Source organism: Pinus tabuliformis, chromosome 3_2 (assembly GCF_031772625.1).
Source record: "Pinus tabuliformis cultivar Carrire ecotype Pingquan chromosome 3_2, CPIR1, whole genome shotgun sequence".
NCBI lineage: Eukaryota > Viridiplantae > Streptophyta > Pinopsida > Pinales > Pinaceae > Pinus > Pinus tabuliformis.
The window spans coordinates 444,071,555-444,143,643 of NC_142302.1; positions in this window are offsets into that span (position 1 = coordinate 444,071,555).

Genomic DNA, 72,089 nt, shown 5'->3' on the forward strand with positions numbered 1-72,089 from the left:
AATAGAAGAAGAGAATGTACCAGAGAAAGGGGAATCTTTGGTAGTCAACAAAATTTTGTTAAAACCAGCTAAGGAAATTGTTGAACCAGCACAGAGAAAAACCTTGTTCAGGACTGTGTGTAAGGTTCAAGGGAAGTGTTGTCAGATGATAATAGACAGTGGTAGTACAGATAATTTGGTCTCCACAAAAGTGGTGGAGAAGTTGAAATTGAAAACAAAGAAACATCCAACACCTTACAAGGCGTCATGGCTTCAAAAGGGATATGAGTTGATAGTGAATGAGCAATGTGAAGTGGAGTTGCAGTTGGGAAAGTACAAAGACAGAATTATGTGCGATGTGATGCCTATGGATGTGTGTCATATATTGTTGGGTAGACCTTGGCAGTATGACAAAGGAGCTATGCATGATGGAAAGAAGAACACATACAAATTTAGCAAAGATGGTGTCAATCATACATTGCTTCCAATAAAAGAAGAAGATTCATCAAAGAAACTTGATCCAAAGACCCTTTTGCTAAGTGGAAAGGAATACTTGTAGCAGATGGAAGAAGATGAGGTAAGTTTTGCATTGGTTTGTAAACCTAAGGTAATAATTACTTCCACAAAAGTTTCTGATTTACCAATTTAAATCCGGGAGATGTTGGACAGTTATTGTGATATCATAGTAAATGATTTTCTTGATGAGTTACCAGCCATTAGAAAATCAGTCATCACATAGATTTGATTCCAGGAGAAAATCTACCTAATAAAGCATCTTACAGGATGACTCCCACAGAGAATGAAGAGATCAGGGAACAGGTTCAGGAACTACTAGACAAGGGACTAATAAGAGAGAGTTTAAGTCCTTGTGTAGTTCCAACAGTGTTGAGCCCAAAGAAAGATGGATGCTAGAGAATGTGCACTGATTCAAGAGTAATTAATAAGATAACAATCAGGTACAGATTTCCTTTACCTAGAATCAAAGATTTGATGGATTGTTTGAGTGGAGTTAGATATTTTACAAAGTTAGATTTAAAAAGTGGTTATCATCAAATCAGAATTAGAGAGGGAAATGAGTGGAAAACTGCTTTTAATACCAATGAAGGATTGTATGAATGGATGGTAATTCCTTTTGGATTGTCAAATGCCCCTAGTACATTTATGAGGCTCGTGAATGAAGTTTTGAGGGAATTGATTGGTAAATTTGTAATAGTATATCTGGATGATATATTAGTTTACAACAGATCTAAGGAGGAACATGTGAGACATCTGAATTATGTCTTACAGAGGCTACAACAAGAGAAGTTACTGTTAAATTTAAAGAAATGTTCATTCATGAAGGAGGAGTTGGTGTATTTGGGCTTTGTTATTTCTGCTGAGGGATTAAAGATGGATCCAAAGAAGATAAAAGCAATCATAGAGTGGCCTTCACCAAGAAGTGTCTTTGAGGTAAGAAGTTTTCACGGTCTTGCTAGTTTTTACAGGAAATTCATAAGGAATTTTAGTAAGATTAATGCTTCAATTATTGACACAATAAAGAAGGACAGACAACCATTTAAATGGACTACTAAAGCAGAAAAGAACTTCCAACTGTTAAAGAGAAAGATTACTGAGAAACCTATTTTGATTTTACCTGATTTTAATAAACCTTTTCAAGTGAAGTGTGATGCTAGTGGAGAAGCCATTGGAGCTGTTTTGAGTCAGGAGGATAGGCCTATAGCTTACTTTAGTGAAAAGCTGAATGAGTCAAAGAAGAAATATTCTTCTTATGACAAGGAGTTTTATGCAGTGGTGCAGTCTTTGAAGAAGTGGAGACATTACTTGATGTCCAAGGAGTTCATATTGTATTCAGATAACCATGCATTACAGTACATTATGCAACAGCCAAAGCTTAACCAGAAGCATGCAAAATGGGTAGAATACCTTCAAAGTTTTAATTTTGTGTTAAAACATATAACTGGTCAATCAAACAAAGTAGCAGATGCCTTAAGTAGAAAAATAATTTTTGTTCAAGAAAGTCAAATTCAAGTGTTGGGTTTTGATTTTCTTAAAGAGTTATATGAGGAAGATCTAGAGTTTAAAGAGGCATTTGAAGCTTGTAGAAATCTTGTTTTGTTAGATAGAAGCAAGTGGTTGGATTATTTCCTGTAAGAGGGACTATTGTTTAAAAGAAATCAACTATGCATACCAAGTTGTTCTATGAGGGAGAATTTAATCAAGGAGAAACATAGTGGTGGACTGGGAGGACATTTTGGTGCAGAAAAGACTTATGAGCAGTTGAACTAGTTTTATTTTTGGCCAAAGATGAGAGCTGAAGTGGAAAAGTATGTGAAAAATTGTAAAGTCTGTCAGTATGCAAAGGGAAGAAGCCAAAACACAGGTTTTTATGTTCCATTACCTATTCCAGATAGGCCTTGGGATATGGTAAGTATGGACTTTGTTTTGGGTTTACCAAAAACTCAAAGAAGACATGATTCAATTTATGTAGTAGTTGATAGATTTTCAAAAATGGCACATTTTATTCCATGTTATAAAACCAGTGATGCTACTTACATTGCTAATCTATTTTTTAAGGAGATTGTAAGATTACATGGGTTACCTAAGAGCATTGTTTCAGACTGAGACACCAGATTTGTTGGATTTCTGGAGGACATTGTGGAAGAATCTTGGAACTAAATTGAATTTCAGTTCTGCTTATCATCCTCAAACTGATGGACAGACTGAAGTTGTAAACTGAAGCTTGGGTAATCTTCTGAGAAGTCTGGAAGGAGAACATCCAAAGCAGTGCGATCAAGTATTGGCACATGCAAAATATGCTTATAATGATTCTCTTAATAGGAGTACAAGGCAGAGTCCATTCTGTATAGTTTATGGAATGCACCCAAGGGGAGTGTCTGAATTGCGAGACTTGGGAAAATCTGAAATGAGAAGTGCTAAAGGAGAAGATTTTTCTACAGAAGCTCAAGTAATACATGAATAGGTAAAACAACAATTACAGGACAACAACATAATATACAAGAGCAGAGTAGATTTGAAGAAGAGAGAAGTTAATTTTGAAGTTGGAGATTTGGTTTTAGCACACTTGTGAGAGGAAAGTTTTCCAAAAGGGAGTATAACAAGCTAAAGTTTAAGAAAATTGGACCATGCAGAGTCTTGAGGAAATTTTATGCAAATGCATATGAAATTGAATTACCCCCTAATATTAGAATATCTCCAATTTTCAATGTTGCTGATTTGTATAGATGAAAGTGGAAATGCAGATGACACAACAGAGGATCAAGAAGAACAAGAGATTGATTGGGTAAAACAATTACCTATAGCAAATGAATTAAAGCCAGAGACGATTTTGGACAAGAAATTGTTGAAGAGGACAAGAGTATTTTCAGTATTTGGTCAAATGGAAGGATCAACCAATAGCTGAAGCTACTTGGATGATAGATGCCATGCTATAGAAGTTAGGTAGTTTTGTAGAAGAGCTCATGGACAGGAGCCCATGAAGATTTTTGTCCTCAGGAGTCTGATGCAGGAGCATGAGGCTTGAAGATAAAAGGATTTGAAAAATACAAAAAAAAATTTACAAGCAAAGGAGTGGGATCCTTTAACTGTCAATTTACAAGTTTTCTAGATAGGATTTGAGCTAGGATTAAGGGATTGAGTGATTTTGTAATTAATTCAAGCTGTTTAGATTCAGTTGAGATTCTCAAGGAGAATATCAACCAAATTAGATATTGTCTAAGATTAGGTAGATTCGATCCATGGATTAAGAATTTGATTGTTATAATGAAATGGTATTTATGTAAGTTTTGAATGATTGTAAAGGGATTTTGACTGATTAGGCTTGATTTGGCCGTATAAGATTAAGTTACATAAATTGTATCTCTGTAATTTTGTGTATAATTGGTCAATCCCGGAGGCATTGCATCCCTTCGAAATATCTCTAAGTTATGTTGATTTGCAGTTTGGCTTTTGAATTAGAATGTGTAAAGTCTGTACAATATGATAAATCTTGCGTTTCTGTGTTTCAAGATAGCTTAGTTATGTTCTAAAAACATTGGAGAATAAGGGTGGAGACAGGTCAAATGTAGCGGAAGTGTTAAATTTGACAAAACAGAGAACAGAAAACCCTAACAAATTGTGTTAATGCCAAGGAGTCTCGGACCATCCGATCTACAGATCCAATAGATCTAACAGTCATCGCATGCCAATAAGCTTGTGCAATAGTCAAAGAAGAAAGGCAGTTTTATTAGTGAAGCTGTTTATTGGGTGAAGAAAAAGTGGTAAGCAGTATTTTGAAATTCCAAGTGATTCCATTTATTGACCGACACGTAGCACTCAAGTGGAGAGAGAAAACCACTTTATCAGGTGGGTAAACATTGCGCAAGATTCCCGTCCGATATCGTTGTTAACCGTTGGATCAAATGTTCTTTGATCAACGGTGGAGGATCACTGATTAGTTTTGTTGATCAGGGAACCAACAACCATCGGATTTAAAGGTAAGATCAACGACAGAGAGTTAGTGTGAAATAATTAAGGAAAAGGCAGATGCGATAGGGAATTAACCAAAATTTAAGCTCTCTTCTAATACCATGGAAATTAAAAAGGTTATCATATTGCGTTTAAATTAAGCAGTTTTGTTAATTTAGCAAAATAGCCAAGTTTGGAGGTAGATGATTGATACTCCAAAGGAAAACCAAGAAGAAGTTCCAACTAATCTAGAAGAAATCATTACTAGATTTGAACGATTGTCCATTACACCTGCACCTAGGCCACCACACACCTACAAACCAAAGTTGTTGGGAATATTCTGCTTCAAATTATGCACTACATCTATACTCAAGACCTCCAAAAGAACAAATTTCCCACTTAACGTTTTCACGAAGATCGAGTGAACCTCCTTCCTTTTTTCATTTTGAGATATGTCGAGCTAGGGATGATCAACCTGAGGGCCCTTTAAAAATTGTACAAACTCAGGGTTGATGACGACTCCCGGCCGATAGCAAAAAAGGATGAATCCCTAGCCACCAGATTAGGTTCCTCCTCCCTCACGAATCACTACATCAAATCTCCTTTATCTCTTCTTATCCATCGCCAAGCACTTCTCAGGCTACTACTCCTCCTCGATCCAAAGTCCCATCGTGACTGAGCATGTAGAGGGGATCAAATCTGATAGCATAAACAACCCAAAATTTTGATCACGTCGCATCCTCTCTATTAATAGGTATCCCCAACCATAAAAGCAGATTTTAGATTGATGGCTACATCTATAAGCTTTTAACCCCTTCTCATTGCATCTCCAGACACAAAAATATTCAACAGAGAAAGTACATTGCTTATCCTTGAGGATCTAGTGCACAGATCTATGAAGAGACCATCGTGTAGCATGAAAAAATAAGTATAACCAATGCCCTCCGTGTGTCTGAGAGATCACGGCAAGCCCGTTCCTAAGCCCTAAGCCACAAACCCAAGTGCAATCAACCTCAACACTTTGCAGATATTTGCAAAGAAAAACCCTAGCTCAACCCTAGCTCTCCATGAGATAATCATCGCTCCCTGAGAGGTTTCCTTAGTGCAGTATTAGTAATCATCGATCCACAGTTAAGTTAGATTTAAAATGGGTGTAGTAATTCTTTTATGGGCTAAAAAAGACTTGCTTCTATTCGGTGTTTTAATTGGTAACTTTCGTAGTGTATATATGTTATCCCACATTGGATTTGAACAAGTTAACTCTTTAGTGGAAATAGATGTTCTTAACTATTAAGTCAATATGATGTTGGATTATTTATGTAATATAATTTAATTATTAGATATGTTTGCTTTTGTGGTTGGAATTTAGTAATAAGTTTTTTAATAAAATTATGAATTTTAAAAATACATAAATAGATTCAACATCATTTAAATCATTTAAATTTTAAACAAAATTAATCAAAAATATTAAAAAAAAAAATAGTAATTTGTAAAATTTAACCTCTCCATATTAAATGTTAATATAAAATGAAACCCGTGAGATGTAGACGAGTTGGTTTGTGTGGGGTTTAGTAAAAAATTCTTACCAAATTTTAAACAAAATTAACCAAAAATATTAAATAAAAGAATAGTAATTTGTAAAGTTTAAACTCTCCATATTAAACGTTAATATAAAATGAAACCCATAAGGTGTAAACCAGTTTGTTTGTGTGGGGTCTAGTCCCTGCCAAGTTAATATAAAATGAAACCCATAAGGTGTAAACTATTTGGTTTGTTGTGGGGTCTAGTCCCCGCAAGTTACATGTTCAAACCTCATGGGAAGGGGTTGAGGATGGAAGCCACTTTGGGGGAATTAAAATATAATAAGATTATCAGTCAAATAGACATACAAATGCTTGCTCAACCTAAAACATAATGGTGGGGAATCAATCTTGTAAGTATATTTTTTACATCTTATTCCTATCCATTTTTTATGCAAAGGCTTGCTTAAATTATGGTGGGAAGAAATTGACTGTAGATATGTTATTCACTTGAGTATAAGTTATGTTCAAGTATTTTATTTTTGGATGGTTTTCTTACAAAGTTTAGGAATAAAAAATCACTACACAAATATCTAAAAATTATGCATGAATATTGCAACCATATCCATTAATTATGGCATAAAATATGTAAGGCACTTATCCACATGAGACCTTCAATTTATGGTCCAATCCATTAATTATGGCGTAAAATATGTAAGGCAGTTATCCACATGAAACCTTCAATTTATGGTCCAATCGAATATTTGAAATTTTTTTTTTTAATAATGTTGAAAAAGAAATATTTATTTTTGAAAGTTTAAAATTATAATTTGCATTGGTCAATGCTAAACTAATAGTGATCAATAGACAAATAGACAAATCCATTGCTAGAGTCTTTCCTTAGCAAAGACTAATAATGATTCAATAACCATATTTAAATCTAATTAATAAGCACATAAAAACTTAATACTTACAATATAACAAGTTTTTTAACCATGGATATCCACCCCCACTTTATCATGGATATTATTGACTTGTAAATAGGTTTTGCGACAATACCATGGGGCCAATACCATGAATTATCAATACCACATGCCAAAATGTGAAATATTTTAGACTGTAATAGTCCTCGTCAAAAATTCATGTAAAAAATATAAGACCAAGGTCATGGGACACATATTCCAAGTTGAATGTTGGGAAAAACATCCTAGTGGGTGTTCATTTCGGTATTATGGCTAAAGGAAATTAACAAAGGCAATGGCAAAGGCATTGAAATGGCAAAATGACATTAATTAGTGTTTTATTTATGAAAATAAAAGAAATTAGGATAAAAGGAAGGTGAAAGGTCACAGGTTGCATGTGAGGATAAAATTGAAGGAAAATAATGGAAAATGAAGAAAATAGAGGTCTCATTAATAAAAAGGCTTCTCAGGATCAGTTCACAAGATTTTTACAGTTCTATGGTGGAACTCTCTCTCTATTCTCTCTCTCTCTCTCACTCTTGGACACTTGGAGTTTTCTTGGATCACTTCAGCATTGGATCAAGAAAAATAAAGGAATGAAAAAGAAGACAAAAGGAAGCTAAGATCAAACAAGGAAGAGCAGGATCAAGTAGCTACAGTGGGATTACTTGCAGGTATCGATTTGCATGTGTGATTTCTTTGTTAGAATTGGCATGCATGCATTTATTTGGTTCTCTTGTTGTCATTGGCATGGGTTTTCCATGTGTGACAGTGATTCTCATCCTTTCTTTTCCATTTCTGGATAGCCATGGTGTGATGGGTTCTCTTGTATTTGGTTAAGCTAGATTTCCAGATGGTTTCGAAACTGAGTGAGGTGGTCTCTGAAAGAAAAAACACAAGGCCTAAGAATCCCTGGACCGGAGAAGGTGTGATTGTGGTAAAACCAAATTTTGTGTGCCTCAGTGGGCCTATGAATCCTCTACCATTGAATAGAGGTATATACGATAAATCCTAGGGTTGTGTGCCCTCGATCGGGCCTAGGAATCCTCGGCCAGTGAATGGCAGGATATACGGTAAATATTGGAGGGTGGAGTCTTGATTAGGCCTAGGAATCCTCAACTGTTGTATGGCGGGATCTATGGTAAAGCCTAGAGACTAAGAGACAAGAAAATTCCTCACGATGTAGGTGGAGAAATCCGGTGGAATCCATGCTTGTTTAAGGCTTAATAATCCGGTGGGGATTGTGGTAAAGCTTGAGGTAACCTAGTTTAGTTTGGTTTTGAGTCTCACATTCATGCTTGGAATATGGCATGAGGGAGATTGGCTAAAAGAAAGATTTGGTTCAGTCAATCTATGGTTGGGTGGTTTGTGAATGTCCCATGCCTGGTTGGATTTTGCATTCATTAATAATAGCCTCTTCTCCTTGGTATTTCATATGTAAATGTACTGGCTTATATATGGATTTTATGGTTGTTATATCCTTGTTATTTTTGTTGATTATATCTTGGTTATGAGTATGTTTTATGACATAATTGATGTATGGCTTTCATCATGTTTTGATTAGTAATTGAAAGTACAATGAACACATGACCTAACAGATGATAATGTAGCTATTGTGATATGGAAGCAATGTTTATTTATGAATCTCAGATAAGTATGAGACCCTTATGCTCATATATGTTGTTATGACCTGTAGATTACATATTTGTGAAATGTTTGACGAAATGTTTGTCATGGCTAGTAGGGGTCAGATCAAGTACTCATACCAATTATTGCATTAGTAACCTTATTCCATTGTTATTTACCATTTCTGAATTTTTCATAAAGTCTTGGATAGTGACTTGAGTCTTCACCCAGAAAAAGTGGCACAGAATTCGGGGTCACTAGCTCAAAATTAGCTAAAAAAGTCCACAGTTGTTGGCATGCCTTGTTGTGGGAGTGATCGAAAGGCCTCAGTGACATGCATGGCTTGTGATGGGAGAAACTAAAGGTCTAGATCAATGAAATGTCAAGTTGTCTCAAGGGTTGGTCAACTGGAAGGGTTGGTTGGCTCCTGAATGTTTTGTGGCTTGTGTGGAAGGTGAGAATGGTGTTGTTTTGTGGGTTCCATTTCCTTAACTGTACATGGGGAGTTGAATCACATCATAGTAGTCTCTCGTCACATGTTTACCCCAGCGAACTGGTTAACTTGGGTAAATGTGGGAGGAGGGTGTTACAGAGTAGTATCAGAGCACGGTTCCATTCTCTTTGGATGATGTCTGGTTTCAATTCTCTTTGGGTGATATCTGATACTACAGAGTGGTATCAGAGCATGGTTCAACACTTGGACTAGATGGGAAAAATGTGTTTGTCATGCATGCATGTAGGTTGTATATATGCTTGTTATGTATGCATGTTAGTGGTCATTGTTATAGTTTTGTTTCCATGTAGGAGTTGATTTTGTTGTTGTTGGGATGTTTTAGTCATGAATTCATGTTAGTTGTATATGAATTTGGTATGCATGTCAATGTCTATATGTTGTTATGTGTGCATTGTCATGGTCATGGTTATGCATGTATACTAGGTCAAACATGCATTGTAAGGTCATTGTATGTAGTTTGTGTCATCATGATGTTGTTGGTTGTCATGATACTGATATGTTGGTTGAGATAGAGCAGGAGATCCATATCATCAAGGCGAGATTACAACAACTAGACGTCAGGGTAAGAGAAAATTGTCATACAGGTTTGTATGTTGGGTATGCAAGTATGTTGGTTAATGATTGATATATGAATTAGGGTTATAAACATGTTTATCATTCTATTGTTGTTGTGGTTACATGCATGATAGATGCTAGTGAATTAGTGTGGTCATATGCATGTTTGTCGGATAGTCATGCATGGTAGTAACTTGTTATTTTTTTATGTTACTTAACTTGATGATTATGTTATGTGTTGTTTATGAATATGTTATATGTTAACTTGTTGTTATTTTATGTTAGTTAACTTGATGATTATGTTATATGTTGTTGATGAGTATTTTATATGTTAACTTCTTGTTGTTATATGTTAGTTAACTTGACGATTAGGATTATTGAATTTAAGATCTTAATGTTATATGTATCATCTTGATTTGGATTGGCCTGTACAGATGGCCATGGTTATGGTATTCAAGTATGAGCTGACATATTTGTGATATTGTGATGTACTAATCTAGACTGACTATGCAAGATGTGATTGTTATGCATGAATACCAATTGTTTATGAGTTTATGATGTCAACATGTTAGTTACTTAATGTTATCGATATCATGACCTTATTTATGTTTCAGTTGATGTGTTGTGAATTTATATCGTGCTAATCTAGATTGATTTTGAAGACAAGATAGCTTCCTTTGAGATACATTAAGGTATGAGTTTTCTTATGTCAGTTATTTGGTGTTTGAATGTTTGATTATGTCATATATTTGGTGTTTGAGTGTTGGGTCTCTATTATGTCATCTATCTGTTGTCTGGATGTTTGATTACTTGCATGATATGAATATTTGTATATAAGATCGCATGAAGGAATGATCTTGTTTTAAGATGGTTTTACTAACACATTATGCGCTAAGATAGTTGATAAGTAATTGAGTGCAAGTAGGTGATAGTTGAAGGATTATGTATTATGACCGATGAATGTGAGTTGATTCTTGATTATGACATGGTTGTGAGACTTGGTAAAGGTTTATTTCAAATTAATAGATATGTTGTCTTGATCTTTGGAACATGTGCTAACATGTGTGTTCAGTTACAAGGTAGCGTGTTTGGCACAACAAGGTAAGATAACTAGTGTATTGTTATATTTATTTATATACTGACAGTTATTTGTTATGACAGTATGATATAGGGATTGCATGGCAAAAGAGACTTCCATGAAATCTTGAAGAAGGATCAAAATGAATTTACCTTGGAGGCATTGGGAACCCATGGGGTTGAGTCATGGTGTTTCTTGGGAGTTTTGTGCCTTTGATATTTTGTGATTTGTTTGATCTTGATTTATGTGTTTGGTAAGGACAGTGTGGTCTTAGGATGTGTAGTTGTGTGCATGTAGCATATGTAGTATTGTGTACATATGATGTTGTGTGTTTGTTGTATATATGGTGTTGTGTGTATATTGCATATGCAGTGTCGGGCATAGATAGTGCTATGTACATGTTGGATATGTGATGTTGTGTACATATCGTACTATGCGCATGTTGAATATGCGGTGTTGTGTGCATATGGTGTTGTGCGCATGTTGGATATGCGTGTTGTGTACATATGGTGTTATGTACATGTTGTATATGTAGTCCTATGTACATATGGTGTTGTGTGCATGTTGTACATGTGATGCTATGTACATATGGTGTTGTGTGCATAATTATACATGTGGTGTTGTGGGCATGTGTTGATGTGTACATGTTGTGCATGGGGTGTTGTGTGCATGTTGTGTTGTGTGCAGGTGGTGTTGTGTACATGTCATGCATCTAGTGTTGTGTACATGTGGTGTCGTGTACATGTCGTGAATGTGGTGTTGTGCACATGTTGTATAGGTGGTGTGGTGGCGATGTGTACACCTTGTGCAGGTGGTGCCGTGTATATGTGATGTTGTGTAGGTAGTGTTGTGTACAGGTGGTACTGTGTACATGTTGTACACGTGGTATTGGTGTACATGTGGTATTGTGTGCATGTCGTACATGATGTGTTGTGTACATGCGGTACTATGTATGTGCATTGTGTAGTCGTGGCATCATGACATGTGTATTCGTTGTGTTGTACTATGTGTATGTATGTGTATTGTGTTGTACACCGGATGTAGGAGTATGTATTGTGTTGTGTTGTACACCAAGTGTAGGTGTATGTGTTGTGATGTATATCAGGTGTAGGTGTATGTATTGTGTGGTGTCGTATATTGTGTGTGGATGTATGTGTTGTGATGTACATTGTGTATGTGTATGTGATTGAAGAAAAGAAAAAGGCATTTGGTGTTTGCTGGGTGTGGCAAACGATCTAGTGTGCGTACGAAAAGGATAAAGGTAGAAGCGAAGTGTCGATGAAAGGATAAGTATCAGCATTTTATTTCAGCTTTATTATGCATGTGATCTATGATTCTGATTTATGATGGTTACATGTGATCTATGATTTTGGTTTATGATGATGGCATGTGATTCATGATTTTGATCTATAATGGTTGTGATTTTGATCCGAACTTAAACAAGAACGCAAAAAAATATAGATATAACCATAAATACCAAGTTGCAGTAGAAATAACACTTCATTTCATTAATATCAAAGAACTGAAATATGCTTACATACAGAATGGAAATGAACTAGCTAGGGCAATGGTAGCTTATCTTTGAGAAGAGATGTGGTGGCTACATGTCTCTGAACTGTGTTACAATGAGGCTTGAAGGCCTATTTATTATTGAGAAATAATGGAAAACCATAAACATCCAAAAACCTAACCCTAGGAGATGAAGCACTAAAACTATGGGCCCCTTTGGGGTAAATTGGTAGATCAACTTCTCAGGGTTGTAACTTTGACATACGATCTTCGTTTGATGCACACGATACCTCATTAGAAAGATATATACGAGGAATATAACTTTCGACTGCAAACATGATTCATAGAATCACGTTTACCCATTTTACAAAAAACAAACATCATTTAGGGCCTCAAAACGGCTCTGGAAGTTCTGGACATAAAACACTGCCAAAAATAGTACATTGTGCTACAATTAAGGAAACTAAAAGAAACAATGGTGGGGGTCCAAGTGGAATAGGCAAGGGGCCACCAATATCCATCTGGATCAGTCCCACGGGGGCTTCACTCATTGAACCTCTAACATAGCATTTGCATTTGTGGTATGCTAAATAATACCCTTAATTTGACTACATATTGGAAAATACCTCTAAAAATCACTTTATTTAACCTCCTAACAATACTAACCTAATACACCTTCCCAATTTAAAAAGCCCTTACTTTCAGTAGATATTGTAGGTATTCATTTTTTCATTAACATTTTTTACGCCCATTTATATTTATATCCCTTTATTTTCATTAACAATGGTAAGCAAATTCTGCACCTAGAAAGAATAACCTAAATACAAGGTAGCTAAAAACTTGAAAGTTTCAATAAAAAAGAGGCAGATATAAGTTGGTTTATTTACAAATACATATTGTGGAAAATTTGAATGGAAAATACATAGATTTGAACTCTCAATTACATCTATCTTCTATTGAATACTGAAAAAGATACACTACAATAGTTCAAAATAAAACCTCGATAACCAACACAATGGCACACCTTTCATCTTGCTTATAGAATAGGAAGAGGAGATAAAGTACAATGAATATGGACACATGCAAAATCCTATCTAGTTGGACTTTGTCAAATCATAACCCTAACATGATCACTTAGTGCACCATAGTTGCATGGTAAGAGTGCCAAGTAAGTGTGTCTCCATCAAAAGATGAATTGGAGCATGCAATAATGCATCCCTTCCTTGAGATCTGTGTCCTCTACCTAAGATGGGAATTTATCATGCATAAGTATTCTAATTGACTAAGGATATGTATCCTCTTAGTAAGAATATATCACACATGCTAAAAATAACAAAAGAAAAGCTCTTATAATAGAAAAAATCTATCCAAAACTGAAATTGCTAAATTTGAAATAACATTTAAACTAGAATTAATTGAAGGTGGGACATGCATGCCCTTAGCATGCATGCACTCTCTTCCAAACAATAGTCTATTTTACTATCTCTTATGGCATGCATGTGCCCTCTACCAAGCAATAGTATGTATCACTGTCTCCTTCACTTTCATTCAACCTATTCGTCACTAATGTAAGGAAAGGGTGAAGGTACCATATTGTTGTCTTCTCTACTACCTCATCATTGGGAGGATCACTAGCGTAGAAACAGGTAAAAAATCTTAACACACAAATTAGAAATATATCATAGAGGTATTAGTAATGTGATGCATGCTTATTCTAGAGAAAGGTTGTTTGGGAGCGGGAGCAGAAGCAGGAAGTGAGAGTAGAAGCGGGAAGTGGGAGTGGAAGCATGAGCGAGGAGTGAATTTTATATAATATATATTTTTATATTTTTTGATACATATATGTCTAAAAAAGCTTGTAGAATGATGAATTTATGATAAAAAACATAAAAACATGGATTAAACCATATAACATCATTCATCTAGTAGTTATAATCTTCATCAACCACAGGTCCACAATTACAAGTTCTCATTTATATATCATGTAAGTGTGCACATAACCAAAATAACATCTAGTGCAACCCATCTCTTAACCAAAAATACATCAACAAATAGGCTCTAGATGGCCTATAACATCCAAAGAAATCATGCTACAACAAATACCTACATATCATCAAAATCATTTCCTATCTTGGGATCTTTGTCTTTAATATCACCCTTTAAGCATTAACATAAGATAGAAAAAATGTAGCATGTCAAGTCAATATTTCGTTTGAGTGACAAGTACATTTTTAGTAGGGTCATGATAGAGGAGTTTGACAACCAATGTCACTATAATCAAGGCACATAAAGGGCTTGGTTCTCTTGATTAAATACAAGTTCCATACCCTAGTACATGACAAAATCCAATGGAAACATTGCAATCCCCCCAATCCTGAAATCCTAAAAAATTAATAAGTCTGCTAGATTTTAAGTGAGATCTAAAATTCTACTTTCTCCATATGAAATCTAATGACGTCAAAACCACTCTCAAACATCCTGAGTCATTTCATGGTAATGTTAAAAATTTAAGTAAAAGGATGAAAATGAAAGATAAGGGAGAATGTCACTTTTACTTTAAGAATTTAACATTACCATGAATTTCATGTCAATACTAGGGCCATAGGTTTGAATATTAGGCTACTATGGACCTAATATTACCATATTTGTTTCTTTCTCCCTCCCACTGTTAAAACTCCCACAATACTCATCAACCTCTGTTTCTCCATCCCACTTGTTTTTGGCCTCTGCATGGCCAATGTATTGTATAAACAATACCTTATAATACACATATTGTTATACAACATATAAAAACCCTTTACCCCCCTATTATATGATCAATATATTATTTCAATTTTTCCTCATTTTTTATGCCCCAATATGAACACACGTGATATGGTATTGCTTTGTCAGTGAATCCCCCGTGATCAGTCCTACCCCCTTAGGAAGAAATGATCCCCATTGTGTTGAGTGCCTCCGTGAGATGGGGAAACTTCTACTGAACTTGGTCCTTGGTGAGCCACTTTCCTTGGTGCAGGAGTTGGCCAACTTTGACAACCTGATACAATTGGATATCCTATTGGTGAGTGTTCTTGATCTGTGTGTCAATGATCCGATCAGTTGTGGTATGTTCCATGCAGTCTAGGTTTAACTCTGTTGGTGTGAGTTGTTCTGCAATGTCTAATGTGTCCAGTAATGGTGGAAGTATGGTCAAAGGCAATCCACATTGAACACTAGGTGCAGGCCAAGGAATGGGGGAATGCTAAGATCAAAAGAATTGTCTCCCACATCCTTGGTAATGTTGTAAGGCCCATATCGGAGTGGTCTGAGCTTCCGATGGGCTTTGGTAAGGTGTTCTTTCTACAAATACAACCAAACTTTGTCGCCTACATGAAACTTGTGTGGCACCCAATTTTGATAATGTCACTGCTTGTACTTGGCATTGGAATTCTCCAAGATGTCACGAACCTGTTGGGAGTAGGAAGAGGACTGTATAGTCCTTGCTTCTTGATGGTTGGTTTGGTGGTGGCGAGGAAGTGCAAGATCTAATATATTTCCCAACATCATGTCAAGTTTTGGCCAATAAAAGAACTTTTGTAGTATAGCCATAGTTTTCTCCACACCAAAGTGTCCTACGACTTGACTGTAGTGTGCCTCCCAAATCAGCTTGTCACGCTTGCTTGAAGGAACACAAAGGAGGCCTAGGTAGCACAAATTGCACACTGGAGGTGGAAATCAGGAACTTGATTGACATCTACTAGCATTTGGTATGTGGAGGCAAACTCTGGATCATTTTTTTATAGTTGCAAGATTCCAATACTGATGTTGACCCAATACTGAAGATTTCCCTAGATGTGCACTTTTTGTCGGATGGACTCCCTACCCAATTTGCATCTATGAAGCCTTGAAGCTTCACTCCCTCTGTCCATTTGTACCAAAGACCAAACTAAGTGGTGCCTCTAAGGTCTCTCAACACATGTTTAGTTTCCTTCCAATAAATTTTGGTTGGATTAACCATGGCTTGACTACGCTGGTTGACTACATAACACATGTCCACTCGTGTGTTCACCAAATACATATCAAAGTGAACCCACAGGTTGTCTATAAATAGTAGCCTACGCTACTTCACCTGAAGTAACATCTTCCTTCCTCCAATTACCTGCTAGAGGATTCTTCAAGGATTTGTTGCTCTATATGTGGAACTTCTTCAGTATCTCATTGGAATACTTTCCTTGATAGAAAAATAGTTCCTCATCTCCTTGCCATACTAACATACCAAGAAAGTAATGCATGAGCCCCAGGGCCTTCATCTCGAATTCTCTTACAAGATCCTATTTGCAAGATTTTATCAGCTTCTCATCACCTATTAGAATCAAATCATCGACATATAATACTATAATCAACAATTTACCTTCAACCACAATATCGTAAAGGTTTGCATCTACTTCACTTTTGGTGAAGCCCAACACAATGAAATAACTGTCAATTTTGGTGTACCAAGTACAGGGTGCTTGTTTCAGTCTATACAACACTCACTTGAGTTTGCATACATGTGACTCTATGTTTAAGGTCTCAAATCCTTTTGACTGCTCAATATACACCTCTTCCTCAATCATGTCATTGAGGAATGTTGTCTTCACATCCATCTGATGTATCTTCCATCCCATCTGTGCTGAAAGTACTAGAATAGATATGATTGAAGAGTACATTGCTACTAGAGAAAAGGTCTCATTATAATCAATTCTCTCCACCTGAGAGAACTCTCTGGCCACAAATCTGGCCTTGTGTTTCTCCACACTACCATATGCTACTTGCTTTACCTTGTAAATCCATTTGGAACTCACCAATGACTTGTCTGCTAGTCTTGGGACCACTTCCCAAACACTTTTTCTGATAATGGAGTCATAATCCTCAACCATGGCATCAACCTATACCATTTTCTACACTTCTTCCTCAAATGAGGATGGCTCAACCTCTAAACTCTCGCTCATCATAGCCATGTAGCTAGTGTACCAATCTGGTGACCTCCTCTACCTACGTTGTGATGTGGGTTCTCCCACATTTTCTCTAGCATCATGCATCAATATGTAAGCCTCTCTAGTGTGATTCCTTCCATCTATCGTAGTCTCTGCATGAGTGAGTGCTTCCACTCTCTGCTCCTCTGCATGTGGCTGCTCCACATCATCCTGAGGTTCCTCCTTTGGAGCTAAAATCTCCTCATCTGCATGTAACTAAATCTCCCTTTCAAGGGAACATCTCATGGCCTTTTCTTTATCGAACTTCACATCTCTATGAACCTTTTTCATCCTGTTGGATGGCAAGTAGACTTGATAGTTGTGAGGTGTATCAGTGTACCCCACAAATATGCCCAACTCACCTACTGGCTCTAGCTTTTTCCATGCATCCTTGGTAACATGACAGTAGAATGATTAACCAAAGGTCCTAAAGTGTTCCACATCTGGTTTCTTGACTAAAAAATATCCTTCTGGTGTACTCATCTCGAGAATTTGATGAGGGCTTCTATTCTGCAAATAAACAGTTGTGTTGCATGCTTCAACCCACAAGTGCAGTGGTAGGCCTTAATCATGTAACATCGCCCATGCAGCTCCCACAATACTTTTGTTCTTCCTTTCATCCACCCCATTCTACTATGGGTTATGAGGTGTTATTAACTCCTGTCGAATGCCTTCTGATGCACATAAGTTCTTGAATTCATTTGACACATATTATCCTGCCAGTATCTTTCTCAGCAAGTGATTTAAATTCACAAAATTTAGAGAACGTCTAATATTTCTTCTGAATGAAGAAAATCCAGCACTTACGTGAAAAATCATCAACACATATTACATAATACATGTGCTTGGTCGTGGATGTTGTCGAGAATGGTCCACACACATATGAATGAACTCTATCAAGGATCGGTTGCGCTCGATTGTCTTTATCCTGAAAGGAAGCTTTAGTGTACTTCCCCAATGTACGCCCTTTGCATGGGTCTCTCTACTCTAGTGCACCCTTAGGAAGTCCTGTAGACATTTATTGCATGATCTTCAAAGCTCTGTGGTGCAAGTGACCTAATATTCTATGCCACAACTCATTGATGTCTTAGCTCTGCACCGTCTCTTCTTTTGTGCTCAAAGAAACACAATCTTCTACATCCAACTTGTAGAGGTTCTTCAACTAAACCCTAATCCGCTTCACCTCTCTTGAGGCTATGTGATGAAGGAAATAATTTCCCTTGCTAAATATCACATCGTATCCATGGTCCTCCAACATAGCAACCGAAACCAAATTCTTCCTCAAACCCGGAACATACATGACATCTTTTAATGTGAGAGGAGAACCAGACTCCCTCTGAAAGGTAACAGTACCAATGTCGGTTGCACTATACCTCCCATCATCTCCCATATCGATGTGTATCTGGAGGTCCTTCTCCTCCAAGTCACTGGAGAACTCTTTTCCAGTCATATCGAATGAGGGTCCACTATCCAGGTACCACACACTACCCATCATCGATGTCACCATGCAAGCGATGAGGGAGAAATCCAGTTCAAATTGTGAATCAAGAGCTTCGCCTGCTGCTCCTCCTAAGGGATTTTTACCGACCTTCTTGTGCGGACACTTTGTGGCATAGTGTCCTAGCTCATGACAGTGAAAAAAATGTAATCTTCGAAATGTCCTTCTTCTTGCCTCCCTGACTAGAATCTAATTTGGAATGGGATGACTTCCCCTTCAATTTATTCACCTTTTTAGCTAAGGCACAATTCTCCTCATCATCTTGCTTGGATGAGGATCCATCTCTAACTAAGTCACAGTGGCTGTGCCATCTCTTAGGAAAGCCTAGAAGTGCTAGGCTCACCATATCATCTCCAGCAACTATAACACCGACACTTCCAAGCTCATCCTAACATTGGGTGAACTTGGTCAAGTACTTTGGTATTTTGTTGCCCTTCTCCATCTTGATTTTTCTGAGCTTGTCCTTCAATGCCATCTTCTTTTTGTTACTGTTGTTTTGAAATGGGTCTGTTAAGGCCTTCCACATTGCAAATGGAGTTTTCTTACTATGGACATTCAAGAAAATATGATCTCGAACTCCTTCTAGGATAATCCTTCTTGCCTTTGCCACACATCTTCTCCTCTCGGACAGATCTTGAGCATCATCTGGCTTAGGAATATCTTTGTCTATCAATTCCTTAGGATTTTTTTCTTCCAACACTCCCTCCATCCTGTCCTTCCAAGCAATATAGTTCGAACTTCCCTCAAGGGCATATTTGAGTCTCAATCCGTAGAACGACATCCTACTGGCTCTGAATTATGGTATTGCAAATTCGATTTCTCCTGCAAAAGACAAACTCGTATTCTCCTCTTCTATAGTGATTTTAGCTCTGATAAAATGTATAAATTCCTTGTAGATTCAAACTACATATTGTACTATGATAAAACAATTGACTTGAATCTACTCTACTCATCAGCGGAAACAATATACGATCGATGAAATCACGAACCATAAAAGAGAAATAATTCAATCACACATAACACAATAATTTTATGGGAAAAACCATAGCTAAAAACCCCTGCTGTATTTATATTTCATTAATCAGAAAATATGAGAAGGTTACAATGCTTTTCTCAAGCCTGAGCAACCTCTGCACTATCTCTATCTATCTCACTGCTTCCTGGACAAGCTCAAGCCAATACTTAGCCAATTATGTTGCCTGCCAAGCCCCTATTTCCTTGCACAGTTTCCTTAGGAATTATCCCATATTTATTGGGAAATTCCACAAATATGAATTTTGCAATCCTCATAGGCCTTCCTCTAATTGCATGCACCACTTGTACAATTCGGATGATTATACAACTAATAGTACATTGTCCCTAAACTCCAATCTCAACTCGATCTTTCTCTGATCTGACATGCATGAGTTAATTATAAGTGAATCTTCAGTTTACTAGCTAATCATTATTGGATACACCCCACTACTACATGTTACACCCTACTGTATCTCCCACTAATTCCTCCATTAGTTGGAACTAGTTTAGCTGACTTTAACTCAGTTAGACTAAATTAAATAATTACAAGTCAAAATAAACTCAACCAGGGCTCCTAAAAAGTAGGAGACACTCTACATGACTCTTGTTAGACCCTCAACTTGAATTAATTGGGGAAACTAAGTCAAATTAACCTAGTTAACTATTAGAAGTCATCATGAGATGTGGAATTACAATTTAAATCAAGGACAAAATTAAATTAGGATTTTCTTGTTGCATTTTCGACAAGCTTATCTTTGAGAAGAGATGTGGCAGCTACATGCCTCTGAATTGTGTTACATTGAGGCTCGAAGGCCTAATTATTGTTGAGAAATAATGGAAAATCCTAAACATCCAAAAACCTAACCCTAGGAGATGGAGTGCAAAAGCTATGGACCCCGTTGGGGGTAAATTGGTACATCAACTTCCCGAGGTTGTAACTTTGGCATACAATATCCATTTGACGTTCATGATACCTCGTTAGAAAGATATATACAAGGAATATAAGACCAAAAATGTGATTAAAAGACTCATTGTTTCTTGCTTTCCAAAAAGAAACGCTATTTAGGGCCTCAAAACAACTTGAGAAGTTCAGGACCTGAAAAACTGCCAAAAATAGTAAATTGTGCTACGATTAAGGAAACTGAAAAACAAAAAAAAAATCATGGGGGTCCAATTGTAATAGGTAGGTAGTCACCAATATTCACCTAGATCAGCTTTGAGCTAACCATATGTGATATTTTTATTCATGATGATTGGCCAAGAGTTGGTTTGGCTTGTTGTGATAGAAAGTGAACATAAGTGCAAGTGTACCTTATTGACGGGCCACCAATGAGGTTTGATTTGAATTTATTTGGAATCTAATGGAATTTATCTGCTTGGAATAAGAAAGCATTGAAATTCCCAGTTTGGTGGTTGAAACTGACTACAAGCATTAGCAACAACAACACAAGGAATTGGAACAGGTAGCAGTATGTTGGTAAAGCACTTCAAGAGTAGGGTCGATGTGGGACACTAGTACACATTAATGTCCATTTATTTCTATGAACATGTTATGGCAAGTATGATGGTTTTGAGGTAGGGATATTCCTTGATTTTTAGACCTTCCAATGCGATGAAACCTTTCCAAGGGAAGGATTGTCTGAGACAGGGGATGGTAGGGAACTTGGAAAGTGAGTGACTACATGGAAGGGGTGACTGGATTTCCCGAGGGACTGTGTAGAAGAGAAGCGAAGCACGAGAATTGATTTGTTGTGGTCATTAGCATCTCCAGATGGAATCAAATGCGCGTTGGAGTGTGCCATGGAACAATGAGTAAGTAACTGTTCACTGAGAGGACAAATGGCGCAGGATTGTAGCACTGGACATTGGGTGTAGATTTGATTTTGACAGTGGATTCTGGACTTTATGGGAAGGAGGTGAACGTTGGTATTAGTTTGAGGGTGGAGGTGTGAGCCTTTGGATTCCCTTGTTGTAGACGCAGGCATCATATCTTTTTATTTGTTGGTTAGAGCAAATGTACATATTTGTGTATGTGTATATCATTGTAAATATTGCATCAAGTTGGATTTATAAATCTCCATAGACAGTATGATTATTTGCGGGTTGAAGAAAAGGTGCATAAGTATATGTGGTGGTTATTGTAAATACTGTAATGAGATATGTTATAAAGCTCTAGTAAATGGTATAATTGTCATGTTTTCAGCAGGTTGTTCATTGTAAATACTGCAACAAGTTGGATTATAAAGCTCCACGGGATATATGTTTTGGTTTTCAGCGGTTTTGCTGCTTATAAGTGTCATTGAACACTAAGGACGATGCTCCCCCAAGGGGGAGGGTTTTGTAATAACCCTGGTCAAAAATTCATGTAAAAAATATAAGACCAAGGTCATAGGACATGTATTCCAAGTTGAATGTTGGGAAAAACATCCTAGTGATTGTTCATTTTAGTTATTAAGGCTAAAGGAAATTGGAAAAGGCTTTGAAAAGGAAAAGTGGCATTAACTGACATTTTATTTATGAAAATAAAGGAAATTAGGAGAAAGGGAAGGTGAAAGGTCATAGGTTGCATGTGAGGATGAAATTAAAGGAAAACAATGGAAAATGAAGAAAATAGAGGCCTCATTAATAAAAAGGCTCATGAGGATTAGTTCACAAGCTTTTGACGGTTCTATGGTGGATATCTCTCTCTATTCTCTCTCTCACACCCTCTTGGACACTTAGAGTTTTCTTGGAGCACTTCAACATTGGATCAAGAAAAGCAAAGGAAGGACAAATAAGGAACAGGGAAGTGAAGATCAAGCAAGGAAGAGTAGGATCAAGTAGCTACAACCGGATTAATTGTAGGTATTGATTTTCATGTGTGATTTCCTTGCTAGAATTGGCATGAATGGTACATGTATTAGTGTATTTAGTTCTCTTTCTATCATTGGCATGTGTTTTTCAAGGTGTGATAGTGACCCTCAACCTTGCCTTGCCATTTCTAGGTAACCATGGTGTGATGGGTTCTCTTGTATTTGGTTGAGCTAGATTTCTGGATGGTTTCAAAACTGAGTGAGGTGGTCTCTGAAAGAAAAAACACAAGGCCTAGGAATCCTTGGACTGAAGAAGATGGGATTGTTGTAAAGCCAAATATTGTGTGCCTCGATGGGCATAGGAATCTTTGACTGGTGAATGGCAGGATATACGGTAAATCCTAGAGGTGTGTTCCCTCGATTAGGCTTAGGAATCCTCAACTGGTGAATGGTGGGATATATGATAAATCCTGGAGGGTGGAGTCTTAATTAGCCCTAGGAATCCTCGACCGTTGTATGATGAGATATACGATAAATCCTGGATACTAGGAGACAAGCAAATTCCTCATGGTGTAGGTGGAGAAATTCGGTGGCATCCTTGCTTTTTTAGGGCCTAGTGATCTGGCGGGGATTGTAGTAAAGCTTGAGGAAACCTAGTTTGGTTTGGTTTTGATTCCCATATTCATGCTTGGAATATGGCACGAGGGTGATTGGCTGAAAGAAATATTTGGTTCAGCAAATCTATGGCCGAGTGGTGCGTGGAAGACCCATACCTAGTTGGATTTTTCATTCATTAATAATAGCCTCTTCTCCTTGGTATTTCATGTGTAAATGTATTGCCTTATATATGTATTTTATGGTTATGATATCCTTGTTATTTATGTTTATTATATGTTGGTTATGAGTATGATTTATAATAGACTTGATGTATGGATTTCATCATGTTTTGATTAGTAACTGAAAGTACAATGAACATATGACCTAATAGATGATAATTCAAATATTGTGATATGGAAACAATGTTTCTTTATGAATCTCAGATAAGTATGAGACCCCTATGCTCAAATATGTTGTTATGACCTGTAGATTACATATTTGTGACATGTTTGACGGAATTCCTATCATGGATAGTAGGGGTCAAATCTAGTACTCATACCAATGATTACATTAGTAGCCTTATTCCATTATTATTTATCATTTCTGAAAGTTTCATGAAGTCTTGGGCAGTCTCCACAATCACTGACACGCCTTCTTGTGGGGATGAGTAGAAGGCCTTAGTCGCATGAATGACTTGTCATGGGAGCGAATGAGGGTTCATATCAGTGAAATGTCAAGTTGTCTCAGGGGTTTGTCACCTGGAAGGGTTGGTTGACTCTTGAAGGTTTTGTAGCATGTGTGGAAGGTGAGAATGGCGTTGTTTTCTAGGCTCCACTTCCTTAACTATACATGGGGATTTGAATCACATCATAGTAGCTTATTGTCACATGTTTACCCGAGCAGACCGATTAACTTGGGTAAATGTGGGAGGAGGGTGTTACATAGAAATTATATATAGCCATAAAATATGGCCATCTACAAGTTTGAAAGATAAATCAAGCGATCCTGAGCCACAACATGAACCTAATTCCTAAGCCTACAACCAAAGACAACCATACCTAGATTCAAAGTTGTATCACAAGACAAAGAAGCCCCTAAGCATTCCTTTGGCTAGTGGCCTTCCTTAAACCACCACAAGTTGAAGACCTCCATTTTCCCAGGTTGAAGCTCTCCCTCTTCAAAGCATTAAGGATCACTTCCTCTAGCAGAAGACTTCAGCTTCTTGCTAGATTTGGAGGAGGTCCAAGAATCACACTAAGCATTCTAGGTTGAGAGCTCCCTTTTTTAGGTTGATGGTCTCCCTTTTCAAAACAATAGGGAGCACTTCCTCTAGCAGAAGACTTCAACTTCTATCCATATTTGGAAGAGTTCCAGGAACTACACTAAGCATTCCAGTGTTGGTGGTCATCCTTAAACCATCTTCAATTGAGACCTCGAGTTCCCCCACCTTATGCCATCATTTTAGATAGCACATTCAACTAATTCCTATCTGGCATTGTTGTATTTTTATATTATACCTCTCTTCCTGGACTCTTATATACCCCTTCATATTAAGGGGGGAATCTTGGCATCTAATCCAGTAAGGGTTATGGTGTGGAAGTTGAAAAATAAAAGGGATTCCAAGAGACCTTGGAATACAAAACCAAGAGTCATATGAATGTATTATAAATGTATATCATTTGAATAGTAAATGTATTTCATGTTCTATATTATCTCATGTCCATTCCATAAATATGTTTAACATAGATAGAAGTTAGCAAGTAAATGTTAGAAACATCAAGAATGATAGATGCATTAGAGCTGAGATAAACATGACATCGTCATAGAAGCATGGAAGGATAACTAAAGTAGAAGTATACATGGTTGTAACAGTCATCGTGATAGAAAGGAAGTATCTCATGGCATCTCCATTGGAAGCATATAAGGACAACTGAAGTAACAATATTATATATGGTTGGAGGAAAACCATCTGGAAAGATATAAGATAAAGAGATCATCATACATAATCATCATTAGGAAGAAGCATTTGCAGAATAAGGATCATCAAGATCCTCCATTGGAATATTCATTATAATGTTCACCTTTACTTAAAAGAAGAAAGTGCCTCATAGATACTCCACATTCCATCTTGTGTGGGATCCATTGGTAAGGTATGATGAGCAACATGTTGAGTTGGTTGAATTACTTTCAAGAAAAGGAAGTTGATAGAAGGAATTCTAGATGTCCATCTACAAGAGAGAGAGTGTGTGTGTCTGGGAGGGTGAGATAGAGAGAAAAAGAAGGAGAGATGGAGGGAGATATCTATATAGATGGAGGGGGGAGAGAAAGGGAAGAAAAATTCTCAAGCACCAGATGCATTGGTTTCAGTGTACAGATGTTGATTTCTAATCCTATTTGATTTCTTGCATTAGATGCATTGATTTCTGTGTAGATGTTGATTTCTAGTTCTTTTTCAATACTTGCATTAGATGCATTGATTTCTGTGTAGATGTTGATTTCTAGTTCTTTTTCAATACTTGCATTAGATGCATTAATTTCATTAAAGATGTTAATTTCTAATCTTGTTTGATTGAACTTGCATTAGATGAACTGATTTTAGTATAGATGTTGATTCCTAATCATATTTTATTGTTAGCACTAGATGCATTGATTTCAGTGTAGATGTTGATTTATAATCCTATTTGATTGCTTGTAGCATTAGATGCATTGGTTTTAGTGTAGATGTTGATTTCTAATCCTATTTGATTGTTTGCATTAGATGCATTGATTTTAGTGTAGATGTTGATTTCTCATCCTATTTGATTGCTTGCATTAGATGCATTGATTTCAATGAAGATGTTGATTTCTGATTTGATGTAACTAGATATATATGGTGTACATTAATTTCAAGGTACTTAGTTTATCATTGTGCATTGATTTCAATGTAAGCACAAAAAAATTATTGACGATGTGCATTAAGACTATGATATTGTAGATAACCTCAAGCAAAATAAAATAAATAAAACTTGTATTTGTCACTTTTACATCTCCACGTCTTTAAAAATTGAATATATAATTTATTTCAATCATATTTTATTTTTTTTAATTTGAATAAAACATGTTTCCATCATAAGGAATTGATTGAAATACTTGGATTTAACTACTTGTAAATTTAGGAAAGTTGATAACGTTATATAAAAATAGAAATGGTGTCACATATTATTTTTTGACCTATATATTAAATTTCAATTTGATTTACTTATGTCATGTTATGACTAAGCTCTTGTAGATAATTTCAAAATAAATAATGTTGAATAAAACCTATTTGTTGTTTACATGACATCTTTTATTAAAATTGAATAAAACTTATTTCAATCCTCTCTGTGTTTTTTAATTGAAACTTGAGATAAAAAAAACTAATTTAAAAATTTGTCCATTCAATGGTATATGGGTGGGTCACAAAAAAAAAAAATATATATATATATATATATATATATATATATATATATGGATGACTTTATAATTCAAATAATTTAGTTTTAAAATTGAATTGTAATATCATACATGTTTATTGCACTAAAAGACACTTTCTACAAGCCAATATGAAGCGTGATTGGAATTCTTTCCATGTTCAATATTAAATTGATACATGATATATTTTAGTTCATTTTAAGTATCAAATTGATTTGCATCATAGCTTGAAATTGCACTTAGTTTCTTAGTCTATGAAACTAGAAATTGAAATTGAACATATATTTTACTAATAAAAGTTATAGTATATAGAAAAAATATTAAATTAGCGAAATAATTTAAACAAATCCATAAACTTCAACTATTAATGAGAATCCATAAACAAGATTAATACAAATCCATAAACTAAAATAGTGAATACATGTATCAATAAACTATCCATATGAAAATATATACAAATTACATGAAATATCACATGAACATCCATAAACGGAAATAATAAGCATCCATAAACTAAAATAATGTCTATGATGTACATCCATAAACTGTCAATGTATGAAAATATAAAAAAAGTTTGTATCATACATGTGAATGTGCCCTATGAAATGAGCCTGAAAAATATACAAACTATGGCACTCTAAGTACCACTAAAACTCCTATGTGAGTTCCACCGTGTAGAGTAAGTGTCCATAAGATGGTACTGCAATATAACACATTCAAATTCAAACTAATTAGATCATTATTTGTACAAAATAAACAATATGAAAATAAATTGTTTTGAACCACATTTTTAATTACATATGTACATGAATGTACTAACCTCGGCCGAGTCCAAATGAAAGTCAGATAGGATGGGAGTTTGATCATGAATTTGGGTTTGATGCTCCCTTACCTGTGGCTCAATGATTGGGGCCTTCATCGATGGACCTGTATCATCAGTTCCGCTAAACCCAACATCCCACTCATCTCTCCACATAACAGCGACATCAACGTCACTCTACACATGGGCCTGTGTACACAATGGAAAGGAAAAATTATAATTAGTCTATAAATTAATTAGCATATAGATTACATAAAGAAAATATTGAAATCTTGAAAAATGAAAATGTTGAAATCTTAGAATTAAAGAATTTTACATCAACTGTTGGTCCATGTGGTTGTACATAGTGACTCTCCTCCACATTAGTGAACATATAAGGTGGAGTTGGAGGTGGAGGAGAATCCATGGAAACATGCTCTGGTCGAGGATGGCCTGGCTGATCAACTGCCCCATCGGATGACCTCATAAGCTCATCCATGTAGCTAGGATGTGTCTACATGTTATCATGAACTTATTAATATAAATGCAATCTAATACGAACTAGAAATTTTAATATAAATAATTATGCATAATTTGATAATAAGAGTAAAAAGTTTCATATATATGTGTACCTGGTCTATGTCACACAGGTCGTGCACCCTCCAAGTCTCACGAATGACATCATGATACATACATGTATATGTTAAAAACTGGTCAAAGGGTAAACTCGTGAGAAATGCATCTTTATATAATGGCACTGGCTGGTCATGAGACGATGGTGGTGGTCTTTTAATCCCTCCATCTAATGCAATATGTTCACTAGCCAATGATATATGTATGATGTCTGCAATAGTCTCCCTAGTCTCACCACCAATATTTAACAACTCCTCTAGCTTTGTCAGTAATACCAAGCTCTGACACAGTAGTGGAAAGAATCTCAAAAGTGTTGGTACATGCCTAGGGTCCCTACAAACCCCCTAGTCCTCATAAGTGTGTCCCAATATGGCTCCATACTAATGAGATCCAATATTAGTGTAATCTGACCTCATATGTAACATGAACTCTGCATATAAATCATTGGAAAAATAAATGGTAACTTGGTCATGGTGGGGGAACTAGCCCCAAGCTTGAACAAATCTATCATACATAAAAGGGGTTGCATTAACATTCCTAAAATATTTTAGTGGAATAAGACCTCTATGTCTAGTAGGGAGATCCGAAGGGATGCCTCCTAATCCTATGTATGCACTGTAATATGTGGCTATGTGGGCCTAACCTATAGTATGTATCAATCAACCTATTAATACTATCCAACATCAAACACAATGCAAGATGAGTCAGTGAATTAGCAGGGATGCTATTTATCTCTGTTGTGATCCATGTATGATGGGTCATAACATCCTCTAATGTGATCTAAGTTGTAGCATCATCCCACGGAGGGATCGATGCTACTCTTTGATCCTCATATTAGTGTAATCTAACCTCATATGTAACACGAACTCTGCATATAAATCATTGGAAAAATAAATGGTAACTTGGTCATGGTGGGGGAACTAGCCCCAAGCTCGAATGAATCTATCATCCATAAAAGGGGTTACATTAACATTCCTAAAACATTTTAGTGGAATAAGACCTCTATGTCTAGTAGGGAGATCCAAAGGGATGCCTCCTAATCCTATGTGTGGACTGTAATATGTGCCTATGTGGGCCTAACCTATAGTATGTATCAATCAACCTATTAATACTATCCAACATCAAAGACAATGCAAGATGAGTTGGTGAATTAGCAGGGATGTTCTTTATCTCTATTGTGATCCATGTATGATGGGTCATAACATCCTTGAATGTGATCTGAGTTGCAGCATCATCCCACAGAGGGATCAGTGCTACTCTTTGATCCTCAACTTCAGCATACTAAGGGCCTATAAATCATAAACATAATTTAACATATATATAATTAACAAACTATAAGCATAATCACATATACGTTAAATTTAAACACATCAGTTGAAGACAATTTAAAAATTAAAGACAATTTCAAGACATAAACACATAAATTTTAAAGATTATTTAAAAAAAAAGGAGGTGTACCTGAAATGGGAGAAGAAGGTCCACTCGATGTAGCATGGTCATCAATAGAGACATAAACACTGCCTCTGACACTCCAACTGGTGTCGGAGGCAGGATTTATGAGGGGAACATGAACTCTCGGTGGGCTACGTGATCTATCATGAGCCCGACCATGTATAACAGAACCTCTCACATTGTGATGGCCTGAAGTTGGGGCACGTATATGGGATGCCTCATATAATACATATAATACATATAAACTAATCTGAGAAAAAAATCTTGACAAAAAAACCATTTCTAAACTCAAGCAGTATAATCTAGCCTGAAGTCTTGAATTTTAGAGTCCACTCTTTGATAATTTATCAATCAAAGTATTGAGTTCCATGTAAACACAATCGAAAGAAGTGATCAAATCTACCTTCACACTTTTTCTTGTTTCTAAATAATGCATTTTATTCATAGCACATAAATATGTAAATATATATGTAAAAAATTGAAATAAACCTATTTACAAAACTAATAAAATTTCATGCCAACGAAATACTACAATAGACTTTAAGTTCTTAATGTTTGACTTTTACACATGACATGTACTAGGTGAAAGCACATGAAGACAAAGTTTCTTGTACAACACACTACATAATGAAACAATATGGTACAACTTAAAAAAGAGTCTAAATGCTTTTATTCACTATACCAAATGCACCTTTCATGATTGATTTAATGTATCTATCAATTGATGTCTTGTTGAAACATGGACTTATATATGTAGTTATATAATTATATGTTAAATGCTATATATATATTGTTTTAAATAATTATGCTAGATGTTAAATGTTATAGTTATAGTTATATTATGTTTTAGTTATGCATAATACATGTTACACTACACTGTGTGTGTGTGTGTGTGTGTGTGGATGACTTTATAATTCAAATAATTTATTTTTAAAATCAAATTCTAATAACATACATGTTGATTGCACTAAAAGACACTTTCTACAAGCCAATATGAAGCATGATTGGAATTCTTTCCATGTTCAATATTAAATTGATACATGATGTATTTTAGTTCATTTTAAGTATCAAATTGTCTTGTATCATAGCTTAAAATTGTACTTATTTTCTTAGTCTATGAAACTAGAAATCAAAATTGAACATAGATTTTACTAACAAAAGTTATAGTATATAGAAAAAATATTAAATTTGTGATTAATTTTAACAGATCCATAAACTTCAAAAATTAATGAGCATCTATAAACAAGATTAATACAAATCCATAAACTGAAATAGTGAATACATGTATCAATAAACTATCCATATGAAAATATATACTAATTACAAATATCACATGAACATCCATAAACTAAAATAATGTCCATGATGTACATCCATAAACTCTCAATGTATGAAAATATAAAAAGTTTGTATCACACATGTGCATGTTCCCTATGAAATGAGCCTGAAAATATACAAACTATGACACTCTAAGTACCACTAGAACTCCTACGTGAGTTCCACCGCGCAAAGCAAGTGTCCATAAGATGGTACTACAATATAACACATTGAAATTCAAACTAATTAACTCATTATCTGTACAAAATAAACAATATGGAACTTAATTATTTTGAACCACATTTTTAAATACATATGTACATGAATATACTAACCCTAGTTGATTCCAAATGCAAGTTAGATAGGATGGGGGTTTGATCATGAATCTGGGTTCGATGCTCCCTTACTTGTGGCTCAATGATTGGAGCTTGCATTGATGAACTCGCATCATCAATGCCTATAAACCCAGCATCCCACTCATGCCTTCACATAACAACGACATCAAAGACACTCTACATATGGGCCTGTGTACACAATGGCAAGGAAAAATTATAATTAGTTGTCAGGCCAGTAGTAACTCCAGACTTGGCAGAAAAACTGATGTGTTTATTTCATTAGGTAGCTATTGTTATATACATGAATGTGACTGATTAGTTCATCTTCTTGATGACTGTTCACATTCCACATTCACCCAATCGCAGAGGATTAGGTGTCAACATTCCCCCCCTTAATCTGAAGGGATATTGGTGAGTCTAAGCATCGTTCTGAATCTTTCAAGATTTTCTCTTCCAAGCGCTTTGGTGAAGATGTCTGCAATTTGCTCATTTGTGGAACAATGACGAAGATGGATTGTTTTGGCCTCAACATGATGTCGGATCAGGTGATATTTAGTATTGATGTGCTTTGTACGATCATGGAACTTTGGGTTCTTGGCCAACTTTATTGCAGAGGTGTTGTCAATCATGAGTGGAGTTGATTGTACTTGTTTTACCTGCAAATCTTCAAGAATTTTCCTGAGCCACACAATTTCTTTCGTTGCTTCAGCTGCTGCCACGTATTATGCTTCTGTTGTGGAATTTGCTGGAACTGATTGTTTGCATGATCTCCAAGAGACAGCTCCTGATCCAAGACTCATAGCATATCCTGAAGTAGATACTCCAGTTTCTTTGTCTCCATCGAAGTCTGAATCAGAGTATCCAATCAAGCTGAAGTCGTCCACCTGTGTATACTTGATTCCAAGGTCTTGAGTTCCCTTCAAGTACCTTAGAACTCTTTTTGCAGCAGACCAATGTCCCTCATAAGGCTTTTGCATAAACCTGGAGAGGATTCCAACAGCAAATGAAATGTCTAGTCTAGTAGTAGTGAGGTAGATGAGACTTCCTATAAGCTGTCTATACTTTGTTGCATCCTCAAATTCCTTTCCTTCAATAGATGTGAGCTTTAAGTTTTGTTCCATTGGAGTAGAAAGAGGATTGCACTCTGTCATGCCAAATCTGTTTAACAAATCTCCAATGTATTTCTTTTGAGAAAGAAATATGGATTTTGGATGTTGGGTTACTTCAATGCCAAGATAGTAATGAACATAGCCCAAATCAGTCATTTCAAAACTTTTTCCTAATTCTTTCTTTATGGATGCAATATAGCTTTCATTGTTCCCTGTCATTAAAAGATCATCTACATATACCACAAGATATACAACTGTTTTGCCAACTTTCTTGACAAATAAAGTTGCATCATCAAGATCAAAATGATTGAAGTTGAGTTTCAGAATATGCTCAGTTGGTTTTTCATACCAGGCCCGCGGTGCTTGTTTGAGGCCATACAAGGACTTCACAAGTTTGCATACTTTTTGTTCATGTCCTTTCACAGCAAATCCTTCAGGCTGGGACATAAAAACATTCTCTTTTAGATCTCCATTCAAGAATGCAGTCTTTACATCCATTTGATGGACTTTCCAACCGTTCTGAGCTGCTAGTGCAAAGAGTGTCCGGATGGTGGCCCATTTTGCTGTGGGGGCAAAAGTTTCCTCATAATCGACCCCTTCCTTCTGTGCAAAACCTTTTGCCACAAGCCTAGCTTTGTGCTTGTCAAGTGAGCCATCAACTTTGTACTTGTTCTTGTAGACCCACTTGCATCCAATTGGTTTGGTTCCAAATGGAGGGTCAACCAGCTTCCAAGTGCCCTTCTTTATGAGAGAATCATACTCCTTTTGCATCGCTTCTTTCCATTCATCATGAGAAGCAGCTTCTTTGAAGGAAGTTGGTTCAAAATCTATAGACAAGTTCAATTCACAATCATAAGTAACATCCATATCAACAGGTGAATTAGAGTCATCTACATCACCTCCATTTTGTCGGTTTAAATTTCTGGTTCCTGTTTTTCCAATTTCATCAGGATGAATACTTTCAAGTGTCTTTGTCAGCCACTTTGGGGGACCTTTCTAAGATGGTCCAAGCTGCTCTGTTGATTGAGTTGGGACTGAATCAAGATTGAGTCTCCCAATTCTATCAATTACATCACTTAAAGCATCATCCATTGTTGGAGTTTCATGCAGGGGAGATTGTGTTTTAGAAGAAGATTCCACATGTTGATCTAGTATAGGAATCCCCCCTTCAAGATGTGGAATCTGATTATCAAATTCTTGAAATGATTTCGTTTTTGCGAATCTATCCAAGCGATCAAGTTGCCGCTCAACAACATTGTCAGATTTGGATGATTCAAGAAAAATGACATCTCTAGATACAACAAACTTTTTATTTACTTCATCATAGAGGCGGTATGCTTTAGAGGTGTTTGAATACCCCAGGAAGATACACTTACGACTTCTAGCACCAAGTTTGTTTCTATGTACCTTTGGTATCAAAGCATAACAGGTGGAACCAAAGATCCTGAGATGTTTTACCGAAGGAACATGTCCATACCACAATTCATAAGGAGTCTTGTTTCTTATAGCATTAGATGGACATCTATTCTTTATATATGCAGCACATAGAATAGCATCAGCCCAAAACATTATCTTTACATTTTTGAAGAAAAGCATGGATCGTACCATATTCAAGATTGTTCTATTCATTCTTTCAACTACACCATTCTGTTGGGGATTATAAGGCACAGTTGTTTGATGTTTGATCCCATGTTGGCGGAGATAGTTTTCAAATTCATTTGATGTATATTCTTTTCCATTATCAGTGCGAATAGACCCAATATGAGATTGTGCATCATTTTCAATCCATTTATGAAAATTCTTGAATGTTTGAAAAGCATCAGATTTGTTCTTCAATAAATAAACCCAACACATTCTGGTGTAATCATCAATAAATGTCATGATATATTTATTTCCATTTGCAGAAGGAACAGGCATTGGACCACATAAATCTGAATGAATGAGTTCAAGCTTCTTATGTGCTCTTGAATGTGAATCATGAAAAGACTGTTTGCTATGCTTTCCTAGAATGCAAGCATCACATTGCTTATGTTTCCTAGGAATTGTAGGCAAACCAACAACACCATTTTTCTTCAATAAGCGGAGACTGGCATAGTTTAAATGTCCAAATCTAGCATGCCATAATAAACTTGATGGAAGTGTACCTTCTTCATGATGAGAAATATATGAGAAATGTTGTGCATGAGCAGAGGTTCCTTGCAGTTTGAGAAGCCTTTCTTCTTCTATTCCCCTCATGACAAGTGAGTGGTCAGATGCTTTTCTTACCTCAAGCTTGCCATCAAACATATGAATGGAGTGACCTTACTGGCGGATGTGGACCAAGGACAACAAGTTTCTCTTGAGCTGTGGGAGATATAGAACATGATCTAGAAGAAAGTTTGGAAGACCAGGCAGTTTAAGCCTGATTGTGCCAAGCCCTGATGGCTTGATTTTTGACTGATCTGCAAAGTATACTGCTCCATCAACATTGTCAGTGAAATCTTCAAAAAAATCTTTCCTATGAGTCATATGACAGGTTGCTCCTGAATCAAGCAACCAATCATTTTTCGAAGAAGCAAGTGAAGCATTAAACAAATCTTCATTTACTCCAATGTTACATTGTGCCTCAATATAGTGAGCGGATTCAGGTGCTTTACCTTTGTCTGTATCATCAGTTTTACCTTTCTGCTGGTTTCTTTTCTGCTCAATTTTGTCCCATGGTAGCTTGCATGTAGAAGCATCATGTGATCCATTTCGTTTGTAGCGAATGCAATGCAGATCTGCCTTTTCTCCTTGAGAATGTCTGCCCCCCCTGCCTCTGAAATATCTTCCTCTTCCTCTTCGTCCACCTCTTCCTCTTGTAGAGTCTTGAGCAGGATGCTTTTCTTTATGAGCAAGGCACACAGTCTCTTCAGAAGATTCAGGGACTGTCTTCTTTCCAAAGGCTTTCTCTCTTTCAGCAAACTTTTTCACAAGAGAGTCAAAGGTTATATCTTTAAGATTTCCATTTGCTTGTAAAGACTCAAGATAATTGGAGTAAGTAGGATAGAGTGCCTTGAGAAAAGTAATAAGAGGGATATCCAGCTCAACCTTAGTGGATTTGATATCATGCATTATGGATTTTACTTCAGATGCAAGAGCAAGAGGATCATTATTTTTCAGTTCAAGAGTGAAGAGTTTAATCATGAGCTGAACAACTTCAAGTGCAGAATGTGAGTCATAAAGTTCTTTTAGTTTTTGTAAAGCTTCAAAGGCAGTTGAATATGATGAAATATGGCGACTTACTTCTTCATTTACAGATGCTGCGATTAATGCATAGGCTTTGCTGTTCTTGTTTTCCCAAATGACAAGCTCTTTGTCTGATGTAGGCTGTACTGGGTCATTGTCTCCTTCTCCGACACACACTCCCTTCCACAACTCATTGAAGATGAGGGTGTGTTTTATCATCCGGGACCATTCAGGATAGTTCTCCTTGCCAGTGAGAACTATTCCTACCATAGAGATGATTGAATGCATTCTGTAAAAAAATACTTCTGCTGCTGATATACAGTGAAATTGTACTCAAACGGGCAAAAAAAATTTCAAACACTTTTATGTACTGTTTCTTCAAATCCCTCCGAGGATAATGTATCCACTATATTCCATATCTACAAACTCAGTTCACAACTCATTCAAATGAAAACCATAATATATATATATACTGGTTAATATAACCACAGCGCACATATATATATATACTGATCAATATAGCACACAGCTTTAGCGCACATATAAATCACTGCTTTAATATAGCCACAGCAACACGCATTAATTCAGCACTCTATCTCAAATAAAAAAAAAAAACACCGCACGATAGCCATGTTTCAACGCATCAGAAAAACAACGCATCAATCAAGCACCATTATCTTAGCAAAGAGGAGCACCGCACGATAGCCATGTTTCAACGCATCAGCAAAAACAGCGCATCAATCAAGCACCATTATCTTAGCAAAGAGGAGCACCGCACGATAGCCATGTTTCAACGCATCAGCAAAAACAGCGCATCAATCTTTTCACATTCCCACGCAGTGGAGTCCCAGCTTCGGTCATTCAAAGGTAAAAGAAGTTTTCAGGCTTCATTCGTGGGCCAGAAGTTTATGCACAATATTCAGTCCAAAATGGAGCATTTTATGCACAATATACAGTCCAAAGTTTGCAAATATACAGTAAATTATACAGGCCAGTTCACAACCTGCTAAAAGGGCAAAGAGCTCTTGAACTGTAGGGTTTATTCCAAATTATAATGCCCCCTACGGCCGTATGGGAAATGGGTATCAGAGAAGGGAATTCTTCTGGATACCTTTGGAGAAGTTATGCACTAGAGCTGCCATCTAAATGCCAGAAAAAAACAGAGAAACGTTGGATAACATGCCTTCTTTTTTTTTTTTGGCAAATCCGTCTCCGGAACGTCTGGTTGTTGCTTTCAATGAAATAATTTGAGTGTAGGGAGGAGTAATGTCTTCAAGCAGAGACCTCTTCGGTGGAAGATGCAAGCAATTTCACGCTTACGGAATGGCTCGCAAGCTTCAGGCCGAGTTCACGCCACAGAAATGTAGGAAACAGACCTTCCTCTCGCGTAGTCTTTTCGATAGGATTACGTTACAGGCACCAACGCATACCATGTCTGCCATGGACTGAGGCAGAGTAGTGATATGTCTAGTGAGGCAATGGACAGAGGCAGAGCAGCACTCAGCACAGGGGCAGAGGCAAACTATTTTAGGACAGAGGCAGTGGCAGTGCTCAGGACAGAGGGAGTTACGACTATTTTTAGAACCTGGGACCTATGCTCTGATACCATGTCAGGCCAGGAGTAACTCTAGACTTGGCAGAAAAACTGATGTGTTTATTTCATTAGGTAGCTATTGTTATATACATGAATGTGACTGATCAGTTCATCTTCTTGATGACTGTTCACATTCCACATTCACCCAATCGCAGAGGATTAGGTGTCAACATTAGTTTACAAATTAATTAGCATCTATGTGTAACTTAAAACAATAAAATGTTGAAATGTTAGGAATAAAAGTGTTTACATCAACTATTGGTCCATGTGGTTGTACATAATGACTCTACTCCACATTAGTGAACATATATGGTGGAGGTGGAGGTGGAGGAGAATCCATGTAAACATGCTCTGGTCGAGGATGTTTTGTCTTATCAATTGCCCCATCAGATGACCTCATAAGCTCATCCATGTAGCTGGGATATGTCTACATGTTATCATGAACTTATTAATATAAATGCAACATAATACGAACTAGAAATTTTAATATAAATAATTATGCATAATTTAATAATAAGAGTCAAAAGTTTCATATATATGCATACCTGGTCTATGTCACATAGGTCGTGCACCCTCCAAGTCTCACAAATGACACCATGATACATAGATGCATATGTCAAATGTTGGTCAAAGGGCAAACTCATGAGAAATGCATCATTATATAAGGGCACTGGTTGGTCATGAGGAAATGGTGGTGGTCTCTTAATCTCTCCATCCAATGCAACAAGCGCACTGGACAATGACGTATGCATGATGTTTACAATATTCTCCCTAGTCTCACCACCAAGTTATGACAACTCATCTAGCAATGTCTATAATACCAAGCTCTGACATGATAGTGCAAATAATCTCATAGGTAGTGGTGCATGCCTAGGGGTCCCTACGATCCCCCTGGTCCTCATAGGTATGTTCGAAGATGGCTCTTTAATAAATAGATGTGGTATTAGTGTAATCTGACCTCATATGTAACACGAAAGCTGCATATAAATCATTGGAAAAATAAATTTTGTCTTGGTCATGGTGGGGGAACTGGCCTCGAGCTCCAATGAATCTATGATACATAAAAGGGGTTGCATTAACATTCCTAAAATATTTCAGTGGAATAATACCTCTATGTCTAGTAGGGAGATCTGAAGGGATGCCTCCTAATCCTATGTATGGACTATAATATGTGGTTATGTGGGCCTAACCTACAATATGTATCGATCAACCTATTAATATTGTCCAACATCAAATACAATGCAAGACGATTCAGTGAATTGGCAGGGATGTTCTTTATCTTTGATGTGAACTGTGTATGATGTGCCATAACATCCTCTAATGTGATATGAGTTGTAGCATCATCCCACGGAGGGATCGATGTTGAACTTTGATCCTCAGCTTCATTCTACTAAGGGCCAGTAAATCATAAACATAATTTCACATATATATACTCAAAAAACCAGAAGCATAATCACATGTACATTAAATTTGAACACATTAGTTGAAGACAATTCCAAGACATAAACACATAAATTTTAAAGAGGATTTTAAAAAATAGGAGGTGTACCTAAAATGGGTGAAGAAGGTTCACTAGATGTAGCATGGTCATCAACAGAGACATAAACACTACCTCTGACACTCTTACTAGTTTCAGAGGCAAGATTTATGAGGGGAACATGAACTCTTGGTGGGCTATGTGATTTATCACGAGCCCGACCATGTATAAAAAAACCTCTCAAATTGTGATGGCCTTAAGTTGGGGCGTATATATGGGATGCCTCATATAATACATATAATACATATAAACTAATCTAAGAAAAAAATGTTGACAAAAAAACCATTTCTAAACTTAACTAGTATAATTTAGCCTGAAGTCTTAAATTTTAGAATCCATTCTTTAATCATTTATCAACCAAAGTATTGAGTTCCATGTAAACACATTCGAAAAAAGTGATCAAATCTACCTTCACACTTTTTCTTGTTTCTAAATAATGCATTTTATTCACAGCGCATAAATATGTAAAAAATTGAAATAAACCTGTTTACAAAACTAATAAAATTACATGACAACGAAATACTACAATAGACTTTAAGTTCTTAATGTTTGACTTTGACACATGATATGTACTAGGTGCAAGCACATGAAGACAATGTTTCTTGTACAACACACTACATAATAAAACAATATGGTACAACTTATAAAAGAGTCTAAATGTTTTTATTCACTAGACCAAATGCACCTTTCATGATGGATTTAATGTATCTATCAATGATGCATTGTTGAAACATGAACTTATATATGTAGTTATATATTTATATGTTAAATGCTATATATATATATATATATATATATATATATATATATATATATATATATATATGTTAAATGCTATATATATATATATATATATAATGTTTTAACTAAATATGCTAGATGTTAAATGTTATAGTTATAGCTATATTATGTTATAGTTATGCATAATACATGTTACACTACACTATATATATATATATATATATATATATATATATATATATATATATATATATATAGATGTATGGATGTCTTTATAATTCAAATAATTTATTTTTAAAATTGAATTGTAATAACATACATGTTGATTGCACTAAAAGACACTTTCTACAAACCAATATGAAGCATGATTGGAATTATTTCCATGTTCAATATTAAATTGATACATGATATATTTTAGTTCATTTTAAGTATCAAATTGTCTTGTATCATAGCTTAAAATTGTACTTATTTTCTTAATCTATGAAACTAGAAATCAAAATTGAACATATATTTTACTAATAAAAGTTATAGTATATAGAAAAATTATTAAATTAGCGAAATAATTTTAACAAATCCATAAACTTCAAAAATTAATGAGCATCCATAAACAAGATTAATACAAATCCATAAACTAAAATAATGAATACATGTATCAATAAACTATCCATATGAAAATATATACAAATTACAAATATCACATGAACATCCATAAACTGAAATAATAAGCATCCATAAACTAAAATAATGTCCATGATGTACATCCATAAACTGTCAATGTATGAAAATATAAAATGTTTGTATCACATATGTGAATATGCCCTATGAAATGAACCTGGAAAAATAGATATATATATATATATATATATATATATGACACTGTAAGTACCACCAGAACTCCTATGTGAGTTCCATCGTGCAAAGTAAGTGTCCATAAGATGGTACTGCAATATAATACATTTAAATTCAAACTAATTAGATCATTATTTGTACAAAATAAACAATATGGAAACGTATTATTTTGAATTGCATTTTTAATTACATATGTACATGAATATATTAAACTCAGTTGAGTCCAAATGCAAGTCAGATAGGATGGGGTTTAATCATGAATCTGGGTTTGATGCTCCCTTACCTGTGGCTCAATGATTGGGGCCTGCATCGATGGACCCGCATCATCAGTGCCTCTAAACTCGGCATCCACTCATGTCTCCACATAACAACAACATCAACAACACTCTACATATGGGCTTGTGTACACAATGGCAAGGACAAATTATAATTAGTCTTCAAATTAACTAGCATATATGTGTAACTTAAAAAAAGAAAAAGTTGAAATGTTAGGAATAAAAAAGTTTACATCAACTGTTGATACATGTGGTTGTACATAGTGACTCTCCTCCACATTAGTGAACATATAAGGTGGAGGAGAATCCATGGAAACATGCTCTAGTCGAGGAGGGCCTGGTTGATCAATTTCCCCATCGTATGATCTCATAAGCTCATCCATGTAGTTGGGATGTGTCAAAATGTTATCATGAACTTATTAATATAAATGCAACCTAATGCGAACTAGAAATTTTAATATAAATAATTATGCATAATTTGATAATAACAGTCAAAAGTTTCATATATATGCATACGTGGTCTATGTCACGCAGGTCATGCACCCTCCAAGTCTCACAAATGACATCATGATACATACATGTATATGTCAAAAGCTGGTCAAAGGTTAAACTCGTGAGAAATGCATCATTATATAAGGGCACTGGTTGGTCACGAGGCAATGGTGGTGGTGTCTTAACCTCTCCATCCAATGCAACACGCGCACTGTCCAATGACGTATGCATGATGTCTACAATAGTCTCCCTAGTCTCACCACCAAGCTACGACAACTCCTCTAGCTATGTCGGTAATACCAAGCTCTGACACGGTAGTGGCAAGAATCTTAGAGGTGGTAGTAAATGCCTAGGGTCCCTATGGGTCCCCTAGTCCTCATAGGTACGTCCCAAGATGGCTCCATAATAATGAGATCTAGTATTAGTGTAATCTGACCTCATATGTAACACGAACTCTACATATAAATCATTGGAAAAATAAATGGTGTCTTGGTCATGGTGGGGGAACTGGCCCCAAGCTCCAATGAATCTATCATACATAAAAGGAGTTGCATTAACATTCCTAAAATATTTCAATGGAATAAGACCTCTATGTCTAGTAGGGAGATCTGAAGGGATGCCTCCTAATCCTATGTAGGACTATAATATGTGGATATGTGGGCCCGACCTACAGTATGTATCCATCAACCAATTAATACTATCCAACATCAAAGACAATGCAAGATGAATCGGTGAATTAGTAAGGATGTTCTTTATCTCTATTGTGATCTGTGTATGATGGGTCATAACGTCCTCTAATGTGATCTGAGTTGTAGCATCATCCCACAGAGGGATCGATGTTGTTCTTTGATCCTCAGCTTCAGCCTATTAAGGGCATGTAAATCATAAACATAATTTAACATATATATAATTAACAAACTAGAAGCATAATCACATATACATTAAATTTAAACACATTAGTTGAAGACAATTTAAAAATTAAAGACAATTTCTAGACATAAACACATAAAGTTTAAAGAGAATTTTAAAAAATAGGAGGTGTACCTAAAATGGGTGAAGAAGGTCCACTAGATGTAGCATGGTCGTCAACAGAGACATAAACACTGCCTCTGACACTCCAACTAGTGTCGGAGGCATTTATGAGGGGAACATGAACTCTCGATGGGCTACGTGGTCTATCACGAGCCCAACCATGTATAACAAAACCTCTCACATTGTGATAGCCTGAAGTTGGGGCATGTATATGGGATGCCTCATATAATACAGATAATACATATAAACTAATCTAAGAAAAAAATGTTGAAAAAAAAACTGTTTTAGAATCCACTCTTTGATAATTTATCAACCAAAGTATTGAGTTCCATGTAAACACATTCGAAAGAAGTGATCAAAACTACCTTCACATTTTTCTTTTTTCTAAATAATGAATTTTATTCATAGCGCATAAATATGTAAATATATATGTAAAAATTTGAAATAAACATATTTACAAAACTAATAAAATTTCATGCCAACCAAATACTACAATAGACTTTAAGTTCTTAATGTTTGACTTTGACACATGACATGTACTAGGTGCAAGCACATAAAGACAATGTTTCTTGTACAACACACTACATAATGAAACAATATGGTACAAATTAGAAAAGAGTCTAAATGCTTTTATTCATTAGGCCAAATGTGCCTTTCATGGTGGATTTAATGTATCTATCAATGAAGCATTGTTGAAACATGAACTTATATATATATATATATATATATATATATATATATATATATATAATGTTTTAAATAATTATGCTAGATGTTAAATGTTATAGTTATAGTTATATTATGTTATAGTTATGCATAATACATGTTACACTATATATATATATATATATAGTTTTGTTGCAATGTAATTGGTCATTAACGAATACACCAATGTATACATTTATTAAATGACCCAACTCTTTAGACAACTTTTTACTCTAGAAAATATCTCAGTGCTCGCAAATAAGAAAATTGTGGAGCAGCAGAAGATCACAAGGAGAGATTTCCAGGACATGGATATGTAACTTTCCCTCTAATGCCACATGTTCTAGATTGAAAAGCATACAAAAATTTACATGTGAAAATCATAATCATATTATTAAAACTAATCAAACATTGCCCTAAATGTATTCAAAATTATCAAAAAATGAAGTAGAAGAAAAAAGGGAGTACATACGTGAAGCAAACTTTCCTCTTTAAGTTTTGGGTTTGTAACCTAAATTGACAAGAATACCAAAGGTTCATATCCAGATCTGTTAACTCATGACTTTATCTCAAGTATCTCAATTCCTTTACATTGGAAAAATAAAACTCATGTCTCAACCCCTTAGCTTTGGAAAGGAAGAAAGGAAATCACACTTTGAAAAATGCAACTCAAATATTTTATTGCATGTTCCTTCCACTTTTATTAAGTTTTTAAGTCTAAGAATTATTAATGAGTTACAAACTCTAATACAATATATCACCATTTTCACTCAACAAATATGTTGGATCTTTTGAATTTTCACTGCATATCATTATCAAATTAATTGAGTCAAAACCTCCTTTCAGGGAACTCACTATAAAGTTTTCATATTCAATTCAACATTCTCCAATATAATGAAAACCAAATAATTTTATGAGTGGTGAGTGCTACGCTAGATACTTATTTGTTACAATCTAAATGGAAATTATGACTTGGGAAATGGAAATTATGGTACTATCTGGTAAATTTGCTTGGCTTCTTTCCTCAATTGAAATGACCCACGGATAGAACATTATTTCATGGTTGGAGTAAGACTTTACCTAATATGATGGACATTAAAAATCTATCGTGGCAAGGAGTAACCTATTATCATAACAATTGGTTTAAACTTTTTTTTTCACTAAAGTTTGTCAACATAGATATAAATACGAGTCTTCTAGAGGACATTCAACTCAATGCAAGTGATTTTATGTGCACGTCCATTATGGAAGAAAGCCAAAAGATAACACATCCATTATGGAGGAACGTCAAAAGATAGCAAGCTAGAACAATGTTTATCCGCAAAAATTCATTATATTTCAAACCCTAACAATTAAGAAGAGGAAACTCCTGACAAAGATAGAAAGATGAGCCTTACGGTGTTTCCTTTGAAACATGTGGTGCAATTGCTAGTTATATAATTATGTGATGAATTATCTAGTTATAGTTATAGTTATAGTTTTGTTATGTATGTGTGTGTGTGATGTTATAACTTTATAATAGTTAAATATATATAGCTATATTTATAATTATATAGTCATATAGTTATGAACTATAGTTATGGTTATGTTATATATGTTAAATAATTATAAAGTTCTATATTATTATATATATATATATATATATATATATATATATATAAATATAATATGATGTTATAACTAAGTTATAATTTAGTTAAATATACATAATTATATAGTTATATAGTTATGTTATGAATTATACTTATGGTTATGAGGTAAATTGTTATGTGATTTATGCCGAAATTCTTCTTATAATTGTTATGTTATGTTATATATATGTTTGTTAAATAATTTTATGTTATGTTAAATAGTTATAAAACTATGTTATGTTATATTTCATATATAAAACTCCAATATATAGCTATGTGATGTTATAATTAATAATAGTTAAATATAGTTATGTTATATATAGTTATATGTATCTTATTATAAATGTTATAATTATATATAAAGTTAAATATTATATATAATTAAGTTAAATGTTTTGATATATATATATATATATATATAGAGAGAGAGAGAGAGAGAGAGAGAATGGGCCTCATACACCAATTTGGCGTCTGGCTTGGCTATGACCTTAAAATGGATATTATTATTATTTATAACTTTAAAGATTAATATTTCATTTTTAAACTAGAATTGTAATATATTTATTATTAAAAAAATATTTAAAATATAAATTAATTTAAATTTAAAATAATAAAATAAAATAAAATTTCTTATTTTATAAATAGAGGTTGACCATGAGATATTCATCATGTCAATCTCAAGCTTTTAATTTACTTATTTATTGGATATAGTTTTGTTGTTTTCTGTTTGGAGTTTTTTGGGGTATATTTTTTGTCAAACTTGCTATAAATTTAAAATGTGTTTTAAATAACAAAAAATTTAAAAATTTTGAGTTTTTATTTCACAAAATTCCTAAAGAAAAACTTTAAAACCTAAAATAATTGAAAAAAGAAATGTTTAATTACCATTCAAAATTAGAAAATATGCATTTCATAAACAAAAAATTGCAAGTAAGAAACAAATTTAAAACCTAAATTATTGTTTTTGGGTGGTTTCGAAGTGTTTTCTAAGTTCTTTCAAAGGATTTTTTTTTTTTGGTTTTCCAGGTTGGTTTTGTGGTTTTCTAAGTTGTTTTGAAGGGTTTTATTTATGGTTTTCTTGGTTGGTTTTGTGATTTTCTAAATTCTTTTAAAGGGTTTTTTATGGTTTTTGTATGGTTGTTGTTTTTTTTTTTTAATTAGTTTTCATGGTTTTTGTACATGGTTTGTTTTTTTAAAATTAATTTGTCTAATTTTTCAAAAAAAAAAAAAAAAAACAAAAAGATAGAATACCTACCTTCGTTTGACCCTCTGGGACATTGGTGGGGTGGTTTGCGAGATTGATTTCAATGCTCCATGCGCCAATTGCTCAATCGAGCTATTGTCACACTCCCAATCAAGCTCCTAATTTACCTGTGGTTTGTTTAAATGGCACACACAGACCACGAGAGTGGTATTTATATAAAAAAAGGGCTCGATCAAGCGTTGTAACTTGATTAAGGGTTTGTTTTTAACCCTTGGTCGAGCTACCTTTTTAGCACCTAAGGCGCTCGATCAAGCGCTTTAAAAAGGCTCGATTGAGCGCTTAAATTGCTCGATCGAGCCATTGTTTTTTCCACCCAAATGCACCCTTTTTCAGCAAAAAGTGTAACCCAACTCTGTGCTTTCACCCTAAAATGATGGAAGACCAGAGCTGACTTGGATTTTTAGAAGAAGGAGTTACAAGAGGTGGGTGGGCTAAGCAAGACAAGTGCAAAGGGAGTGACAAGGGTTGAAAGAAAAAAACTACAGGAGTAGATGAAAGAGAAGTAAGCCAATGAAGAAGAATGGGAAAAAGGTTGACGCAAACACATCCCAGTGAATGAGGAGGGTTAAGTAAACTAGACTCGGGGAAAGAGTCAAACTTGATCGGGTCAATAGTAGTGGTTTTCAGCCCATGGTTTTTTGGTTTCCCATGGTAATTTTCTTGTGGAATTCATGGGATGGAGACTTTAAAAGGTCAGGAAGAACTCTATTGTAATGGGTCAAGGAAGTGAGGTGAGAAGGCTCACTTGGCTAGATTGGCTAGGGTTTTGGCCAAGCATTAATGGAATTCCATTAGTTGGGTTTCTCCACAATGTTGGGGTTTTCCCAAGGTAAATATTGTGTTGCTATGTTTACATTATACATGTTATGTTTCCAGTAAATTTTATGTTTTTTCTCTAAGTAAATATGTTATGACTCTCTAGTTAAATTTCTACATTACCCAACCAAAACCATAAACATCCAAATAGAAGCAAAGGAACCTAGAGAATAGAAGATAAGATAGCTCGAAAACATAGAGTATAGATAAATAATCCAAGAAAGTACATGCTAGATAGTGCATCAAATGGAGCTAGTTTGCTCCATGAATTGCCATGATTTAATTCTCAGTGTGCCCTGGGTTAACAAAAACAAACATTTTGCATGCATATTAAGATTAATATGTCATTTTAGATCTAGAAGCCTTGTGAAATGAAAAACGATCATGGAGAGGGTGGAAAAAATAGGGTCATTCATCGAACTTAAGTTTGCATGAGTGCAAGCCATATATTTTCCAAGTCACCACCATCATTGATGCATTAACTCTATACTCAAACGGAAGCCAATTTCCATCATGTTGTTATGAGTGAGCATGGAATGGTGTACAACAAGGTGATGTTGCCTTAATTCACCCGAGGGGACATCTTGACACATTCCATCCCATGATTGCAAGGTGGGATGCAACAAGCAACCTCCCCACCTGTCTCCCATCGAACACCCCATTCAGGGAATATCTTAATTTAACGAAATTTTTGTTTTAATTATTTTTGAATTTCACAAAATTGTACATGGTTGAAGCTAATGTTATTTTTTAGTTAATATTGATATGTTATAATATAAAATTTTAACATTATTTGAGAAGTTCATAGAATTGTATGTACAAAGTAGTATTTGATTTTATTATGAGATTAAGGTTAAATGTTATTAAAAAACACATAATTTTATTAGAGATAGTCTAGGGATAATCACAAGAGAAATTTCTTTTTTAAGATACTATTTAGGTTAAAATCACCTTTCATTCATGTAATAAAACTAAAAATTACTTTTGATTAACTAAAAACTCATCTTCCTTAGATATTAAAAAACAAAATAAAAACCCTGGACTTAAAAACATTTAAAAAGAAAAAAAAATATACCCTTAAAACTAAAACTAAATTATTACAAATACATTATTTGAAGTGACCTAATCTCTTTTAAATAATAATACAAAAATAAATCTATATTCATATAACCTTCATATCACTTAAAAACAAAATTATAATAAATTTTATATCTCTAAAAAAAATCAAAATATTTTAAAAAGTCACACAACAATAAATAAATAGTATGCCGTAAAACTGCTTCTGCTTGGCTAAGAGCTCGTCTTCCTCGAACGTAAGGAAACAGGTTAACGGCCCAAGACCCAGAGGCATCTGGCAGGAGTGAAAGCCTGCTCCCTTACGGACCACCAGCGGGTTATTACAGGTGGCGTGGTTTTCCTTGATAACGGTGATGAGTCAAACCAACATTCGCGGATAGCAGCCAGAGATGGCTGTCCTCACTGTTGGTTTGACACCTGAGTTTGATAGGTTTTGCCACCTTCGGAAAAAAAAATAAATAAATAAAAAATAAATAAATAAATAAATAAATAGTAAAACAAAATACCTTGACAAATTTAGAGTCTTTCCACTTTCTTTGCATACCTCCCAAATATAAAGTATTTCCACTTGTGGGAATATTTGAAAGATTGCGTACCTCCCAAATATATAGTCTTTCCATTTTGTGAGTATAAAGGAAGATTGTGGGTCCTCCATCGCCACCTTTCCTAGCAATGAAGTCAATATTTATTAGAAAAGGAGAATAACAATGTAGGGGTAAATAAGTTCTGCTCTTTTGTGTGCAAGTAAAGGTTAGAATATAAATTATTATAAAGGAGGATACATCAAAGTAAAGGTGAGGAATATAAGATATTATAAAGATAAATCAAAGATGGGCAAAGGGATACTTCTTTCTTCTAGATACAACACGTCACAAATGACATCTTCCAATAACTTTGTTGGTTCCAAACCTTAGATGCATATGGGGCTTAACCTTTAGACATTAAAAACCTAACACAACATGTCCCTTCAACATTTTAATATGTGTTACTTCATAATTATTATTATTATTTGATTTTAATATTATCGTTAGGATTTTTATTATTATTTAGTTTTAAGATTATTATTATTATTATTAAATATTTTTATATTTTTAAGAAGAAAAGTCATAATTTTATTTTATTTGAAAAAATAAAATATTTTTTTCATATGCTTAAAAGCATTCAATCATGTCAGTTTGTCTATTAATGTAACTATTTTTGTCAGGGCTAAGTGTGATAAAAATCACTTAATTTTCTTTGTTTTCTTGTTTTTTCTCCACCTTTTGCTAAACTCTTTGATTGGGAGCAGTTGTTACTATTACCATTGGTTGCCAATTGCTTTTAGGGAGGCTTCTTTGTCTAAGTCCAAGCTCTCAAAAACACTGGATTTATTTATGCCCTCTTTTCAGTGGTTGTTTTTGCTTTTTGTTGCTCTAGTACCATGATCTTTGTTTATTCAACACCCTTTCTCGATAAGAACCATTGTTCCTAACTGGTCCCCCACTCCACCATTTGATTGACTACTAGGTTGTGTATGTGCTTTTGTATTTCAATTTTTTTCCTCAGGCTCTTCTTTTTCATCTTCTAAAGAATCAGGAAATTGCCAACCCCTTGGCTTAGGGCTCTGTCTCTTTTTCTTTTTTGGTGTCTTTTTTGCTTGTGGGCAAGGGTTTAGCAAGTGTTATGTTTGAAAACAAGTTCAATATCTGAATGTCATATTCTCATAATCTAACACCTATGTCCACTGAAAGTTTTCATGTTTTATAAGAAGACAATCAGGAAGACCTTTGCTAAGGTCGATCTCTACACATATACTACCAAAAGTAAAGATGCCTTTTGATTTTTGCTAGATCCATTTTTTTATATTTACCCAAGTATTTTCAATATCCTCCAAGACCTTATGGTGCCAAAAAGGAAAAGGGAGATGTGGCAACCTTACCTAAATTGACATCGTTGTTACCACTATGCTTGTAACATCAAGCTCTAGGAACCATGGGGTAAAAAACGTCTGGATCTATCCCAAAACCAAGGTCCTTCGTTTAAAACGTTTTCCATGTCTTGTTACGTATCAAATTGTACCATGAAAAAGCCTTTTGAGCACAAGTAGTGATCGTGTCCAAGAAGAGAACATTCACTGATATAAGTCTTCAGGGTTCGGCCAAAACCCATTAAACTGACATATTAATGCCTTAGTTTGTAGATCAACAAAGTATGTTTTGACCTTTGGGGTTTTTATGTCCATCGCTGATACCTTGTCCATTTGTTTGACAAGGTAAGGTCCTAGCATATTTTGGATCTGTTTGGCTATAGTATGGATAGTAGTCTTCCCTTTGAGCACTTTTATGAAAGAGATGAATCTCTATTATTTGAAGATCCAACCCCCAGCTTTAGGTTTAATATTATAGTGGAGTTCCTTGTTTGAAACAATTTCCCTTCAAAAAACAAAGTATGAACAAACCAAAATTATTCTCAATGGTTTGCTTCAAATTATGCACTAAATTTGTACTTCAAACCCAAAAGAATAAATTTCCCACTTAATATTTTTACGAAGATGTGATAAACCAAACAATTTCCCTTCAAAAAACCAAGTATGAACAAACCAAAGTTGTTCTAAATGGTCTTCTTCAAATTGTGCACTAGATCTGTACTCCAGACCCCAAAAGAACAAAATTCCCACTTAATATTTTTACGAAGATATGATAAACCTCTTCGTTTTTTCATTTTGAGATTTGTCCAACTAGGGATGATCTACCCGAGGGCCCTTTCAAAATTGTATGAACTCAAGGTTGATGATGGCACCCGGACGAGAGCAGAAAAGGGATGAATCCCCAGCCCTAGATCAGGGTGCCCCACGACCCTCGTCAATCCATTTAATCTTGGGACAAGGGCCTTTTGGATCTTGGATCTCGCAACCCATTTGGCATTGTCTGCAACAAATAATCCATGTATCCTCATCTTTTTCCTATCCATCGCACATTAAAATGATACAAGGGATTTATCAGATAAGGGAACCGCAAGACCAGCTACATAAAGTTTCCTTTGGCTGGCATCCACCAAGAAACCATGCAATTGGAGTCCTCTTTCCTCACAAATCACTACATCAAATCTCCTTGTTCTATTCTTATCCATCGCCAAACACTTATCAGGCTATAGCTCCTCCTCGATCCAAAGTGATTCCATCATGACTGAGCATGTATAGGATGTTAAATGTGAAACCGACGCACACTGTGCTAATGCCAGCGCCGACTACCCGACACTCTGTTGTCTTCAGTGATCACCGCCACACCTGCGTTGAACCTACCACATCGCCATTAATGTCTAGATCTTCATATGAAGATATGAATCACATGCAGGATTCTATATCCTCCTTCAGCCTCTATAAATTTGTATTTTCTTAGCGTGAGCAAGGCAAGTCAAAGCCAAGGCCCAACCTATTGTGTAATGTGAAGTGATTTAGTTCTCTAATTATTCAATTTATCTCTTCTATTATATGTGATTGAGTAATGTTGTTGTTGCCCTCTGTGTCTATCAACTGGTATCAAAGCTGAGAGTTGTGAGTGTTGATATTTCCCTCGAATGTTTTTTTCACTGTCTAACACTATGTGTGATGCCCAACCAAGAGAGAGTGAAACACAGATTAGTAGAATCAATGGTGTGAAGTGGGTTACCAGTGTTGAGCTTGGCATTAGAGGAAGCGATGGATTGTTCACGTAAAAGCTCACTGCATTGAACAACAAAAAAACCTTCAGAATGACTAATCGATAAGAAGAAGAGTGCCGAGATCTATCCCTAACAACTACATTTTCTCAGCCAAAAGCGATTTTGATACAAAGAACAAAAAAAATAAACACAGAACCATGAATTACGGCGACCAAGCTTAAGCCAATTTTCTCCAACGGGGAATGTGAGCTGAAGAATCTGTCTGGGGGATCGTTGAAAAGAAGAGAGTGCACGTCCAGGAATGTTGAAACTAAAATACAATTGTTGCCAAAAAAAATAGGGACATGGACATATGGTGAAACGTGTCGCTAGAGCTTGAGTTCATAAGTTTTTTTCAAATTAATATGGCCACATATAAGTGAAGCATGAAGTGTTTATGAAACATATATAATTTATATGTTTTATAATTATTGACAATTTGTTAAGTTGAATATTTTAAAAAGGAGAAAAGTCATTATATGTTTTATAATTATTGGCAATTTCTTAATTTGAATATTTTAAAAAGGGGGAAGCCATTATTATGTGAAGAACAATATTTTGTTTAAAGGAGATTGATTTTGGAAAAAAGGTAATAATTAAAGTTTTATTTTTAAGTGGAGTTTTTTTTTGGGGGGCGTGAATTTTATTGACACTGGAGACAACAGTTACAGATATGGAGAAGTTGAGTGGGGCTAATTTTTCCCTATGGAAATCACAGATGGAGGATATACTAATTTTAAAAGATCAGTGTTTTCCGATTGAGGGCACAACAAAGAAACCCTCATCAATGACAGATGAAGAATGGAATAATCTAGATAGAAAGGTGATTACAACAATCCGTCAATATCTAGCAAAGAATGTGTATTTCAATGTGTTCGAAGAAAAGACGGCAGAAGGATTATGGAAGAAGCTCCATGATCTATATGAGAAGAACACGAAATCAAACAAAGTGTTCTTGATGAAGAAGATTTATAATCTCAAGATGAAGGAGGGTGCTTCAGTTGCTGAGCACTTGAATGCATTTAATATTATTACTAATTAGCTTGCCTCTGTTAAAATCATTCTAGATGATGAAATTAGAGCCATTTTGTTAATGTTCTCGATGCCAGACAGCTGGGGAAATTTAATTGTAGCTATGAGCACTTTAGCAACTACAGGGACCCTGAAGTTTGACGATGCCAGTGGCAGTTTAATGAATGAGGAGTTGCGACGCAAGCCAATTGCAAAAAACTAGGGAGGAGAAGCTCTAGCTCTAGCTGATCGTGGTAAGAGAATTAATAGAGGCCGACAAGGGCGATCAAAATCAAGAGGCCAATCAAAATCAAGGAGGAGCAGGATCATCTACTTTCATTGTGGCAAACCCGGGCACATGAAGAAAAAAAGTCGATTCTAGAATAAAGGACAAAAGGATCAGAGATTGCCAATACAAATCACAAGTCATAGAGCACAAATGAAGGTGAGACTACTATTGTAGCCACAGATGGTGATGTGTTGTTTACTTTTTTAGTATAGGATGCATGTGTATATACGTATAGCAGTAGCTTTGATTGGATCCTTGACTCTAGGGCATCTCACCATGTAACCCCATGTAAAGATAGTTTTGTTGCATATAATCCTGGTGATTATGGTAGAGTGCTTTTGGGGAATAATCATTTTTGCAGTATTTTTGGAGTGGGAGATGTCCAGATCAAGATGAAAAATGGACAAGAAATATTTTTGAAACAGGCTAGACATGTACCATAAATGCGCATGAGTTTGATCTCTATGGGATGACTGGATGATGAAGGCTATTCCACAAGATTTAGAAAAGGAAGCTGGAAAATTATCAAAGGAGCATTGGTCACGGCCAAAGGACCCAAGACAAGAACATTATACACATTGAAGGCACTTATAGGAAAAGCAAATTTGGTTGCTGTCACAAAAGAAGGAAATTCAGCAAATTTGTGGCATAAGCACTTGGGTCACATGAGCGAGAAGGGCTTAAAAATCCTTGTTGGTAAAAATTTATTGTCGGGTTTGAAATCCTACAATCTTGATCTTTGTGAGCATTGTATATATGGTAGACAAAGAAGGGTTTCATTCCTTAGAGGTTGCCATGACAGAAAGAAAAATGTGTTAGAATTGATACACTCATATGTGTTTGGGCCTGTTAACATCAAGTCATTAGGAGGAGCATCATATTTTGTAACATTTATAGATGATGCATCCAAGAAGGTTTGGGCCTATCCTATGAAAAGTAAAAGTGAAGTGTTTGGAATATTTCAAAAATTCCATGTTGTTGTTGAAAGAGAAACTAACAAATTTCTCAAGTGCTTGAGAACAGATAATGGTGGAGAATATTGCTCAAATGCATTCAAGGAATATTGTAATAGGTTTGGCATAAAGCATGAGAAGATTGTGCCTGGTACTCCTCAACAGAATGGTGTCGCAGAAAGGATGAATCACACCATTATGGAAAAGGTGTGAAGTATGTTTTCCAATTCTGGTTTGGATAAGAATTTTTGGGTTGAAGCAGTGAGGACTGCTTGCTACATTATAAATAGATCTCCAACTACAGCCTTGGATGGCAGTATCCCTGAAGAAGTTTGGACTAGTAAGAAGTTGAATTATTCTCACTTGAAAATCTTTGGATGTGAAGCATTTGTACATATTCCCAAAGAAAATAGAACTAAGTTAGATGATAAATCTATGAAATGCATTTTTCTGGGATATGTGGATGAAGAATTTGGTTATCATTTATGGGATCCAGTCAAATATAAAATTATTAGAAGAATGGATGTTATATTTAATGAGTCAGAAATGTTTAAGAGAATTGTAGGTGAGCTGGAGGTCAAGAAAGTTATTGACAGGTTTGAAGAGAAGCATGAAGACATCCCACCAATGCAAGAAAATGGACAGCAAATTCAGGAGCAGGAAGAACAACAAGTGGAAAATGAAGAACACCAAGAAGAAGGAATCTTATAGGAACATTTACAAGAGATTCAACCTAATAATGCACCACCACAGTTGGTTCGTAGATCTTCTAGGCCTCATAAGCCTTCACAAAGGTATCCTCCTTCAAACTATATTTTATTGACTGATGAAGGTGAGCCTAATTGTTTTCAAGAAGCTTGTAAAGTTGAGCACAGTAAAGAATGGAAGAAAGTGATGGAGGAAGAAATGAACTCTTTGCTGGAAAATAAAACTTGGGAGTTGGTAAATCTCCCAAAAGGAAGAAAGGCTCTACAAAACAAATGGGTTTACAGGATTAAGCATGAAGGTGACGAAAAGAAGGAGAGGTATAAAGCAAGGCTGGTGGTGAAAGGATTTGCCCAAAAAGAAGGTATTGACTTCACTAAAATTTTCTCACATGTTGTTAAAATGTCATCCATTAGAGTCATTCTTGGTCTTGTTGTTGTTTTAGACTTAGAATGTGAACAGTTAGATGTAAAACTACATTCCTTCATGGTGAATTGGAGGAAGAAATTTATATGGAGCACCCAAAAGGCTTTGTAGAAAAAGGCAAAGAAGACCTTGTTTGCAAGTTGAAGACGAGTCTTTATGGGTTGAAACAGACACCTTGACAATGGTACAACAAATTTTATTCAATCATGTTGGAACATGGATTTCACAAGTTGTAAGCTAACCATTTTGTCTATATCAAGAGGTATGATCAAGGAAAGTATATCATATTATTGTTATATGTGGATGACATGTTGATTATTGGGTATGATAAGAATAAGATCAATAGGTTGAATAAAGATTTGGGCAGCAAATTTGCAATGAAGGATTTGGGACCAGCACAACAGATATTGGGAATGAGGATTATGCATGACAGGAAAAATGAAAGGTTATGGATGTCACAAGAAAAATATATCAAGAAGGTGTTTAACAGGTTTAATATGAATGATGCCAAGCCAGTTGGTACAGCCCTTGCAGCCCACTTCAAGATGAGTATTGTATTATGTCCTTGATCCGAATTGGATCCATGAAGATTATCAAGGTGCCATGACTATATCCAAATAGGACAGACTTCGAATTTATGGATAAAGAGAGATCAGGAAAACCTCTGGACAGTGGCAATTGCAGCCAGCAAGGAACGACAAGGACCTCGGTCAAAGTGCATTGACTGAGGCCCATGGAGACCGCACAGGAGGCAAAACTGGCAACTGGGAAGCCCGGATCGGGAAATGGAGGCCATTTCTGATCGCTGGGAAAAACCCCTTGAGAAGGAAAGGCCCCGAGTGCTCGGTCACATGGGAAGCAGGGAAACCGTGGGGAAGGTGCTAAGGCGAAAGGCGGACCCGCGCTCCAAAACCAGTGGTATATCAGGGGCATCCTTGGGTGGTAAGTGGATTTGGCTAAAAGCGAGCGATTCCATTCAGCGCACGACGCGTGTCCGGTGGATGAGAGATAAAACCACCTCTCATCGTGTGCTAACGATCAAACAAGTCAACCGCGTGAAATGAGTGAATGTCGTAGGATCTGGGGGCTCCAAATCTGACGGTGGAGATTGTGCCTGATGGAGGAACTAGATTTGACAGGGGATTAAGCCACAGCATAGAGAAGTTTGACATCCGATTTGACCGCTGAGTTGGCGGATGAGTCATTCCATAGTGTAACTGAACTACCGAACCGTTGAGGACGAGTTGGCATAGTTCGTGAGAGGACAAGTGGCCACTCCCTGTGAGACGTTGGTGATGACGCAGAGGCAGGGAACTCCAAAAAAACAACAATAGGTGATCCGAAGGGGTGGAAGAGGAAGCGAATAGTCAAAGACAGATTGGCTTTAAGCCATGAACAGACAAAGAACAGAAAAAAGAAGAGAAGAGGATGAAGACAGAGAAAGCGAGAGCGAAGAAAAGACAGTAAAGCAAGAAGCAGAAACAGAGAGCCAAGCTGACCTAAGGTAGCATCAAGTAGACAGAAAGCTTGAGAGGTTCAAGCAATCCCTGAGAGGATCTGTCGAGAATTGAGCACCACATTGGGATCCTCCCATTAAAGACCAGAGAGGTCAAGATCTAGTAAGGAAAAGAGTCTATGCACTCTAGTGGCTTGGGGGATCCAAGAACCACCCTACCAAACATTATCTGTTTCAGGAGACTCAAAGTGAGCTCCTCATTGTAAATCTCTGCTTTAAAGACACAATAAAATAAGGCCACCACTGAAAGTCGAACCGGAGACGTAGTCCTGGAGGATAGGGTGAACTCCTTATTAATTGTTGTGTTCTTGTATTTGCTTACTGTGTTTCTCTTACTGTTTTCCATTTTCCAGTGTCTGTGTATTTTGCAATCTGATCGATCCATTGCCTAAAATAACATAGACACACACTAGCACATGAGTCTGTAATACCTTCATTCAATAATTATTTAACTGAGGTCACTCACAAGTGATTTTCAGATCAAGTGGTATCAGAGCTTTAGGTTGTTAAGGTTAGACAAGCTTGTGTTGGTTTAGCTATTGAATGCTAACTAGATCAAAGCTCAAATTAGGAGAAGGAGAGTTGGTCGAAACTAATCCTGAAATTGGGAGAGTCTATCCTCGGAAGACAATGTTAGAGGAAGGTTCTATTGGGCCAGACCCTCAATTCATAGATAGTTTCCTAGCCATAAAGTCCATGGTAGAAGAAATGTATAGGGACTTTAGAAAACACAAGGATGAAGATTCATCAGGCTCTAAACAAGACAAAGGAGAAGATGAGTCTCACTTCCATGACCACTCAAAAGGAAAAGGGAAAGAGGAAAGCTTTCTCACACCTCCTAACAACCCTAAACACAAAAAGAAAGCATCTTTGATCAAACTAGATGTTAAATTTGATCTACCTATATATGATGGAGAGTTAAATGTAGAAAAGTTGGACAATTGGATTAGACAAAATGATGTTTATTGCAGAGTGCAAAATATCGACTCAAACAAGAGCAAGATTCAACTGGAAAGCCTACGCCTTGGAGGCACTGCCTTGGTTTGGTGGGAAGGCAGAACCCAAGCTGACATGAAAAGACATGGTAAGACTATCTCTGTCTAGAGTGAATTTGTTTCTGCAATCAAAAAGCAGTTCTATCCATTGGCCTACATGCAGCAAGCCATGATGAGTTGGCAAACTCTTCGATAGTTGAAAGGGCAAAGTGTGCAAGGGTACACTCAAGAATTTAGAAAGAGAGCATTGATTCTAGGAATCTCATTAGACTCACCTGAGACTCTGTTGAAGTACATTGGTGGTCTACACAGCTACATGAGGCACACTATCCTCATGTTTAATCCCACTAGTATAGATGAGGTATCTGTACAAGCTACTCATCTAGAAGCTAGAGGAAATAATGGAAGTCCAGAAGTTGGGGGATCATCCCAACCCACTGCAAGCAAGAATAAGGAGAAAAGAAAGCAGAAATGGAAAGCAAGGAAGGCTAACACTGCACAGAAAAGCAAAGCTTCATGCACTCACTGTAAAAAGGATGGGCATGATGATGAGCACTGTTGGATTCTGCATCCAGAGCTGAGACCTAAGAATTTCTAGGGTAAGAAGAAGAAGACTGTTGCAGCTATTCAGAAAGATTTGGGGTCAGACTTGGGAGATGAAACAACCATTGCAGCCACAGGTATAAGAGGTAAGACTTCTGAAGCATCTACTAGTAATTATGCACAATCTACTATTGATGAAGAAAATGAGAGAAAAAGACATGAGCTTTTCCATATTCGAGTTATTTCCAAACATCAAAAGATTGATACTTTGTTTGATAGTGGCTCACAAGTAAATTTAATTTCTGAAGCAATTGTAAAGAAGTTGGGATTAGTAACTACACCTCACAAGAAACCATACCCATTAGGATGGTTGAATGATAAAGCACAACTACAAGTGACTAGACAGTGCAAAATCAAGTTTTCTTTTGGGTCAGCATTTGTAGATGAGGTTGAGTTAGACATAATTCCTTTGGATATATGTGGAATTGTTTTAGGAAGTCCTTACTTGTATGACAGAAAAGCTATTTTCTATAGAGCTGAAAAAAAAATATCTACTTGTTAAAGATGGAATCGAATACTTTGTAAGAGCTCATAAGCTCAAGAATAATTATACTCTCATAAACTCAGGGCAAATGAAACGAATGATAAATTCATGCAAACAATTCTTACTGATGGTTGTAAAGGAAAAGAAACCTGATAAAACCAATGTATTTGAGGGTTGAAATGTTGAACAACAAGCTGATTTAGAAAAGGTTGTTTCAGAGTATGATATCTTGTTTCAAGAACCTAAAGGTCTGCTACCTAAAAAGGAAATAGTGAATGATATTATTTTGCAGCAAGATGCTCCATTGCCTAACATTGGAATGTACAGGTTGTTCACTTTAGAGAATGTTGAAATCAAGAAGCAAGTGCAGGAGTTGCTCAAGAAAGGGTTCATTAGACCTAGCACATCACCATGTGGGTCACCAATCGTTTTGGTGAGAAAGAAAGATGGCTCGTGGAGAATGTGCATTGATTACCAAGCACTGAATAAGATAACAATAAAAAATCGTTATCCCCTTCGTCGCATAGATGATCTGTTGGATCAATTGAAAGAAGTTGTTTATTTTTCCAAGCTAGACTTGCATAATGGATACCATAAGGTCAGAGTCGCAGAACAAGATGCATGGAAGACTGCTTTCAAAACAAAGCAAGGATTGTATGAGTGGCTGGTTATGCCTTTTGGCTTAACTAATGCTCCTACTACTTTCATGAGATTAATGAATGATGTACTCAGACCTTTTCTTGATGATTTTGTTACTGTGTATCTGGATGACATTCTGATTTTTAGCAAAACATGGGAAGAACACTTAAAGCATGTTAAGCAAACACTAGATGTTTTGAAAAGAGAAAAACTTCATGTTAAACTCTCAAAATCTGAATTTGGCAGAACATCTCTGAATTATTTGGGACATATAGTAGGGGGTGGTGAAATGAAGATAGATCCCTCTAAGGTGTCAGTGATTGTAAACTGGCCTAAACCCAAATATGCTACAGAAGTTAGAAGCTTCTTAGGAGCAGCACAATATTGGAGGAAGTTCATTTCTAACTTTTCCTCAATTGCAGCTCCCTTACATGCTTTAATAGGATTGAACAAGGTGTTTCAGTGGGGAGGCAAACAGCAGAAAGCCTTCAACACCTTGAAATAAAAGATTAGTACAGCACCTGTAGTAGCACTTCCTGATCTTCAAAGACCATTTGAGATCCAAACAGATGCCAGTGACTATGCCATGGGAGCGGTGTTGACACAGCACGGTAAACCCATATGTTATCATTCTGAGACATTTAATTCTGCAGTAGTTAACTATCCTACATATGATAAAGAATTGTATGCATTAGTACAGAGTGTGAAAAAGTGGAAACATTACTTAATGGGCAAGGAGACAGTAATACATACTAATCATCAACCACTTCAATATCTACACTCCCAAACTAAGTTGCAACAATCAAGACACTATAGATGGATGGGTTTTCTACAACAATTTCATTTAGTCATCAGATATAAAAATGGCATACATAATAAAGTTGCAGATATGTTATCTAGACCTATTATAAATGCATCTACTATACTTAAGCATAATTCTATGTTACATGAGAGCTACATTGAACAATATGCTCAAGATATAGACTTTAAAGATGTATATGCAACTTTAAGTCAAGGAAAACGAGTAGAAGAATTGGATTATCATGTAAAGGACCGACTCTTATACCATTGTGGGAAGTTATGCATTCCACAAACTGAAAGAGTAAAGATAATTTGAGAAGCACACACTTCTCTAATATCAGGTCACTTTGGGGTAAGTAAAACAGTTGCACAACTGCAAAGATTTTGTTATTGGCCAAAAATGAATGAGATAGTTTCTAGATATGTAAGAGGGCGTACTATGTGTGCTAAAAGTAAGCCCAGCAATAGAAAACTAGGCTTTTACACTCCATTACCAGTTCCTTCTCACCCTTTGGAAAGTATTTCCATGGATTTTGTTGGAGGATTGCCTAAATCTAGGAAAGGTCATGACTATCTATATGTTGTTGTGGATAGGTTTAGCAAAATGTGTATTTTAATACCTTGCAATAAACAAATTACAGCTGAACAAACTGCAAAACTATTCTTTGAACATGTATGGGTTCATTTTGGATTACCCACTTCCATTGTATCTGATCGAGACACCCGATTTGTGGGGAAGTTTTGGTCAAGTCTGTGGGAACTGATGGACACCAAACTGAAGAAGAGCACAACTTTTCATCCACAAACTGATGGCCAGACAGAAGTGGTAAACAGGACAGTAATCCAGTTACTCAGAGGATATTGCAGAAAACATCCTAAGCTTTGGGATGAACATTTGTGTTATGTGCAGCATGCTTACAACAGAGAAAAACATTCTTCTACACAGAGATCTCCTTTTGAGACCTATTTTGGTTTCACACCAAGGTCTCCTTTGGATTTTGTCTTTGGTAAAGACACCACAGTTGAGGGACACAGTGATGTGGACAGGGCAACTAGGTTCATTGAACAAATCCAAGAGATCCACCAGGCAGTACAAGAACAGCTGGAAAAGAGCCAAGCCAAATACAAGGCAAGGCATGACAAGCATCAGATGGAGCATAGTTTCCAATTTGGTGACCAAGTCTGGCTGTATATCAGTAAGGACAGGATGCAAGGTGAAGGTAAGAAGCTAAAGCCTATCAAGCATGGACCCTTTAGGATACTTTAGAAGATGGGTGAGAATGATTTTCACCTCGATCTACCAGCTTACATGCACATCTACTCAGTCGTAAATGCAAATTGCTTGAGATTATTTGAACCTTCACTAATTGAGGATCCCAAAGAGCAGAGTCAATTGCCTTCTATTGATGACCTGCTACCTGAATATCTTAATGAATTGCAGGAAGACACAGTTCTAGACAGGAAGGTGAGGACGACATGTAGGGGAGATGTTGAGTACCTCAGAATTGGGCTCAAGGGTTCAAAGCCAAGCAGCGCAAAGTGGATAGAGATTGGACAAGTGAGACAATTGTATCCTCACTTAGTCGATGCTTGAAAACAAACTTTTGGTGGTCCAAAAGCTTTTTCAGTGGGAAGGCTATGATCCGAATTGGATCCATGAAGATTATCAAGGTGCCATGACTGTATCCATACACGACAGACTTTGAATTTATGGATAAAGAGCAATCAGGAAAAACTCTAGACAGTGGCAGTTGCAGCCAGCAAGGAACGACAAGGACCTCGGTCAAAGCGCGCTGATCGAGGCCCATGGAGACCATGCAGGAAGAAAAACTAACAATTGGGAAGCTCGGATTAGGAAATGAAGGCCATTTCTGATGCGAGAAGGAAAGGCCCCAAGCGCTTGGTCGCATGGGAAGCCGGGAAACTGTGGGGAAGGCGCTAAGGCAAAAGGCGGGACCCGTGCTCCAAAACTAGTAGTATATCGGGGGCATCCTTGGGCAGTAAGCGGATTTGGCTGAAAGCGAGCGATTCCATTCAGCACACGATGCGTGTCCGACGAATGAAAGAGAAAATCACCTCTCATCGCGTGCTAATGGTCGAGCAAGTCAACCGCGCGAAATGAGCAAATGTTGTAGGATCTAGGGGCTCCAAATCTGACGACGGATATTGCGCCCAATGGAGGAACCGGATTTGATAGGGGATTAAGCCGTGACATAGAGAAGTTTGACATCTGATTTGACTGCTAAGTTGGCGGATGAGTCATTCCACAGTGTAATTGAACTACCAAACCGTTGAGGACGAGCTGGCGCAGTTCGTGAGAGGACAAGTGGCCACTCCTTGTGAGACGTTGGCGATGACGCAGAGGCAGGGAACTCCAAATGAACAGCAGCAGGCGATCCGAAGGGGCAGAAGAGGAAGTGAACAGTCAAAGACAGATTGGCTTTAAGCCATGAACAGACAGAGAATAGAAAAAAGAAGAGAAGAGGATGAAGACAGAGAAAGCAAGAGCAAAGAAAAGACAGTAAAGCAAGAAGCAGAAATAGAGAGCCGAGCTGACCTAAGGCAGCATCGAGCAGACAGAAATCTTGAGAGGTTCAAGCAATCCCTGAGAGGATCTGTTGGGAATTGAGCACCACATTGGGCTCCTCCCATTAAAGACCAGAGAGGTCAAGATCTAGTAAGGAAAAGAGTCTGTGCACTCTAGTGGCTTGGGGGATCCAAGAACCACCCTACCAAACATTATCTGTTTTAGGAGACTCAAAGTGAGCTCCTCATTGTAAATATCTGCTTTAAAGACACAATAAAAGAAGGCCACCACTAAAAGCTGGACCGGAGACGTAGCCCTGGAGGATAGGGTGAAATCCTTATTAATTGTTGTGTTCTTGTATTTTCTTATTGTGTTTCTCTTACTGTTTTCCATTTTCCAGTGTCTGTATATTTGCAATCTGATCGATCCGTTGCCTAAAATAACATAGACACACACCAGCACATGAGTCTGTAATACCTTCATTCAATAATTATTTAACTGAGGTCACTCACAAGTGATTTTCAGATCAGTCCTAGTGATCACAAGGAGAAGGAAGAGATTAGGAAGAGATTAGCAGGATTCCTTATGCTTCAGCAATTGGTAGCTTGATGTATGCCATGGTATGTACACGACCATACATTGCATATCCAGTGGGAGTAGTGAGAAGGTTCCTTGCCAATCCAAGCAAACAACATTGGCAAGTAGTAAAATGGATTTTGAGGTATCTCAAGGGTACTAGCCATTATTGTTTATGTTTTGGCAATAATGAGAATGTGCTTGAAGGATTTATAGATGAAAATATGGCTGGAGATATGGACACCAGAAATTCCACTACAAGTTATTTGTATACATTTGCAGGTGCAACAGTATCTTGGGTGTCAAGGCTACAAAGAATAGTAGCTCTCTCTACAACAGAGGCAGAGTACATAGCTGCAACAGAAGCTTGTAAAGAGACGTTGTGGATGCAGTGATTCCTAGTAGAGATAGGAATAAAGTAGGAAAAGTATGTGTTATATTGTGATAGTTAGAGTATCATTCACTTGGTGAAAAACCCAACATTTCATTCAAAAACCAAACACATTGACTTAAGGTACCATTGGATCTAGCATGTGTTGGAGAAAGGACAGTTATCCTTGTACAAGATTCATACAAATAGGAACCCTGCTGATATTCTCACTAAAATTCTACCAAGAAATAAACATGAGTTATGTAAAGGCATGGTAGGACTTGATCTGACTTGATTCATGACTCTTATTTGGCTTCAAGTGGGAGAATGTTAAGTGTGAAGCCAAACCGACGCACAATGTGCTAATTCTGGCGCCGACTCCCTGACACTCTATCTTCTTCAACTGTCACTGCCACACCCGTGCCAAACCTACCATACCGCCATTAATTTCTAGATCTTCATCTAAATCACATGCAAGATTCTAGATCCTCCTTCAACCTCTATAAATTTGTATTTTCTCAGCCTGAGCAAGGCAAGTCAAAGCCAAAGCCCAGGCCTGTTGTGTAATATGAAGTGATTTATGTTCTCCATTTACTCAAATTATCTCATCTGTTGTCTATGATTGAGTAATGTTGTTGATGCCCTCTATGTCTAACATAGGGGATCAAATCCAATGGCATAAACAACCCAGAATTTCGATCACACTACATCCTCTCTTTGAATGTGTATCCCCAACCATTGAAGCAGATTTTAGATTTATGGCTTGATCTATAATCTCTTAACCCCTTCTCATTGCATCCCCAAACGCAAAAATATTCAACAAAGAAAGTACATCTCTTATCCTTGAGGATCTAGTGCACAGATCTATGAAGAGACCATCGCGTAGCATGCAAAAACAAGTATAACCAATGCCCTCCTCTTTGTGTCAGAGAGATCACGACAAGCCCATTCTTAAGCCCTCACTCATTGCCACAAACCCACTTGTGATCGACCTCAGCACTTTGCACTTTGCAGAGCTTTGCAAAGAAAAACCCTAGCTCTCCACAAGATCAGCACCACTCTCTCAGAGGTTTCCTTAGTGCAGTATTAGTAATCATCAATCCACATTTAAGCTAGATATTAAATGGGTGTAATCATTTATCATGGGCCTAGAGGGATCAACAAACCTTTTTTTTGGATTTTAGAACTTGATGAAAGGTTTTCACCTCAAGGGATTTGATCCCTCTAGGCTCATGATAATTCCGGTGTTAGATGAATCTAAGCTAGTTCTAATTTAGCGCAACAATGTCATATTTTTAGATTATCATTATGTATATGTTTGAGATCAACTTCAAAATTCAAATTATGTTTTCTTTGCTTGGCATGACCATATCATTTTCTTCTCTAATTTAGTCTTTGTTGCTTTCCTTCAATGCTTTGTACGTGTTTGGAGGCTTTGGGTGGTTTGTGTGTTTATGTGTTTGGATTTGGATGGTAATGTTTGTGAGTGTTACAGTCGTGTTATATTTTTATATGTGTATGTAATTGTCTATTAGTAATTAGTTGGTGATGAATAAGGGAGACAATCTTGTCAATAATTTGTGCAAGGATTGATAGTGCACATTTATTTCATTTAGTTTTAGATATCACAATTCCTGACAACTAATTAATTCTTAATAGTGTCCCTTTGGGTATTACTAAATATATCTTGAAGAGTAGTTTTAATAATTTATTGCGTCAAGATTACTCTTGAAATAATTTGTTTCTTTGCTAATGTTTGAAATAATTTATTTCCTTCAAGAATATTTTGATTTGCTTTGAATGCTTATATATATATATATATATATATATATATATCTCTTTTCCTCTTATAAATATTTTGAATACATAGTTGTATGCAATTATTTATTAGTTATTTTGAATATATGTTAATTGAATATTTGTAATTTTCTATTAGTAATTACTTGGTGATGAAGAAGGGAGATGATCTTGTCAAGGATTAATTTGCACTTTGCAAGAGGATTTATTCTACACATCTATTTCATTTTAATTCTAGGAATCACAACTTTTGATAGCTAATTAATTCATAATAGTGTCCCTCTAGGTATTACTAAATATATCTTGATTTTTTTAATAATTTACAGCCTCGAGATTAGTAATCAAATAGGATTAGAAATCAACATCTACATTAAAATTAATGCATCTAGTGCAAGCAATCAAATATAATTAGAAATCAACATCAACATTGAAATCAATACATCTAGTGCAAGAAATAAAATAGGATTAGAAATCATTATCTGCATTGAAATCAATGCATCTAATGCAAGAAATATTCTTCCCTCTCTACCCCCATCTAATCTTGAAAAATAATTTTAATAATTTACAACCTTGAGATTAACAACATCTACACTAAATCAATACATCTAATGCAAGCAGTCAAATAAGATTAGAAATCGACATCTACACTAAAATCAATGCGTCTAGTGCAGACAATCAAATAGGATTAGAAATCAACATCTACACTAAAATCAATGCATCTAGTGAAAACAATCAAATAGGATTAGAAATCACCATCTACATTGAAGTCAATGCATCTCGAGCAAGCAATCAAATAGGATTAGAAATCAATTGCATATAGTGCAAGAAATCAAATATAATAAGAAATCAACATCTACATTGAAATCAATGCATCTAGTGCAAGTAATAAAATATAATTAGAAATCAACATCTACATTGAAATCAATGCATCTAGTGCAAACAATCAAATAGGATTATAAATCTTCATCTACACTGAAATCAATGCATCTAGTGCAAGAAATATTCTTCCCTCTCTCCCCCTCCATCTAATCTTGAAAAATAGTTTTAATAATTTACAACCTCAAGAGTAACAACTTCTAATCCATCTAATGCAAGAAATCAAATAGGATTATAAAATATCTACACTGAATCAGTTCATCTAATGCAAGCAATCAAATAATATTATAAATCAACATATACACTTAAATCAATGCATCTAGTGAAAGCAATCAAATGGGATTAGAAATCAACATCTACACTAAAATCAATGTATCTAGTGTAAGCAATCAAATAGGATTAGAAATCACCATCCACATTGAAATCAATGCATCTAGAGCAAGCAATCAAATAGGATTAGAAATCAACTACATATAGTGCAAACAATCAAATATAAATTTTAGAAATCAACATCTACATTGAAACCATTGCATCTAGTGCAAGAAATCAAATATAAAAATATAATTAGTAATCAACATCTACATTGAAATCAATGCATCTAGTGCAAGCAATCAAATAGGATTATAAACCTTCGTCTACTTTGAAATCAAGGCATCTAGTGCAAGAAATATTCTCTCCCCCCCCCCCCCATCTATATCTAGGAAAGGGTCATTTCGTCCATTATTTAATATATGTGAAATAATATCATATTCGCATGTGCTTCAGGTATTTATATATGACTTTTATAGTTCCAAAAGAAGTCCAAAAGTGTAAAAAAAAAATGTATTCATGTATTTAGATCACAAAAAAGTTCAGTTAAACATGATTCTTTTGTACATCAACAAAATTTTAGTGTTGTCCCATATATGTCTGAACTGGAAATTCCACAAAAAAAACTATAGTATGTAGTTTTTATTGTATCCTTCTCCATATATCAAGTATGCCAAATAATCCAAGATGGAAAAAGGTAAGAGTGAATCTAGTCACTCCCAAGGATCAAGAAAGAGTTGCCTTCTTTGCGTTTTGAAATTTCTCATAAGACTTTGTCCATTTCCAATCCAACTTTTGAGAGAGTATATGCTTCTTTATTTCTTGATAATGATCAAATGAAATGTGAGAGAAAAGTAAAGCCAATGCATGATTTGTTGACAGAGTGATGGTATAGTGTAATTTCTTAGAAGTGTTTTCCTCTTCATCCAGTTTATGACCACTTTTGAGTCCCCATAAATATGAATTTTGTTTATATTATGAAGAAAAGTTAGTTGAAGAAAAAATTTGAGAGCAAAAAATTATGCAAAGTTTTTTTTGTCAACCCAATATTACAAGAGAATTTAATGAAATAGTATTCCTTAAAAATGACAATTTCTCCTTATCCCCCTTACTAATAGAAGGTGAAAGATGTGTTGCACCTTCAAAAAAAAATCCAATGGAGAGTCCTTTTGAATTTTAATGTCGAGTGGACAAATTGATATAGTTGGCTAATAAGAAGAAGGCATAGAGTTTTGAAATGCCATGCTATTTACAGTCACTTTTAAGTAGGAACCCCCGTTATTGTCAAAAATAGATTATTCTATTCTAACCAAATAAATTGTAAGATATTTCGTATTAATTTAAAATATTTAATTCTCTAAATTTTCATTATTATAATTATTTAATGATAAAATAAATATTTAAATTAATCTACATTGTTTTTAAAAAATTATCTCCAATAATATTGAAACCATTTTTTTGTTGCTTCACGAGGATTTAAACCTTAAATCTCATTATTTAGATAATATAATAACCAATTAAATTACCTCCCATAAATGTATTGAAACCATTAAACATTATTTAATAAATTATTAAATAATATTAATCATATTACTTTAAAATATTAAAAAACAAATCAATCTAAATAAATTTATTGACTTACCAATAGTTAATAGTTGTGTAATGCCTTTCTCTATTATACTTGGGGAATATTTACAATAGAAAATTGTATAAAAGATCGTGGAACGAAGTAAGCCATCCATAATAATCATGTTAGTTTATAATTTATAAATAAAAAAATCGAAGTTCAAGTTTATAATTATTTATATTTTGAGGATAATTTTAAAAAGTGTTGCAAGGCAGTGTAGTTTTTGTTATTCAAGTGGAAAAATTACAAATTGATATATGAAATGGAAAACTTAATTGCCAACAATGATTGAATTTCTTTCTTAGTTTGATTACTGAGCTACGGCAAGCAAGAAGATTCGATCTCTGAGAGGAGCTAGGGTTCAACAACGGAAGCGACATAGGTAAATAGATAACCATGGAAGCGCAGGGAGGAGGGAGCTCCACTCCCTCCTACAGTAAGGTGGTTTCAAGCAGAGGCCGAGCAAGGAATAAGAGCAGGCCTCCACACTCCTTGGAGGACAAGACAAAAATTCCTGAAACCCAGAAGGAGGAAGGCTACAAAACCCATGTAGAGGATGGGACCCACGAGGAAGATCTATTAGAGGGGAAAGCAGAAGATAGAGGTCAGAGAGCAGAGAACAGAACTAAGATGGGGCCCTGTAAGCCAAAGTCCAGCAATAAACTGCGGGTAACACTGAATTATCTAACACTGCAGGAGCACAAGGATCACATGACAAACTATGCTATAATATGCAAGTTTATGGGAATCTGGCCGACGGAGAAAGCGTTGTACACTTGGATAAAATACAACTGGAAACCAAAAGGGGAGTTAAATATACATCTAGGATCCAAAGGTTTTTTTACAGTGGTGTTTACGAACTTGGAGGACAGAGATAGGATTTTTGAAGGAGGACCATACTTCTATGCAGCTACTGGTCTCTATATGCGTCCGTGGATGATGAACTTTGTGCCGGAGTGAGAAACCTTCACATCGGTTCCGGTATGGATTAGACTCTACTCCTTACCTTTGGATTATTGGATGCCAGAATCTTTAAAAGCTATAGGCAAAAAATTAGGTCATTTTTTAAAGATTTCAAAGGCAAGGCTACGAGGAAAGTATACCTCCTATGCACACATATGTGTTGAGATGGACTTGTCAGGAGCTCTTACGGATGAGGTCATTCTAGAAGTCTATGATGATGAATGGGTTCAGGCAGTTGACTATGAGCACATTCCTTTCCAATGTCACAAATGTCACAAGCATGGCCACCTATTTAGAGATTGCCCTCTTAATAAGAAGGTGGAATACCAAAACACCAACAAAGGGCAAGACCCAACAGGTTTTATTAAAGTGGGAGGAAAAGGGAAAGGAGGGGGAAGAAAGATACAGAAGAACTCTAATGACGACAGAACAAGAAGTCACAATAGTTTTGAGATCTTAGAATAAAGAGAAGAAGTTGTAGAAACTCCAAAGAAAACAGAAAATAAGGCAGCAAGGGGGAAAGGAAAAGATACAAGCATGGAGTTCACACAGGAACAGAACGAACACACAACAAACCCATTGAGTAACATGGAAGTAGAAAAGGACCACAATATGACTCAAAGTGAAAGCGGTACAGAGGACCAAGACTTACAAGAGATCCTAGACAGGGAGAACCTCGAGATAGAAATGTTTCTAGAGCAAGGAGGCAACCAGGGAATAAAGTCCATACCACAAGAGGAAGTTGACAAAATACAACAGATATTCCTTAACAAGTCACACCAAAAAGCTTTAGGAGTCAAAAGAGGACACGACAACCAGGATAACAAAGGGGTTTCCTCAATGGGGTTAATAACAGGAAAATTGGCTAAAAACCCAGGAAGGAGAAGAGGAAGAAAGAGACAGAAAGAATTGTTGCTTGAATGTGGCAAACTCATGATTGACTTAGGAAGGATGAAAGACCTATCCAGTTACTCCTTCACTACCACCCCTCAATGAAGATCACAACTTGGAACATTAGAGGACTAGGGAGTAGGAGAAAACAGAGAAATCTAAGCAACAGAATCAGAGAGGAAAAACCATACATAGTGTTCATTCAGGAAACAAAATGCTCAATTGAGAAGGTCAGAGAAAAACATAGCAAATGGTTAAATAGATATGAATATCTTGAGGTCAAGGCAAATAACTCTGTTGGTGGCATTCTTACTCTTTGGGATCCTCAGAAATTTGGATTGCAGGATGTAGAGGCATCCAAAAACCACCTTTCTTTGATTATCCAACCTGTGGGTGTTAGGTAGTGTTACATGATCACCAATGTCTATGGCCCTCAACCACTGGAAGATAAACTTCAGCTCCTCACTTCTCTGGAAGAAATGAAAAAGAGATACCCTGCTTTACCATGGATTCTAGGGGGAGATTTTAACATGATAAAATCTCTCACGGAAAAAAAAGGGGGAACTAGAACACTTGGAAGGGATTCAGTTGCCTTCCAGAACTTCCTCACCAATATGAAACTGGTGGATATGGACACTGGCAATGGGATTTTCACTTGGAATAACAAAAGAGGGGGCTCTACCCAAGTAGCCTCAAAATTAGACAGATTTATCATCTCAGAGGAACTTCTACTCACTGGGAGGAGCCTGACAGCATTCATCCTACCTTTTGGTGGTTCTGACCACTGGCCCATCCAATTGGAGACTTCTCTAATCGGTAAACCAAGGAACAACCCCTTTAGGTTTGAGAATGTATGGCTCACGCACTCAGATTTCCTCACAAACATAGAGAAATGGTGGAAAGAAGAGCTTCACCTACAAGGTACAAAGATGTTCCTTCTACATCACAGGCTCAAACACATTAAAGGCAGACTCAAAGAGTGGAATAAGAATGAATTTGGAAACATCTTCAAAGCTAAAAGAGAAGTGGAAGGGAAACTAAAGGAAATAAACCAAATTCTCATCATAGAAGGCTACTCAGAGGAAAGGAAAATGCTTGCAGACTCACTTCAGCATGAATGGGAGAACAGATGTCCACAAGAGGAAATATTCTGGAGACATAAATCTAGAGTCTAATCAATTAAGGAAGGGGAGAGGAACACCAAATTCTTTCACAAATCCACCATTGCACATAGAAACAGCAATAGAATTGTGAAACTCACAGATCATCATGGAACAGAGAAAAATACTCATGAGGAGATGGAAGAGGTTTTGGTCCAGCATTTTTAGGAAATTGCTGAGGAAACCACAACAGATAGATCACAGTTTATGAGAATATTTACTCAGTATATTCCTAAACTGGTCTCCAGGGAAGACAATCACAATCTCAACAGACCAGTAACAGGGAAGGAACTTGAGGAAGTCATCAAAGAGATGCATAATGGGAAAGCTCTATGCCCAGATGGCTTCAATGTGGACTTTTTCAAAACATGTTGGAGGATTGTAAAGCATGATATACTGGAGGTAGTGGAAGACTCGCGAAGATCGAAATCTATCTTGAAGGCGCTCAATGAATCTTTCATAGCCCTAATCCCCAAACAGGAAAGGGCCACCTCTCTAGACAGATTCAGACCTATAGCATTATGCAATGTGGTGTACAAAATTATATCCAAAGTAATTGCTAACCGACTCAAACCCCTCCTCCCAACCCTGGTGTCAGAGGAGCAAACAGGTTATGTGGAAGGGAGACAAATTCTCGATAACATAATTCAAGCCCATGAAGTGGTTCATTCACTCAACACCAATAAGTAGGCAGGGATGATAATTCAGCTGGACATAGCAAAAGCTTATGATAAACTTAGCTGGACTTACATAAGAGAGGTGTTAAAAGCCTATGGCTTTGACTACAATTGGATTAGGTGGGTCATGGCTCTTGTAACCACTACTAGCTGTTCAATTCTTCTCAATGGCTCTCCTTCTAGAACCTTCAAGCCTACAAGGGGTCTCAGGCAAGGTGATCCTCTTTCCCCTTTCCTTTTTATTCTAATGATGGAAGGGTTAGGTAGAGCAATCAAAGCTACCAAGGAGGAAGGAAGCATTCAAGGACTGAGACCCACTCGAGATGGAGACACAGTGACACATCAGCAATTTGTGGATGATACTATGCTTCAAGGCATACCTACAGTCAAAGAAGCCAAAGCATTCAAGCAAATTTTGCATGAGTTTGCAATGGCTGCGGGCACTGAGGTAAGTCTTACAAAATCAAATATCTTCTTTTTCAATACTGATATTTCAATTCAGAGAAACCTATCTAGAATTTTAGGCTTTCAAAGAGATTCATTGCCCTCGAAGTATCTAGGAGTTCCCCTCTCCAACAAACCGTTGCACAAACACATCTGGGAGCCTGTTTTGAATAAATTGAAAGACAAAATCATCAAGTGGACAAATAGAGCCCTAAATTTAGTAGGGAGGCTGATTCTCACTAAGGAAATCCTCCAAACCATCCCTATTTATATGCTATCTGCCATTCCAGCACCAACTAGAGTCATTAATCAAATTAGAAACATTCAAAGAGATTTTCTCTGGGGAAAAGGTGAA